The sequence below is a fragment of the Heterocephalus glaber genome, unplaced genomic scaffold (assembly GCF_053883595.1).
Source record: "Heterocephalus glaber isolate CG9 unplaced genomic scaffold, H.glaber_assembly_v1.0 deba00001615, whole genome shotgun sequence".
Lineage (NCBI taxonomy): Eukaryota > Metazoa > Chordata > Mammalia > Rodentia > Bathyergidae > Heterocephalus > Heterocephalus glaber.
In genome coordinates, this window is record NW_028258386.1 from 1,407,696 (window position 1) to 1,471,974 (window position 64,279).

General features: G+C 53.1%; 1 long non-coding RNA gene across 1 annotated transcript; it reads left to right on the plus strand.

The window, feature by feature from the left end:
- Positions 1 to 29,797: 29,797 nt before the first annotated feature.
- LOC147822433 (uncharacterized) lies at positions 29,798 to 40,055 on the plus strand. The gene is made up of 4 exons (XR_015445676.1): positions 29,798 to 29,916; positions 37,961 to 38,066; positions 39,324 to 39,465; positions 39,768 to 40,055. It is a non-coding gene; the product is annotated as an uncharacterized LOC147822433 (long non-coding RNA).
- The last annotated feature ends 24,224 nt before the right edge of the window (positions 40,056 to 64,279 follow it).

Here is a 64,279-nt window from a genome sequence, read left to right on the forward strand (position 1 = left end):
GAGGGGGAGCGAGGATGAGAGGGGACAGGGGACACGAGAGATGGAGACAAGACAGGTTTCTGATCAAGTCTCGTTTATTGCGGAAGCTGCTACAGCATATATACCGTAGGGCTAGAGGGGAGGAGCAAGAGGAGGGTACTGGGGCTACTTCCTTGTTGCCGGGTAGATTTGCAGCAGGCCCGGATATGTCCGTAAAAGGCACTCAAGAGTTCTAGCGGGGGGGCAAGGCCCCCCACATCCTGTCTTCCATGCCCACAGCCACAGTATGCTCAGTCCTCTTCCCTTTGTCCAGGCCAGGGTCAGGCACAAAGCAGGAGGGACCCACATGGGTTGGGGAAGGATGACTGGCATCATCCAGGAGCTGAACTTCAGTGCACAAGAGCTTGCAGCTGAGCAAGAAGAGGAACAGGGCTAGCAGGCACTGGCTAGGTGTTGAGGGTGACCATGTTCCCTCTTCAGGACTGCTCTTTCCACACTTCACCAAGCACCTGCATGGTAGAAACAGAGCGAAGAATGGCCAGGTTTCCCAAGTTGTCAAGAGAATTCACAATCTAAATTTTTTCAGTATGTATTTTTTATTAATTATGCATATTAATTTTACAAAATATTGGATTTCCTGTGGCATTTTCATATAACATAATTTGATCTCATTCATCCACCTATTGCCCTTGCTTATGCCTCCCTGGAAATCTAAGTTTGCTTCTGCCAAACACTAATCCTTAAAAAAAGGTTGGCACCTAATGTGTGAGGGGAGCACTGGGGATTGAACCCAGGACCTTTGCACTGAGCCACCTCCCCAACCCTTTTTTATTTCTATTTTGAGATGGGATCTCACTAAGTCATTAAGTTGCCCAGGCTGGGCCTGAATTTGTGATCCTTCTGCCTCAGCCTCCCAGAGTGCTGAGATCACAGACATGCACTACCACACCCAACTGGCATCTACTTTCAAATCAATGGAAATATTGGGCTATTTGGCCCAAACCAAGACCACTGATTGCCTCCACCAGGCCCCAGCCCACCTGTGACCTCTAGAGGGAAGGGGTGACTACCTCTCTATTTCAGTCTCAAGTTCTTCTGACTGAGGTCCTCTGTGGGTGGACAGCCCATCCTCTCCGGGCTCCTACTCAGGGAGGCAGACAGAAACAGGGGCTTTAGTGGTGAACTCTGTTGGATGGCAGTGTGCTTTAGAGCAGGATGCAGGAAGGGCACCCAGAGGGTTACAGTGTAGACAGAGTGGGCTGAATCGAGAAAGGAACAGGGAGGGCAAGTATGGAGAGGTGGCAGGATTTGCTGACAGGCCCCGCCTGGTGAGGGAGAGGTTCTAGCCCCAGCAAGAAGACAAGGAGCTGCTGTCCCCATTTCCCAGAGGAGCCCCAAGGGCGGAGAGTTTCGGGGGAGACCCGTGAGTCTGGAGCAGCCAGACAAGGGCTCCTCCTGGGGCTGCCCCACAGGTGGCAGGGGTGAGGACTGGCCTCCATGGAGAGAGGCCTAGGCTGCACCTCCCCCTGGCCAAATGATGAGTTCCAGGGACAAGGGACACTTCCAAAGAGCAGAGGCTGGCCAGGGCCCGGGGAGGGCCTCAAGATGTCCGTCTAGAAAGCTCCTGCAGGTTGGAGCCTGCCTCAGCTGTACTTATGGAGGCACTTGACCCTGGGACCACCAGGTGCCCAGGAGCCACAACTGTCCGTGTGATGCCCCCGCCCTGTGGTCTGTCTGTTGCCCGAGCCTTTGCTCTACCTTGGCCCTCTTGACCCAGGCTCTGCAGTCGGTGTGAGTGGCAGGTGCAGACAGTGCCCGGTTGCCATGACGACAGAGAAGATGCAGGGCCAAGGGGCTCCATCAGCCCTCCCTGCACCTCCCTCCCCCGCCTAGGCATGTTCAGGTGCAGGAAGGTGGAGGGCAGGGACTCTGGGGCAGCTGGCTAATGAGGCCTCCCTGGGCACATAGGACAAGGTGACCCGGACTGACTGGGAGGTGCCTGCTGCAGGCTTTATTGACCAGGGCAGCTGTGCCAATGATTTGGTGGCTAGGACCCTTTTGTAGGGGTGGCCGTGAATGGTTCCAAGCCCTGGGCTCTGCATCTTGGTTGAGAAAGCGAGCCTTTTCAGACAACTCCTCCTCGATGTCACTTGCCCTTCGTTTCTGGGGACAACTCTCTCCTCACCTTTACGGACCACTTTTTGCCTATAAAAGACAGCTTCAAGACATTGCAGCAGGGGGGCTGGGGACAGGGATGCTGGCTTCCAGGAAGAAAGCAGGCCATGGCTCCCAGCCTGGCTCCCCCTCCAGCGCCCTGGCCCATTTCTCTTCCTCTCCCATCCTTTGTCTCCTCCCCCTCCCCGGCTCACTCCTTTCCTCCCCAGAGCACTACTAACAGATGGGCCTGCAGCTGTGGCCTCCTGTCCCCACCCCCACAGTGGCCGTCCTTCCTGGGCAGGGCAGGCAGAGCAGAAGTCCCCGAAGTTCCTTCAGGGCAGTAGCCGCAAAGGAGTCTGGTACCAGTGTCAGCAGCCACTGGCCGAGGGAGAGAAGGGACATTTCCCGCAGGGTCTCATCTCCCTGAGACAACCCCCCGACGGCACACCCAGGAGATGAGAGCAGCCAGGGTCACATAGATTCTGGGTCACCTTTGTGGCAGTCAAGGCCACACAGCCAAGGCCTGGAGAAGGGTAAGGCTCCAGGGGTGTGTGTAAGGCACAGTGGCCCCCGGGGGTTTCCTGTGTCATCTCCCTGCCCCTCTTGTGTGTCACTCAGAGGTTGGAGATCAAAGTCGACAGGACCACATCACAGCCTCCACTAAGTGAGGAACAGCTGAGCTGGATAACTACAGCTTTAGGCTGAGCCTGGCCATCAGGATCTAGACGCAACGTCTGAGATTCGCCTCTTTGCACATCTGACCCCCATCCCTCCCCATCATGGGGCCCACATTTCCCAGGATTCCTTGCGCCTGCCCCCCTGCCTCCTCCCCCCACCCCCGCCCCTGCTCTCCAGTAGATCTGTCCATCATTCCCAGGGAAGGAGTGATGAAGGCTCTGGGTGACCTCACTGGCACCGGCGTGCTTCCATGTTCCCCCAGTTCCCCCTAAACTGCACCCTTTTACTGCCCCAGCTCCCACCTAGGCCCCCAGCATGGCTCTGGATACCGCCAAGGGCCCCGGTTTTGGGGCTCTGGTGGCAAAGCCTTCTCTTTTGGGGATAGCAGCCTAATGTCCAGTTTGCTTCATTCACAAGCCACCGTGTGGTGAGCAATCCCCTGTATTCAGTTCCCTCTGTGGAAGGACCTGAGTGGTTTGTGTTTGGGAGAAAGGATCCTGACCAACTGTTGGAGAAGTGAGGATGCAGCCATACCCATCAAGGAAAGGCCGGGAGTAAACATGCGTCCCTGCTCCACGGTGTCACTGGGGAGGGCCACCATCCACGTGGGGAACCAATATCCTTGTGTGAGGAAGACAACAGCAGTGCTCTTGGTGACCGTCTCTGAGGCTCTTGGCCTGTGAGGGACAGAGCTGCTGGTGTTCGGGATAGCTGGTTGTGCCTTCGTGCTGCTGTCTTCACCACTGTCCCTCTGGGCTGCCTGGGCACAGAGACTGGTCCTCACCAGGGGCCACCGACCTCTACAGCCTCATCCTGGCTGCTGCAGCTACCCACGGAGGCTCTGGACAGATCCCAGGGAGGTACGGTAAGGCTCTGACTATCCTTGCGGAAAGGCAGCATCTCAGGATGACAGCCGTCTCGCCCCGGGACTGCCCGCTGGACAGTGCAGCAGAGGAAGGGAGAGGAGGTGGCAAAGAGCTCCACAGGCCTCTTGATGAACAGAAGAAGACATACGTACACATGGGGAACTAGAGCAAATGGAAATTAGATGCCCATTTATCATTGGCATTCTGGAAGGTTTTCCTAATGATGAAGCATGGGTTTTTCTCTTTATCTGCTGCATCGACTGAATCGAGTTGCTTCCCAGGGGCTAATTCTACTGCCACCCTTTCTCTGGGGTTGGCACCACCCTCTCCTGGCCTGTGACCCTCACTGGGACAACCACACTGACAGGGTGCCTGGATCCGGGAGCAAGCACCTTACCCAAGCCAGCCCGGCCCCGAGCCTTCCGGGCTTCTCAGGCTGAGGCCCTTTGGAGGTAAGGCATTCCAGCCTCAGTCCCTCACTTCCACTGCCCAAAGATGCAAATGATTCCTGGGGCTCCCTGCACCAGCCCTACATCCACAACATCTGGACCAGATCCAGTACCTAATGCACTGCCAGAACAAAATGAAGACCGTGGCTCTGGGAAGTGGCCAAGAGAGAGAAAAAAGAAGAGTAAACAAACAAGTTCTTGGCTTTATTTTCAATGCAAAACCTTCAGTGTATGCCAGTTGTTCAGAGGCCATGGCCCAACTGGGGGAAATCTTTTCCTCACATAAGTTACAGTCCTTTGGCAACAAAAAATGGAAGCGTGGAGATCAAACATCATAGGCATGAAGAATCACAAGCAATAGACATAGAAATCACAGGCAGAGGGGAGCAGGGTGAAAGGGTCTAGTATAGCTGGACAGGCAGACCATGGGCGGGACAGGAGCTGCCAGGCAGCAGAGTGGACTTTTCAGCAATAAGAAGTGGCAGGCAGACTTTTCAGCACGCTGTTTCTAGAAAGCATTCACTCCAACCGGCTTCCATGCATACCCTTGTGGAAAACAGAAAACATTCCAGGTCTTTCGAACAGAAGGCACTTAATAGAGGAGACTGGCTGCGCCCTAGATGGAGCCAAACAGTCTCCAGATAAGCCCAGCAGGAAGCCAGCTCCACTCCTAAGAAGGGGCAGGGCTGCGGGCTCAGGCCCAGGACAAGCATCAGCAGGGGCTGCCAGGCAGAGACGGGCCCACCATGGAGATGCCAGTGTGAGGGACACCCTGTCTTTCCTCCTCGCTCTCTCTGATCTGCTCTATGTCCTTCCTGTTGGCCAAGAAGTCAGAAACCAAGAAAGCCTGGGAATCGAGATCTCTCCAGGTCAAAGCAGAGGGGGTTACCCAGAATACTGTGTCCCCAAATCTTCAGGGTAGGTGGCAGTTCTCACGGGTCCAGCTTGAGCCCAATAGGCAGACAGGACAGGAAGAGGTTCCCCTAAAAGGAAATAAAGTACTGTCACCAAAACAGGGAAGGCAATGCTAAGCACTCCAAAATACAGACATCCCTAAATCCATGGGAAGTGAACTGAAAACCACTCCCCATCATGGGTAAAAACAAGCAGGCATGGTTCTTTTTCAGTGAGACCAGAGGGTACCCGGGGCCCTTAGCCCCCCGCAGTGCCCACCTGTGTATTCAAAGCCCACGAGGCCCTTCAGGAGGCAGCGCTGTGCATGAGTTTCCAGAGGGCCCTCAGAGTAAACCCGCACCCCCCCCCGAAAGTCACACTGTGTAGCCCTGCTGAGAACCTGCACCTGTGCCTCTGTCTCCTCCTCCGCAGAGATGAGGACAGCGCTTGCTCTCTCTTCCACAGGGCTCACTGCTCAAGGGGGACACTCACTTCACAGTGGAGTGCAGTGCCCAGGACACAGCCAGGCGACCCTGCTGAACCCACCAGCAATGAGACAGAGGACAGCGGGTCCCTGGAGGGAAATGGAGAGGGCACTTGGCCTCTGTGCTCCTCCTCCACACACTGGGGCCCCAGGCCAAGCACAGGGGCCTCCAGCAAGCCCCAGGGAGGCAGGACGGCTACATGCAGTGTGGCAACAGGGGACAGAAAAGGGACATCAGGGACACACTGAGACAGGCGCTCCAACCCTGGGCTGGAGGCGACCACATTCTGGCATAGGTGGTTCCTTCACTGTCCAGCAAACCTCAGCGATGGGGGGCCAGGGAGCCTGGGGCAGGGTGTAGGGAAGGCTGCTCTCAAGTCTCAGCAGCGTTTAAGACACAGCAGGATGCTGTGGGCCTGGGGCACTGTGCACCTGCACGAGCCGTAGGTGACTTAGGCCAGGCAATCAGACACTGCAGGCAGCTGTGACTGTCCCTGCTCACATGCAGAGCTTGCGTGCCAGCTCCACTTTCCCTTGCCAGCTGGGGTCCTGCACAGGGAGGGGGCAGTCTCCTACTTTGTTCCACTTGCCCACACCCCCTAAGCCCCGGGGTCTCTTCACCTCAGGCCTTCAGCTGCTGTCCCTGCATGCGGTGGGGACCACGCTGGGCCCAGGAACAGGTGCTCAGGGAGGCCTCCTCTGCCACCCACCCTGTCCTTCACTTGACGCTCTGCTCCCAGGGCCTCCTGAGAGGGAGACCAAGCGGTGGCTACTCTGAGTCTCCCCGAAGCAGATGGACCCCTGCCGGCCTGCTTACAGTGCTTCAGTTCCCTAACTTCCTGTGTGTGATGCTCAGGGGTTAGTTTTGTTTGGTTGCTTGGTTTTTGGTTTGTTTGAGACAGGTTCTTGCCAGGTAGTCCAGGCTAGCCCTGAACTCACTATGTAGCCCAGCCTGGCCTCGAACTCCTCAGCCTCCTAAGAAGATAAGATTACAGGCTTGCACCACCACGCCTGGCTGCGTAGTCTTGTCGGCTTGACTGGCTTGAGCAGCAGCTAGGAAATCAGTCTAGGGGCTCCTGGGGGTGTTTTCAGGGAGGCCTGGATCACAAGGTCCCAGACTCCTTCAGTGGGTTCACCTGATCATGAGATCACAATTGAACAGCATCAGTGGGACTGGAGGGGCCTGGTTGGAAGGGGTGGGTCCTGGGGCATGACCTGGGGGCTGTGCCTGGTCTGGGCCCCTTCCTTCCCCACTTCCTCTCCTTCTCTGCTTCCTGGGCACCATGAGGAGAGCAGCTTCCTTTTGCCACACCCTTCTGCCATGTCTCTGCCTCACCCAGCCACCATTTCACCATGGACTGAAACTCCTGAAACCAGAAGCCAGAACAAATGCATTGTCCTCTGCATTGCACTGCTCAGGTATCTGGTCACAGTGATGGCAGTCTGACGGTCACACGGCATCTCTGGGTACTGAGTCACCTCAGCCCCCCTGCTGTCACCTTGCCTTTCATACCCCAGGGCCTACATGTGGCTCTACCCCGCTGTGGGACCTTCTGCCCCCATGAGGTCACCAGGCCAGCGTCTCCCCATGGCTTTTCCAGGGTGCCTGGGCTCTCTGAGGGAACCACTCCTGGTCACCATCTGGAGTCCCCATTGTCACCCATTGGCCTCAGGCCCCAGCCACCCTCTGCCGGGTGAGCAGAGCCAGCACAGGCCGGTCCTGACTAAGCCACGGGCAGCCCTCCAGGGCCGGGGCGAGTGGCATCCCTGCTGACAGACAGTGACGCACAGACAGGCCAGCTGCATGTGCAGCGGGAGGGGCATCTGAACCCAACTCGCCGGCACTGCACCCCCAGAGCTCACGTCCAGGAGCTGCTCTGAGCACTGAACCACACGTGAGCATGGTTTGCAGGCAGAGAGCAGCTCTGCACAGGGGACCTGCAACCCACAGGCCCTGTCCTAACGGCCTCACAGCTGAAGAGCAGTCTCGCCTCACCCTCGCTGTGCCCAGAAAGGGCCGAAGGTGGTTTCCGACACAGCGGCAGCAGCAGGAGGCGAGGACCCTGGCCGGAGGTGAGTGGGGCCAGGCTGTGCCCGAGCATCCCGGCCTCCCCAGCTTCCAGCCCGCTCCTCCCCTCTCTGACACCCCCCCAGTACGGCATCTGATTTTAACCCCAGTCCATTCCCACTGAGTTTCTGAGGTCCCCATTCCAAAACTCAGAACCACCACCTCCTGTCCCGTGAAGCGGTCTGAGCTATTCTGCTGTCTCCCAGGCCTGCCTCCTGACTGAGGCCAAACTGATTCTCAGAACGAGATGCCTGGAGCTTTGGCCCCCACTGGCTTATGCAGTAAGAACTTCACAAGTACCTACTATATTCTGGGCATGAGGCTAGACACGGGGCAGTGCCCTCGAACTTTGGTGTGTAAGGAACAAAACTTCAGCCCTCCAAGGCTTAAACAAGGAAGTTCTTTAATTTCCTACTTAATAAGAATTCTGCTGGAGAGGGAGGGTCCAGGATTAGTTAACTCAGGGGGTCAATGATGGAAAGAAGCCAGGTTCTTTCCATCTCTCACTCTTCCATCATCAATGAGTTGACTCTGCTCCTCCAATGAGTTCTCCTCATGGTCACAAAATGGCCGCTACCATTCCAGGCATCACATCCAGTCCCTCTGACTCTTTTAAAGTAAAACCTTTAACATTTATGTAAGATTAAAAACTTCCTCAAAAAAGACAAAGAGCATCTGTGAAAAAAAAAGAATCCCTCTGGCTAACATTGCACTTAATGGTGAAAGACCGAGTGATTTCCTCTAAGATCAAGTAAAACATAGCAATGTCCACCCTCATTATTTCTACTTAACTTTGTCCAGAAGGTCTTAGTCAATGAATAAAGCAAGAAACAGAAATAAAGGCATACAGATTGAAAAGACGCAAATGACATAATTATCTATGCAGGAAATCCCAAAGAGTCTTTAAAAACATACATTAAAAAAAATCAATAATAGTTGTATGTGTGAGAAATGAATGATTTAAAGCTGATGTTGAAAAGTAACCCTTTTATAATAACATCAAAATCATGAGAAAAGTAGGTATAAATCTTACCAGATATATTCAAAATCTGCATGTGGAAACTACAAAACTTTTGGAAGAAATCAAAGCCCTGAATACATTATATATTATATCTTTGGGTTTGGAAGATTTAAGATTGCTAAAATATCAATTTCACCCTAAATAATTTATACATACAACACAGTTCCGATCAAAATCCCAGTGTGATTTTTGTAGAAATTGACTCTAAAATTGATATGAGGAAGTAACGAAACTAGAATGGCTGAAACAGTTCTTTAAAAAGAGGAACAAAGTTAGGGGACTCACACCACTCAATCTGGAGACTCAGAGTAAAGCTACTGTCGTCAAGAAGCCCAGTACAGGAGAGGGGGTCGACAGAGATCAATGGATCATAACAGAGAGGCCGGGAATAGATCAGCACATTATGGCAATTGATTTCTGACAAGGTGCAAAGAAAATCCAATGAGGAAAGGAGTCTTCCAGCAAATGGGGCTGGAACAATTAGATGTCCATCTGAAAGGAGGAGGCAGGGAAAGAGGAAGGGGGAGGGAGAAGAGGAGGAAAATAAAAAGGAGGAGGAGAAAGAAGAGAGAGGGGAGAAAGAAGAAAAGGAGGAGAAAGAGAGGGAGGAAAACGAGGAGGAGGCCTACCTGAATCCTTACCTTGCACTGTGGGAAAAAAAACAAAATCAATATGGAACATAGACCAAAATGCAAACCTATAGCAATAAAACTTCTAAAAGAGCATGTGAGTAAAACTCCAGGACCCAGGGTTAACCCTCAGCGCCCTCAGGTCAAGCAAACATCTAAAGCCACAATTTGTTTCATAAAAGATAAACCTGATGGATTGGACTTGATCAAAATGATCACAATTAAGAGTTTCTCCTCTGAAAGACGCTGTCATAGGGCTGATCAAAATATGCAGTGCATGGTTAGATTTTTAAACTTTAATACAGTAAAATGTGCATTGCCACGAATCCACCTCGAAATGCTCCCCTTGCTTGGAACACACTGGCTCCATCCTCCTTGCCTCTCGCTGCAGCAGGTCTGGAGTCCTCTTTCCTAAGGGTCTTTATGAGGTGGGACCAAAAATACAGTGAATGGTGCCACCAAGTGCCACCCGACAGAAAGGCAGGCTCGTAAGAGACGACGCCATGTCTTCGTCAGCCTCAGTCACCAGACCTGGCCCCTGACCCTTTCTAGCTCTTCCCCAAAGGCGAGAGGACCATGGAAGGGAAATGTTTTGCCTCAATTGCAGGACACTGAGGCAGGCAGGACAGTGCAGCTAAAGGCACTCATAAGAAAAGGAAGAAAATGAAAACCCTGGACGGGAATATGTGCAAACCGTGCCTCTACTGTAAAGCCTATGTCCGGAGTATATAAAGAAATCTCAAAGCTCAATAAAAAGAAAACAACCCATGTGAATGTAAATGTTTTCACATCACCACAATGAGATACACCGCACACAGAACAGAATGGCTAAAAATTTTAAAAGAAACCCTAAAGTCATAATGCCAAGCATGCATGAGAACGCTGAACAAATAAACTCCCACATATTTCTGGGCATATGTGAAGTAGGACGACTACTCTAGAAATGAACTTGGCAGCTTCTTATCTTCCATGTGACCCAGCACTTCCATCCCTAGAATGTCCCCGAGTCAATAGAACACACACATCCCTGCCAGTTCCACTGGGATGTGTGCACAAATGGCATTGATTATCCCCCAAAACCAGCTCAGCCCGAACATCCCGAGCCTGGGAAACGAATAAGCAATCTAGTCTGACCACACAAGGCCATACCATCCCGCCATAAAAAGGAGTGAACAGGACCAATCTCAAACCTTAATTGACAGAGGCCAGGCTCAGAAAGCTCCCCACTTCGAAAGTCCACCTACAGGGCTCAGGGAAGGGAAAGGACAAAAACCCTCCGTGGTGGCCAAGAACAGGATTGGGAGAAGCTGTGACTACCTCTAAGGGGCACAGCTGTGTATGCAGTTGTCAAAGTCGCTGAAGTGTGGTGGAAAAGGAAAACTTCACTGTGTGTAAGTTACACCCCCTTAAGACAGAAAAGAAAAGCAAGACAGCATTTCCCAGCCCAGTGGCTACCCCTGGTCCCTGCGAGGTTGCCGAAGCGGTAACTGAGGAGGAACAGGGTGGCCTTGGCAGCCAGGGCCCCTCAGGATGGCCGGGGCTGGGGACTTGTGGGTGGGTGCTGGAACCGGTGGGGTCTTTCTGGAAGAAAGGAGGCTGTCGGGGGGGACAAGGTGCGCAGGCTGCTGACACCCATGCACAGGGAAGCCCTGACCTGAGCGTCAGGACAAACCCAGCTGTGCAGAGAGCACGGCAGAACCGGGATCATGGCCGAGGGGGAGACACCAGGGACCAGGGGAGCCGGGCGCCATGGGGCTCCAGATGCCAGTTACACAGCAGGGGGATGGCAGATATTGGGGAAGGGGGGAGAGCAGGAAAATGGGAGTGAGGGAGGAGGCTGTGGGAACAGACTGGGCAGCTGCAGGCCAGGTCACAGCTTTGGGCATCGACTGGATAAGTGAAGACAGGGCCCAGGGGACCCCAGCAGTCCAGGCTGCACACTGGATGGGCGGGAGTTCTTAGGAACTCTGCCCAAGTGTTAGGGTTCAGAGATCCCCAAGACAGTCGCCACTCTGAAAGACGGGAATATGACACCTGACTCTGGCCCGGCCTGCTGGGTCTCTGCACACTGAGGACACTAACGCCCTCCCTTTGGACCCTGGGGACCACTCCGAGGGTCGTCTGCCCGGTCCCAGTGTGGAGACGCAGAAATCGGCTCATCACCTGCCAGGGTCGCCCGGTGGGCGGCTGGTGGACACTGGATGGGCTGGGCTCACCGGCGTGGACGCCACAGCCCCGCCGCTCCGGCCCCTCCCCCAGCTGTCACGTGCGCGGTGACTTTTAGCTCCAGCCCCTGCAGGAGGGAGCTGCGAGATACCCGTCCTGAGTGCCTCCCCAAGTGGCCGTCAGGCAGCTGCTCCCCTTCTGGCCCCGGGGGTCCCCTCCGAAGGGGGAAGCCACCCCTCCAAAGGCTGCAGAACCTCTGCACCGGGCGCTGTCTTTCCAGGCGGCAGAATTAATAGGGCGATTCCCCATGCAGAACTTAGCTGGCTCCCGTGCTAAATTAGCATAGATAAATATTTTTGAGAGAGGAGGGAAAATAATGCGTTTTGCAATAAAGCCGAAGCACAGCCCTCCACAGCCCAGTCCCGTGAAGCCGGAGGAAATGAATTTCCACCTGGCGTAATTGGAGGCGCCACGGTCCTCAGGGGCCCACCCGGCGCTCAGCCAAGCAGATAAACCCTTAAACCCTTCTGCGCGGGCAGAGGCCGGGCGGGGAGGGCAGGGCCGGAGGAGGAGCGGAGCTGCGTGACGGGGGAGAAAGGCCTGGGACCTGGGAGGGGCGTAGCACACAGCAGCACACGCGCGCGTGCCACACGCACACCGACACACTCGCGCCCGCGGGAAATGCACTCAGTCCATGCCTAGCCTCCCCAGCCGTCCAGGTGAAGGCCAGGCCTCCAGGGTCTGACCCCCACGCCGTCCTCCCGGCTGCCTAGACACTGGCCCTCTGGTGTCCTGGCTTCCATCCAGATGTCCCCCCAAAACCTCCTGTACCGGCAGGCAGGCCCGAGTAGGTGGCTTCGCTATGGGGGCTGGGAGCTGCCTCGCTGAGGCGGGGCCTGGTGGGAAGACCGGCAGGAAAGGTTCACCTCCCTCCTCCCCATTGCTCTCTCTGCTCCCATCTGTTTCTCCTCTGCCAGGCCACCCTGCCTTGGAGCCAGCTGACTATGGACTGAAACCTCTACAGACTGGGAGCCTAAAAGACCTCCCCTTAAGTTGTGGGGGCCGGGTATTGTGTCCCAGTAACACAGGAGAGTGAGACGTGTGGGGACACCTGTCTCCGTGAGTGACCCACAGACGGGGTTAGCGGGATGGGCCTCCCCTGCAAACCATCCTCTCGGTCCCCCCCAAGCCCGTGTCATCAGCCTCCAACCCCTCCCCAGGTGGCCCGGGTGTGGCCCAGTGCACTGTAACGTGGGGCCCTGGTCCCAGCCCAGAACCACAGAAAAGAGCCTCTCTCCATCTCTTACTACCTGTCTTGTAAGCTGTCACAAAGGTGCCTGTCACTGGCCACCTGTCCACAGGGTCTCTCCCAACCAGGGACCCCCAGGGGGGGCTCAGGGGGCTGAGCTGGTCTTCATTGGTGCACAGCAGTATGGCCTCACTGGTTGTTGAAAAGGCCACAACACTTTGTTCGTTTTGAGACAGGGTCTCCCTGTGTTCAGGCTGTCCTTGAACTCTATGTAACCCAGGCTGTCCTCAAGTTTGTGGCGAACCTTCTGCCTCAGCCTCCCTAGTGCTGGGATCACAGGTGTGCACCACCACATCCAACTGCGACACTTTAAAACTAGGGGGCCAATGGCCACTGCCCTGCATTCCTTGAGTGACCCTGGCCTGGCACTACGGGAGTATCCAGGGCCCTTCTGATAGACCAGGTCCCTATGGTTTCAATTATTACTATTTTAACGTGTCCCCTGGAGGAGCCCTCTAGACCCCTGTGCTCACCATCCACCCCAGCACCCAGGAAGTGGGCCAGCTCGGGCGGGCGGAGGGCTGTCACCGCACTGAGACGCCCAGGCCTCCCCCACAGCCAGGCTCCCTGCAGTGCAGGCTCTTCCACATCCATCCCTGCCAGCTGGATCCCCTGCTAAGACCAGCCGGAGACAGTGCTATGGCCTGTGGCCCACCAGGCACCTGATCTGGGCTGTGAAGAGGTGGGGTGCAGCCCCCAGCCAGAGGCATTTCTGGCTGTGCCTTCAGGTCCTCTTGGCAGCTGAGGTTTTGCAAAGACTCCTTTCCCAAAGTTGCCTTTTTCCCTGCTTCAGCCTCCTCAGGGTGGAAGTGGCTCAGAATCCCTGGGGTGCCGTGTCCAGGTGCACGGGCAACCAGCTCTCAGGACTCTGCAAGGTGCCCTGGGTAAACACCAGGATCCGAGGGTGGGGAGGGGAGAGAGGACCAGGGCTTCAGACAAAGACATAAATACCCTGGAGAGGACCCAAGGCAAGGCGGTGGGGACACAGCGTCCTTCGCCCGTGTTGGCGCCCTCTGTCTCTCTGTCACTCTGTCTCTCTGTCTGTCTGTATGTCTGTCTGTTTCTCTCTCTCTCTCTCTCTCCCTCCCTCCCTCCCTCCCTCCCTTCAGGGGCCCTGGGTTCCCGTGCAGCTCCACTCCCTCTGGGTACCATCAACTGTGCCAGGACAGCAGGCCGCTGAGCAGGAAGCCTGGCCACCTGTCCTCCCTGCTGTGCGCTCTGTTGTGTGTGCCCCCGGAAGGGCCAGCGTGCTCTAAGCACTTCACTAGCTTTTTTGCTCTCCGGTTGACCCTTATTTCCAAAGCAGGCACCACCTTCTTCCCCATTTGCAGGTGGGGAAGCTCAGGCCCAGAGAGGGTGAGTGACCTGGGTGCAGTCACGCAGCCCCAGAGGCAGAGTAGGATGCCAGCCCAGGGAGCCATTTTCACCTTTTATCAGAAGGGCCCAGGGCCCTGGGATAGCCCAGGGATGGGAGGAAAGGCAGGACAAAGCCCACTCCAATCAGAGCAAGGTGCGTGGACTGGCCCCGCTGCTTCCCATTCCTAGACACTATCTCCAGCCTCGCTGAATTGAGGGACCCGAGCTTGGCCTGGAGCAGCTCGCTGATGCTTGAGGACACGACCGCGACTTAAGTGCATTCCCTGCAGAAGCCGCTCACACTGCTCCCTGAATAGCAGCTGGCGCGTGAGGGCAGAGCTCCGAGTAATGTCCCAACAGCCAGACCTCGCTTCCTCCACAGTGCCGGGATCTATACAGTGTGTGGGGACCAGAGGGGACAGGGAGCCCTAGTAGACCTCACACCCTGCACCCCAGACCCACGATGGCTGCTCAGAGACTGGCGCCAGTGTGGACATGGAGCACAGCTATGCCAGTCATGACATCTGGGTCTCTCTGGGCCTCAGAGTCACCGCCTGCAATGAGCATCCCCAGGAAGCTGTGAAATCAGAGGACGCACGGGAGCCAGGGCAAACAGCAGCGGTGAGTGCAACAGACTAAGGCCATGAGTCCGAGGGCATGGTGAGTTGGCCCCAGAGGGGACAGGGCAGCAGAGGTGGCCAGTTACTTGCAAGCCCTTTTCAGGAGGAGCATGGCGGAAGATGGGACCCACAGTGGCCCCACGCTGACCAAGCAAGGCACAGGGTTCCCCAGATCTCCCAGGGTCCCCCCAGTGGAGCTTGGTCCCTGGCTGATGCGGGGACCCCGCAGGGCAATCTGATCGCACCTGGCCTGGGGCTGACCTGGAGGGAGGCCAGGCAGGTCCCAGGGCCACACACTCAATGACATGGACACCCAGGGACACCAGGGAGGCCTGGGACTGACCGAGGGGGCTGCACAGACCCCAGGGCTGCCCCACAGTCCCTGGTCCTCTGTGCCTGGTTTCCTAGGAAACAGGGGATGTCCCCGGCGTCCCCTCCCCCACATCTCCACCCAGCTTCCTGGACAGCTCAGCAAGTCTCCCAGATGGCCCTGAGCTGGGCTTGCAAAACCTCCCCAGAAAGGGGACAGACGTCTTAAAAACGTGATTGAAAAGGTTTCTAGCAACGTGGTGCACGAGTATGAAGCTAACTAACAAGTCCCCTGCTGCCCTGTGCTCTGCCCCTCTCCTGCGAGCCTCATGCCACCCTGCCAGGCAGTGGCTGTCCCTGTACCCGGGGCTCAGAGGGGCAGCCGTGTCCCCAGGCCCCATGGCTGGTGGGTGACGAAGCCGGGAGATGAGGACGGTGCTGTAGCTGCTGTGGGTCACGCCGTCTTCTGTGAGCCATGGAGACAGGGGCCTCCTTCCTCCCTCTCATCTTCCACTTCCTCCTCCTCTTCTTCCTGTCCCTCTGTCTGTCTGTCTGTCTCCCACCCCCCTATCCCTCCCTCCTTCTCACTTGGGAGGATTTTCCAGGCTGCTGTCTAGCGAGGAGGCCAATTTTGTGTGGCTTCCAAGTCCTTCCTCACAGCGAGGCATGCTGCTCCAGGGCCTGGGGGAGGCTGATGCAGGCAGCATTCAGAGTGGCGCCTTCTGACATCTCCGGGGAAACCTGGCCTGTGCACCTGCCCCTGGACATGAACCCGGGCCCTCTGTGAGCTGTCACCACAGACCTGCCGCGGAGATGCACACGTGGACCCACAGGGTCTGCAAGAACCACTTCCTGAACCCACACACGGCCTCACGGTGGGTCGCTGGGGGCCCAGAGGCCACATCAGACAGCCCCTCCCACCCCCGCCTCACAGAGGCCCAGAGAAGGGCAGAATTCTGCGTGAGCAAGCAAAATCCCAAGCTCAGAGGCCAGCAAGGGCCAGGGAAGTGGGGGCTCCCCAGAGGAGGAGGCAAAATCCCAGTTGCCTCCTGCAGGGGCAGAACCTGGCCAGCAGCCTGGTGCCAGCCTCCCCATCCAGCCCCTGTGACCAGCGGCCCCTTCCCCTCACTGCATTCATGCGCTCTGCACTTCCCCGACCTCGGGGCCTTTGCACATGTTGTTTCTTCTAGTTCCTTCTTCCTGGCCGTGTCTGTGAGCAGCTCTCAGGTCCTTTAGCTCTCAGGCATGGCACCACCTCCTCCCGGGGCTTCCCTGACCCCCGCTGCACCAGGGCCCCTACTTCTTCCCAGAAGTTTCCAGAGTCTAATCCTGTAGCTGTGTGGGCTTCACTTTCTCTAAGAGCTGAGCATGTGGGGCAAAAGCTCTGTGGCTCCATCCCTCTGTGTTGAAGTGTGCACACGCGAGTGCACACACGCACACAGAGGCACACACGCACCAGGCCTGGTGGAGGCATGCCACTGGGTCGGGCCTGGGGCCAGGGGCTGACCCCTTAGACAGTGACGGGTCCTGTGGGAGGGAACAAGAGGGTACAGAACACATTGGGACCTTCAGTGTCCTCTCTAGGATTGAGCAACTCCAGAAGGAGAGAAGGTTTTCCTACTAAACGGACAGAAAACCAGCGCAGAACACCTGCTGCCGGCCACAACCCTCTCCTCGGAAGGCCGCCAGACAGAGCAGGTAATGAGGGCAGATAGAGCCTCCAAGGCCCGGAGAAGCCTCGGAGCAGGCCGGCACCCAGCCTTGCAGGGAGCCATGCCCAAAGCCCTCCCCTGGCCTCCGAGGCTCCTCCAGCCAAAGCCAAAGGGGCCTTCATGATGCTACTGCTGCCTGGATGCAGGTGTCACCGGGCTGGCCCTAGGGACCGAGCTGGCTGAGCTGAGGCAAAGGAAGTGAACCCCAAACGTGGACCACAGAGGTCCCCCTGCACTCCTGTCACAGGTGGCTCAACTGAGTTTCGGGCACTGGGCAACAAAATTCGGACGCTAGCCACTCCTGTCCCCTTCCGTGTAGCCCTGGGGAGGCTGCTGTCTCGCTGAGATGGAGACTTGGATGACAGACGCTCTCTCTGAGCATCACCACACCCCACGGGTGTGCAGAGAGGCCACCATACTGTCCCCATTCCACAGACGAAGGAACTGAGGCCCAGCCAGTGAAGGAGTCTGAGCCCCTGGGAGCCACGTGGTGCTGGGCGGGAGGAGCTCCCAGCACAGATCCAGCAGAGGTTGGCGCTGGGAATCCCGCAGGAGCCCCGGGACACCAGGCAGGGACTCGGTCCAAAGGGATGGGCACTGCGATGGGGGCGGGGCAGGCCAGGGCCCAGGCCCAGTGGGTGGAGACGGCAGCTACCCAGGTCCCAGCTGCGGCACAGGGGTGGGGACGGCGCCGGGCAGGGCTGCTCCGGATGCCAGGCGGGCTCTGGCTGCATCTGCAGCTGCCCTGAGGGCCCGCCCCCTCGCACGGACGCTCGCGTCCCCCTGCAGTGCCCGTCCCCGTCTCTGTCGCTAGCCCAGCTGCCACTGCCTCTGTCCCAGCCAGAGGGGGAAGGGAAGCCCCAGGACGAGAAACAAACAGAGCCAATTTCCCCAAATCAACCTGTCTCCACAAAGGGAGGAAAATTAAGAGGCCCGGCGGCCAGGCTGACCTTGTGTTTACATTTTTCCTTGGAAACGGAGAAATAATTGCGGCAGCTCTGAGGCGCTGTCTCCGGGCCCCCTCCGCCAGTCCCTCCCCGCCCTCCCCGGTCCTATTCAAGCGCAGCCAGGGATGACACTGGCATCTTGAATCCAGCTAAGTGGTTACTATGGTGTCAGCCTGAAATTATGAATCTCAGCACCGGCCTGCCCGGAGGCGCGGAGCCAGGGGCGCACAATTAAAGCAGAGATGGAGGGAAGAGAGGGCGCATTGTGATTCAGCCGCGGAGTAATTGCACTTCCGAGGGAGCTGGGGCTGAGGGGAAGATCAAGTTAGAGCAAGGAGAGACCCAGCAGTGCTGCTCCTGGGTCTGCTGCCTGCTGGTCACTTCCTCCCACACCGTGCCCTCTGCCCTGGACCCCGGTTCCCTCTGCTCCCTCCACACCCTGGCACGAGCTCCTGCTCTGATCTTTACCTTCACAGTCTTCTCACAGGCCAGGCTCCAGCCTGTCCTACCTCACAGCACCCAAAGCAAAGGCAGAGCCTGTGAGTGAACCCCTATGCAGGCTCAGCTTGGACCTCATTTCTCTCTGACCCCAACACTCCAACACTTCACTCCAGCCCTCCTGGACACCCAATTCTTCCTTGAAGGGGACAGGCATGCTCGTGCCCCAGGGCCTTTGCACTAGCTACCTCTGTTGCTGGGAGCGCATCCTGCAGTCATCACCGTGGCCACAAGGGGGTGTCTTGCTCACTGCTGTGTTCCTGGTCTAGAACAGCATGGCAAGTAGGAAACTCTATCTGAAGGGAAAGCCAGAGGACTAGGCAAACCCAGTCCACAGCCTGGTTTGTTACCCCGCCTCAAGCTGGCCACAAAGTTCTGCAAACTTCAATCAACTCTCAAAAATTGGAATATTGAATACATCAGCCAGGATTTCCAACACAGGAGTTACCTGTTGTTACTATTCTTTAAATGTATGATCCAACTTTCCCATAAAACTTTCTGAACCTGGTGCCTTTAATTTCTTTCTTTCTTTCTTTCTTTCTTTCTTTCTTTCTTTCTTTCTTTCTTTCTTTCTTTCTTTCTTTCTTTCTTTCTTTCGACAGAGTCACTATGTAGCCCAGTCTGGCCTCAAACTGTGATTGTCCTGCCTCAGCCTTCTGAGTACTCTTTGCTTGTCTTCCCTTCCATCCTTCCTTCTTTTTCTTTTTCTTTTTCTGCTAGGCTACCTTCTTAATTCTTTGGGGGTCTAGATCTGTTTGTCACTACTTTTTCTCTCACCTCCTCTGGAATCAACTTTGCAGTACTAGTCAGAGATCCTGGTAGTTAGTCCCAGTTAGTTACGGCAGAAAACCGAGCTCTACAGGATGCAGGAGGGTCCTGCGTTTCTGCAAGGATGAGAAACCCCACGGCCTCCACCACCAGCGCTGGGCATCTCCACCTCTGCCTCAGAGGAACCAAATGTCTTTGCCGCTAGATTGGGTCTCTGCCTGTGCCTGCCCCGCAGGTCCAGCTCTGCTGGCTGCAAGGGCACATGGGAAATGTAGTTTTTACTTCCCTTGTGGGGTGGACACAGGTATGGGGCGGGCTCAGGTGAGCGCCCTGCACCCTCTGCCATTTACACACATTTTTCCCTAAAAATTATTCACCTACTTTTGCTAATTGGATTTATTGACAAAAAACTATGGACTTTTTTTCTTCCCGTGTTTTCAATATCTGTGTTTCTAGGACGGCCTTCCACATTTGCATGTCTCCTGAGGTGAATTCTCTCCATCAGACTGGCTCCTTTTGTCTAGTTTATCAGTTATGTTCAAAGAATTATCTTCCACTTTTATAGCCACTATTGTTTTATTCTATTTCATTAATCTCGGTTGCTTTTCTTCATTAATTTCTCCCATCTGCTTCCTCCAGATTTATTTTGATGTTCCTTCCGCGCTGATTGAGGTAAGTGCTCAGCTTCTTGATCTTTTCCATCTTTGCTCTCTACTAATGACTGCATTCAGGGCTATTCATTTTCCTCTAAGTACTCGCAGCTTGGGCGGTATCCTGGGGGCTTTTATGTGTACAGCCTTTATTGCCGTTCATTTCTAAATAGTTGATAATTCCGTTTTGATTTATTGTTTAATTCACGTGATGTAGGTTTGTTTTATGCTTCTAAGTGGATAGATTCGGGGATGCCATCCTCTTGTTGTTCGTTGCCAGTTCTATTTGCATTGTGTTCGGAAAATGTGATTGGCATCGTCCTTTTAATTTTTAAAAAATTGACTTTAGAAACCAAAGGTAATACAAAAACAGTTTCCCTGTAAAATAGTCAATCAATACTGAAATGCAGAGTAAACATAAAAGTTCCTTTTTGAAATTATTCTCATTCTCTCCAACTCCATTCTTCTATTCATTTAGAGCTAACCTTTGTGAACAGTTTGGAGTGTATTTTCCAGTTCTATTTTTAAAATTCACATATATGTTTATATATTCATCCCTAGAGTTTTTAAAAACTTACTTCTATTTTACATTCTGTCTTGAAAAACTCTTAGTTACCTCTTTGTGACTTTCAGCCCTTCTTTTCCCAAATAAATACATTTTTGTTTTCAAATAAATGCACATGTCTATTGGGCAACAGCTCCTAACTTAGTTCTCATTTGAATTCGTTTTTCATTGCTACAGCAAAATCCCTGAGGCAGCCTGCTTTATAAAGAAAGGAAGTTTGTTTAGCTCTCGGTTTTGGAGGCTGGAAGTCCTAGTGTGTAACAGACTTGGATAGATGTCCCCAGCTGTCTGTCACCAGGGCAGCGTGTATGTCTCTCTCCATAGTGTACAGACTCCGTCCCTCTCCTTGCTAGGACTCAACCCACTAGCATTCAGCTGTGAGGACTCCACTCTGAGGACCTAATCTAATCTGACCGCTTCCCACAGGCCTCATAGGCGGGCTAAGCACCCACACTCTTAAAGTCATTTAACAGAAGATGTTGGATAGAACCCTGGCATGAATTCAGAGAGAAAACCCTATCCAAGCCACAGATCACTGTTGTTTGTTTTTAAATGATTTTAAATTTCAATTTTGATGTACCTTCTCCCTGAAGAATTGTTTACAATTTGTTTTGTTTTGGTACCGGGGATCGAACTTGAGACTTGAGACCTTGTGCTTGGGAGGCAGACGGCAGAACCACTGAGCTAAATCCCCGGCCCTACAAACATTTTCTCAAATTTTCAGTTGTATAAATTCAAGAACTAGCCAAGGAAAGAAAGAAGTAAACTAACATCTTGCATTAAGAATTCCTAAACACTTAACTAAAATATTAAGTCACATCCACACTTAATCAAAAGATTAATAGGTCTTGATAGAATACATTGTAATCCAGGAGTTGAAGGACAGCTCCACATTATAAATGTGACTTTATCCACTGAATTAACATATTAATAAAGAAAACTCACAATCGTTTACACAGATGCCCCCGAAGAAGCAGGTGTTAAAACTGGACGTTCATTTCTGACTTGTAAAACTAATAGTAAGCTCGGTGAGAAGGTCAGATTCCTTAATTCAGTAAAGACCGGCTATTAGAAACTTGACACTTAACAGTGAGACTTCAGAAGCACTTGCTCCCCTCAGGGAGGAAGGAGACAGGAGTGACCGCTTCAGCCCGAATGCTGAGCTATGGTTTGAGGAACTTATGATCAACTGTGGTCTGAAAATATGAAATGAAAAATCTCAGACACAACCCATGAACTCCTAAGTTTTAAATCGCATTCCCCTCTGAGTAGCAGGATGCCCACACTGCCTGGCTCCAACACACATCTCTCTGTGCCCGGGGTACCCACACCAGGGATGCTGTCCCGGCCCCCACTGGTCACTTCACAGTCTCGGGAGTCAGATCGGCTGTTTCAGTCCTGCTGCACCTGTGGCCCAGTGCACAAGAGGGGCAATGCCGGTAGTTTTATTACAGTATACTGTTTTCATTGTTCTACTTTATCAGTAGATGTTGTTAAATGCAGTGTGCCTGATTTCTAACTTACACTTTATCGTAGATGTGTCTAGAGAAAACACCAGATACAGAGCTCAGTTCTGCCCAGGGCTGCAGCCACCCACCCACCCACCAGGACTCCTGGATCTCGCCCTCTGCGAAGAAGGGCTGACAGTGCCAACAGGGAAGGTCTGCCCCACCCTGTGGCTCCAGGCAGCCTGGTCCCCTGGTCCTCTGGTCCTCCTTGTGGGCGCACCTGCCCGGCTGAGCCCTGAGAGGCCCCACTCCCAGACTAAGAAGGGCAGTTCAGAGTCAACCCCGATGCTTGCAAATGGTGGAGTCCGCGTCAGGCTCCATCCGTGACCAGCGATGACCCAACACATAGCGCACCCAAGGCAATCGCCCCAACTGGTTAGGAAGTGCTTTGGAAAATGTGTCCTGTTCATCTAGTGACAAACCCCAGGAAAGACACAGCATTTCACAGCATGAGGCCTGTGCGAGAAGATGGGACTTCACACAGACAAAACCCTAAGGTGGAGGGAGGCATGGTCCTCCCTGCAGGCAGCTGGGTCTAGGCAGACTCCCTGCTATGCGCAGACTGGGCTCCTGCCCAAAGCAGGAAGGGGGCTGAGGGCCCAAGCCCCCCTCAGAGCTGTGACGCAGAGGAGGTGGGGTTCTGGTGCTTGAGCATGAGTGTGTGCATGTGTGTCTGTGGGTGTGTGACTGTGTGTGTCTGTGTGCATCCGTCTCCATGTACGTCTGTGTATGCATTTATATGTGAGCGTGTCTGTGCATGTGTGACTGTGTGACGGCACACGCCTGCGTGTGTAGGGCAGGGAGGGTGGCTGGGGTACTGCTCCTGTGGAACATCATCCTCTGCCCCCTGAGGGGGCTGCCGTCACCCCGTCACCTGGAAGGCAGAGGTGAGGCTGCAGAGTGACCTGGAACACAGCCCTGTGCGGCTCCTCCTCACGGTCCTCCTGCTCCTCAGCCTCCCCATCTACACTGCTGACTGTGGGTGTCCAATGCTGTGTTTCAAACCACCCCAAAAACACAAAGCCTTAAAAATAATGATTTCCTGGGGCTGCAGATGTGGCTCTTATGTCGCATGCATAAGGCCCTGAGTTCCATCTCTCTCAGTGCAAAACCTAAAATTAAATAACTAAGTTAAATTTTAAAATAAGTACTATGAGCTCTCATTGCTGTGTGGGCATCCCAAGCTTGGTAGGATACTTCTCACCTTGTCCTTCATGCAGTCACACTCCGCTGGTGGCTGGGGCTGCAGTGCCTGGCCTGACACCCAAAGTGACCCCTTCTGGACTGGCTGTGTGCGGTCAAGATGCCTATGAGTGCCCTTTCCTTATGACTACCTTCTCCCTGCAAGACTGTCAGCCTAGAATCCCAAAAGTCCTGGGATGTGTGACCCGGCCCACAATGTCACGTCTGCTGAGCGAGAGAGCAGCTGAAGCCAGCCTGGTGCAGCACCTCTCAGTGTGAGGAGCGGCCCTTCGATCAGCCATTGTCCCAGCTCCCAGATGTCACCTTCAGAACTCACAGTCCTTGATCCTGTGCCCTGGACAGAGAGTTCTGATGAGCAAACATCTAACCATGTGAGGGGTGAGTGCCGAAAGGGTACAATGAACAGCTCGACTTCCAAGTCACTCACAGAAAGTCGACCTTTCTGCTCTGCCTTGGCCCCTAGGTCCATGTTTTGGAAGCCAGGCCCTCAGTCTGATGGTGCACATGTAGCTGGACTTGGAAACGTTGGCACCCAGCACCCAGCTTCCTGTCTCTTGAGGTGACCTTGCACCCCAACATACACTCTCCTGCCATGACAGCATCTGCAAGAGGGCTGTAGGCAGAAGCCAAACCATGGGCATCTGTGATGATTGAGTGATTGTATCAATTTGAGAAGCTTGGTTAAGAGAAGCTAGCTAAATCGGCTCGACAATTCCACACCCTAGGGTGTGAAAGACCCAACCTAGGGCAGCTTGTGGCCTGGATGCTGTAAAGGGGAAATGAGGCAGGATGGATCTGTTTCTGTTTCTTCAGAGGAGCTCTGGTCTTCCCCTTCACCTTGGACGTCATCTCCTGGCTTCCAGCACAGACACACTCTTTGGCTTCTGGAGATGATTCTTCAGCCTCCATCACAGATCCATTGCCCTCCTGATACGGAATCACTCCTGATATGGAACACTGCAGTGAGCTCCAGACCTTCCACAAAATGCTTGGGTCTCAGGTGTGCAGACAGACCCTCTGCACTCTTCCTCCTCCAACTCTGTGGGTGGCCACTGTAAGCCAATCCTGTAAATTCTTATGTATTTGTATACCCTATCTAATATCTGTTTTTCTATTAAATACTGACTGATACAGTGTCTGTTCTTAGACTTCCTCTCCAAACTGTGGTCTTGATGAAACTGGCCTGCCTCAGATAGTTCCATGATAGTCATGAAAAACAAGGCTAGCACACTATTGAAATAGAAAGAAATAGGGGCCGGGGATTTAGCTCAGTGTTTCCGCTGCCTGCCTGGCAAGGGCAAGGACCCAAGTGTGATCCACGGTACCAAAAAAAAAAGGAAGAAATAAAATAAAAACTGGAATGTGAGGGGTGTGGCTCAGTGGTAGAGCGCTTGCCTAGCATATGCAAGGATCTGAGTTCAATCCCCAGCAAGGGAGGAAGGAAAAGAGAGGAAAGAAAGAAAGCGGAAAGAAAGAGAGAGAAGACAAAAAAGACTCTGGAGACTAGATTCTAAAATAATATGGATTAAAATAAGTACAAATGGGGAAATGACATCCAGGTGTCTTTTTTGAACAAAGAATCCAGTAATATGGATTCTATAAAAGATACACTTAATAAGATGAAAACTTAAAAATGAAAAAATAGGCAAAGAAGGAACAAAAGAAAGCCCAGAAAAATAAGGGAAATACTGAAGGGAAAAATAAGATCCAAAACAAGAATATCATAAGGAAAATTTTAGTTATTGAAAGAACAGTGGATTGCGAATGTATACTGGTAATAATATGCATGTGTTTCCCTAAAATACAGCCTCAAAATATAAAAAATAACAACTGAAAGAACTATGGAGAGATATAGATAGACCATCAAACACCAGAGCTGAAGATTTTAGTACATCTATTATTTCTCAATAATAGATCAACCGGACAATAAACATAAGTAAACACATGTGAAATATATAATACGTACAAAACTTGCCACTCAACCAACAGACAGTGTGCGAGTTCTGTCACAGACACAATATTCACGAAATCAACCGTGGCACGCATGAGGCCTCTGAGTTATAACAGAAATCAATACTGCATAAGCCCTCTCTCTAACCATAATGTAATCACATCAAGGCAGTAACGAGAGGATAGCAGCTAAAAGAATTCCCATGTATCTGAAAAAGGTAGAAAATTGCACATAAACAAAATATAGAACAACCACAAAAAAGGAAAATAGGTATGGATGGAAAATAAATGGAATGAATGAGTTAATGAATGAACGAATTCAAAGCAAATGAAGATATGAACAACTCTAAGTCTGCAAATATGAAAACCTAGAGAAAATAGATAAATTTCTGGCAAAGCATAAAACGCCAAAATTGGAGCAAGAAGAAAGAAAAAGTTGGTAGATCAATAACCATTAAAGAAGTTAAAATAGTAATCAAATACCCATTCCCCAGACATCTCAGCCAGAGCCATTTAACAAGTAAGTTCACCCAGACTTGCAAGGGAAAGAAGATCCCAGCACAGGGAAGGTGTTTGAGAAACTAGGACAGGGGAGAATGCAGCCCTAGTTATTTTATTAAAGCAGAATAATATTGATCCCCAAATTCGAGAAAGACAGAGCAAGGAAAAAAATTATCAAGCCATGTCACTTGTGAATATAGATGCAAAGACTCATCACACTTGCTGGACCCAACAGTGTGTTAGAAAACAGAGTACACCTCAAGGCTCCATCTGCACCGAAGCTCCCAGCAGACCCAGGCCCCGTGGTGGTGCTTAAATCAGGGGATGGCTCACCTCGGGTTTCCAGACCAATGAGGATTACTGTGGCTGGACCAGTATGCTCCTCCCAGGCACATTCACATCTGATTTCTTCTCCTCTGCATGCAAGTTCCACTTCAGTGAACAATAATTCCTCCTAAGAAAAAAAGTAGCACACCTAATAGGATTTAGGAGAAATGAAAGGAAGATTTAATATTAGAAAATCTATCAGTAAAATCTCCCAATGAAGGGCTGGGGATTTAGCTCAGTGGCACCACGTCTGGTTTGAAAGCACAAGGTCCTGAGTTCGATCCCTGGTACCAAAAAAAAAAAAAATCTCCCAATGAATAACCTAAGGGGAAAGCTGCATGATTATCTCAATTGACAGAGAAATGGCATTCATTAATGTCCAGTACCTGTTATGCATGAGGTGAACTCCAAAGAAAGCGATGATATGAGAAAGGTCTTTCCACAACCTGTTAAAGCTGTATCCTAGGCCCACAGGCCGTTATCCTTTATCTATGTACATGTTCCATACATTTGCTTTACATCATTTAAGGATTCCTGTCTGCTATGTAACAATGATCACCAAATGAATAGGCCTGAGAGCCACCTAGAAAATTAGTAAAGTACACTTCTCATTGAGTCTGGGTGGGTCCTGAGGCATGGCCTTGGGACTATATTTGGTCCCTGGTCCTTTGCTCTTTTTCTGTGTCTCTCCACATTCTGGCTACCATGCAGCTCACAGCCTTCTTGTACTATGCCCTTCCGCCATGTTGTTCCTGCCTTGGAGCCAGCCAGCCATGGACTGAAACCTCAGTAACTGTGAACCAAATAAACTCTTTTCCTTTATGTTTCAGGTGTCAAGTATTTTGTCTCAGCAATGGAAAGGGGACTAATATAATGTCCAAGCTCTTCTGTTCAATATAGTACTAGAGACAGGATGTAGAAATGGGCTTATTATTGTTGCAAAAAAAAAAGTCGAATCCCTACTTTTGATCCTATGCTAAGAAGAACTTCATATCTGAGGTATATGTCGGTCATTTACCAAGGTAATCCAAATGTGAAAGCTAAAGATCATATAAAAAGCAATGTAAGAAAATTTATTTGGGACCCAAGGGTAAAGAAAGACTCCTTAAATGAGGTATAAAAGCACACAATGTGGAACATAGATGTGTTTGACCATATCAGAATGAAGCAATTTTGTTTAATAAATAGTCAATGCTATAGTTAAGTGAAAGATTGGAGAAGATGGTCGCAGTATCTACTGTACCACCCAAGAATATTCAAGGAACTTCTGCAAAGTAGCAACAAAATAATCACCCACAGTCAAAGGATAAAGGCCAAGACGAGGCTACTATAAACAGTTAAATTAGGTAGAAATATTACAGGCAGTCAAACAGGGCTAGGCCCTGGAGGGAGTCAGTGCAGATGAGAACACATTGCAACTGTGGTTGGAGGCACATCTGAAGAAGAGCAAGGTCACAATGGCCAGGTTTACATACTTCCATAAGGGACAGAGAAGCTTGATATTATTGGTACCCCTCCTTTGAGATTTCCCGTGTAAATACACCATTGTATCATTAAGGGTGGGCCATCCTCTCCCGCCCACTAAGTTGAAGACTAAGACTAAAGACAAGACTGAGACTATAGATTGTCGACCAAGGTTAATGATGTCATCCACATGCCCTTGCTACTATTGGATCAATATTAGCCAAGTGGCTATACTTGTAATCTTACTGGTTGATTGTAATTTTGACCCACATTGTACCTCTCATGATTTTGCTCTATAAATCTTTCTCAGAGAAACGGGTTCATGGGCAAGCCATTCAGGACCCCTCCTGTCTCTCAGGAGCTATTCCTATTCCCCAGTAAATTTTCCTACTCTTAACCTCTGTTTTTCCTTAGAATTAATTCTTCAACTTCAGGAAACATGAATTCGGTGTATCTGACATCTAGCAGGTTTGTTATTGGATAGCTTGTTTCTAAATAAGTGGCTTGCCAGCTAAACGTTACTGGGTTCAGGTTGCTCACATCTCCTTCTGGAATTAGATTCCAGGTTCTTCTCATCTCAAACAAAGAGTTGGACAAAATGAGCAAAAAGCAGTGCCAAAGTTTATTCAAGGAAGCAAAAGTGAAGAATGGGAAAGAAACTGGCTCTACAGAGCAAGCTTGGGCCAAGTAAAAGGAGAAAAAGAGGGAGAGAGCAAAGATAAAAGCACACGCTGCGTGTGGAAACACAGCGTGGGCTATCATGGAAAGCCACGATAGCGCCGCTCCTCATGGCTGCCTTCCTTTTGTGCTTTCCAGATCTCGAGAAAACCTTGAGAACTTCTACATCCAGGGCCTGAGAGGCAGTGCTGGGCCAGCCTCAGGCTGAAGAAAGGTCTGGCCCATCCTATTGAAAACCTACTGGACTTCTCCGGAGAAGGCCACACACAGGGCTTTGGGAACTGTTCTGCGCATGTGTCCAATTAACAGGTCACGCCCACTTCCCCAGCCAGCTTTGCCATGCCCTAGTCTCCTGTCTCAGGTTGGGCGTTACATCTGCCCCCCACACACACCCTGTGTCAAGGGAACTCACAGAAGGGAAACTCAGATTGTCTTCAGTACACAGAAAGATGCCTTGCCTCATTCAGAATCAGGAAGCACGCATGAAAAGAATTACCCCATCATGGTGACAAAATTAAAAAGCCTGAAAAAATCCACAACTCAGCATTGGCAAAGCTGCAGGAATCAGGAAGACTCATGTATGAGTGGGTGGAGAAATGGGTGCAGCGGTCCTGAGGAGCAATCAGTTAGCATTTCATGAAATCAGGTGCTGGGGTCAAGCCAGTGCTGCTTGTGGCTTTTCCAGGAACATGAGCTAAAATCTGCAGAGATGCAACTCAGAGACGCCCATCCATCTGAGGAGCACTGTTTAAGGAGTCCAGGGGCTAGAGGCAACCTTAGTGCCCACTGCCAGGGGTCTGGTTAACAAAACAGACATGTGCTGCCTAGGAATACTCTGCTGTTGCTTAGGAATGCTCTGTGGTTGAAAGGGGCAATGAATATGATATCTATACAGCTCCCCGGATGTAGTTTACAACAGGATGCTGATTGGGGGCCAAAAAAATCTATAGCACTTGACAAACAATACTAAATATTTTATACAAATGAATAACTGCTCAAAGGCACTCTGCTATGTGGGGGTTGAGAGAAAAGGAAAAAATAATGTAAAATAAGAAAAAGACATTGGATGAATGACAACAGGCCACAAAATGAGGAATAATTATTAACTCAATGTTTGCCTCTGGTGTCCAATAAATAAATAACTCTGTGTGGGCCCCTGGAACCAATAAATAAATGTAATCATGGATAAGTTCATTTAGGATGTAACAGCAATCCAAAACCTAAAGGGTTTTTTTTTGAAGAACTTGGCAAGCTGATCCTTAAGCTCATGTGGAAGCCATAAGAATTGCTTAAAGTTAAAAATAATAACAACAACAACAAAATGCACAGAAAATTTAGGAACAGCCTGGTGAAAAGACACAAATCGTGGACACAATGAAATCCACATGCAGGACAGTAAATTTCAGCTAGATGGGTTTACACCCACCCAGGGACAGCCCCCCAGAAGACAGAGATAGTCTATCAAAGGTCTGAACATAAAGATTTCATTAAAGTACAAACATAACACAGAGCATAAACTATTAGACTCTGGAGTGGGGAAGACCTCTCTAAACAAAACCAGAGACTGAGACGCTGTAAAAGAAATACTTTTGATTGCATAAACTCAAAGTTTTATATGGGAAAAGTCACAATCAACAGTTTTCAAGCCAGGCATGGTGGCAAACGCCTATGATCTCAGCACTTCTGGGAGGCTGAGGCAGGAGGATCACCACAAATTGGAGGCCAGCCTGGTCTACATATTGAGCACAAGGCCAGCCTGGACTACTTAGCAAGACTGTCTCAAACAAACAAACAAACAAACAAAACAGCTTTCAAACACCAGTGACAGACTGGGAGAAAATGTTTACCATATCTATTACAGGAAAAGGATTAATATCCCAAAGAGATAAAGAGCGCCTAGCAGTAATAAGCAAAAGACAAACAACCCGGCAGAAACAAAGGCGAGGCATATAAACAGGAATCTATGGAACAGAGGAAAACAAGCAGCCCATAAACATATGAAAGGAAGCGTAGTCTTCCTAATCATGAAACCACAAATTAAAACAGAAACAGAAAATCTAATTCCAGGTTCTGCTGTTGGAGTGGCAAAAATTCTCAGATTGGATTCCACACTGGAGCAGCGAGGCTGCAGAATGAGCCTTCTGTCCTCGTCCTCCCTGGGTAAGAGCATTAATTGGATTCATTTTGAAATTTTTTATATGTGATTATGACGTTTCTGAGCATGACTTCCCAGACCCCTCCCAGGAGTGTTTGAGAGTGGTAAATATAGTCTCAGACGGGTGTGATGACTCACACCTGTACTTTGCAGGGCTGAAGCAGGAAGACCTCAAATTGAGCATCAGCCTGGGCAACTTAGCAAATTAACAAGACCCCATCTCAAAATATAAAAAACTTTTTAAAGGGCTGGGATGAAGCTCTGTGTGAAAGACCCCGGTTCAGGCTTTTATTCTCACCCTGGGAGTCTCTGGACCACTGGCCCCTCGTCAGCATTGGAAGCTGCCTGTACTTGGCCCTGGGCTCCTCCATCAGGGGCATGATGGGGTCACCTTGGTCATGGGTGAGGAGCCCAGGCTTGAGGTCACCAGAGGAACCAGCCTACCCAGGCTCCAGAGCACAGCAAGGTGGCCACAGCAGGAGGAGGCCCAGGCACTGTTCTGCCCATGGGTGAGGACCTAGCCAAACCCTGGAAAAGCCCATCAAGGGATGAGGGGCTGGGCCACCTCCAGGGGACAGGAAGTCGGGGTCAGCTGACCGGAAGTTTCCTGGTCATTGTGGCTTTTCTTGGGAGCCCCCGCTAGTGGTGCTTGGGGTTGAAAAGTGACTCCACCAAAAATGTTTTGTTTTGTTTTGTTTGTACTGGGGATCTAACTCGGGTCCTTGTGCTTGCGCAGCAGTCGGTGAAACCACTGAGCTAAATCCCTGCCCCCCAAAAATGTTTTTAAGAACCTCAAGGAGAAGGAAGAAGAGGAAGGAAGAATAGAGGAAGGGGCAGAGAGGAGGAGGAGGAGGAAGAAGATAAAAAAAAGCAGAAGAGGAAAAAGACCAAGAGGGAAGAGATGGAGGGAGAGGAGAATACAGTTATTTTACTTGGTTAAATTAACGAGGAAGATTCAAGGGTGGACTTCCTCGAGTAAGGCAGAGGACCTGGGTTCCAGGAAGGCATCCTATGGGTTTCATTTGCTTCCTCTCACCCCGCCCCTCCCTCCACTCTGTCTTCCTGGCCACGCAATGTCGATGCCTTCTATAGCTCCAGACTCATGTTATCCTCATGACTAGGAACTAAGGGACATTTTCTCTTCTTTTTTGTACTGGGGGTTGAACTCAGGGCCTTCACGCTGAGCTATATCCACAGGTTTTGTTTATTTGTGTGTTTTTTGTTTTCTTTTTATTCTGAGAAAGGGTCTCACTAAATTGATAAATTGCCCAGGACGATCTCAAACTTGAGATTTTCCTGCCTCAGCCTCCCAAAGTACTAGGATTATAGGTGTGCGCCACCACACTAACAGTTCTAACCAAAGTCCTAGAATTAAACCTAGGGGCCAGGCCTGAGGAGCTTGTCCCTCTCTAATCACCAGGGCCAAGGTGTCCCAGGAAGTTCCCCAAAGGAGAGATGGGGACCCCCAACTCACTCCCCCCCAAGGGTAGGTTGTAGGTTTGCTGACTTATATCACAGAAATGAATGGCAGGATGCACCAGGGTGAGACATCAGAAAGCTTTATGAGGAAGGATTTTTAAATTGCACACTCAGAGAAATAGAATACGCTGGAGAGAGAGGCGTTTTATGCTCTAGGGTTGGGGTATTTCTGCAGTCTTGGGGCACCCTCAAAATGGTGCCGTAGGTGCCAGCTGTGGTGGCATGAACCTATAATCCCAGCACCCAGCAGGCTGAGAGGCAGCAGGATCACTGTGAGTTTGAGGCCAGCCTGAACTACATAGTCTCAAAAAAGTTCTCATTTTGTGTTACGAAGTTGAACAGGGACTGGGAAGTCCTGAGTCAGGGGTGGGCACACAGTAGACCCTGGTGGCTGTGACACATCTGGCCCCCCACCCCCACAAACTGGCATCCCCCCATCGTCAAAAAAGCAGAGGCCGAGTCCTAGGAGATGGTGGCTCTTCCCAGCAGGCTTGTCTCAGGAGAATGTAGACTGCATGATGGAGGGATGTGTTCAGAAAATGGAAATATTTGGCCAAGCCTTCAGAGATTTAATGAAAATTAATATTATGTCTTATCAAAGCCGAAAGCTCAAGGCTGCGTGTGTAGAAGAATCTGTTTAACCAATTAGCTGTGTCTGTATGACTGTCCAGGCTTCATCGAGGCCTCTTCTCCTCTCGTGGCCAGAGCTGCTGCCGCCGCTGTGTGCATTAAACAAGGAGCCCGGCTCAGTGGGGGAACGATAATTCGACAAGGAGAGCTTCCGGTGAGACTTGGCAGGGAGAGTGGGATGTGGCCCCCTGTGGCCCCCTGGAATGGCTCAGCATCGATGCTGAGTGAAACTTCATGGAAGGACGGCAAGCGGGAAGCAAGAGGAGTGGGGCTCCAGCACCCACCAGCTGCGTGACCTCAGGCAGGGGACTTGACCACTCTGAGCTGGAAAGTGCACTTCACACAGCTACAGGAGATTGGAATAACAGCCATCCAGAGGCTCCACTGAGCCGACTTGACATGGGCTGCATCTTACAGGCATTTTCCACTGGAATTTACTCATAATGTTTTGGAAGTTTTCTATTCATATTTTCCATCAAAATGACAGGAATCCCAAAGATCCCTGCAGGGAAGCAGGTGTCCTCATACACTTGCTAGTGGAAGTATAAATTCATGTGGCCTCAGTGAGAAGTTTGGCAGGGCCGACCACAATCACAGGTGTGACCTTTTCTTTAACAATTCCACATTGAGGCATTGATCCTATAGAAACTTTTTCCTGTGAACAGATGAGGGGTGAAATGACATTCAATCCTCGTTGCACTATTGTAATAGTGAAAGACTAGAAGCCACTGTATCTCCAGTATGGATTCCACAGCCTCACTGTTGTTGATATTTTGCAAGGGATAATTCCTTGCTTCGAGAGCAATCCTATTCATGGTAGAGATTTAGCAGCACTCATAACCTGTACTAAGTAACAGGAGCACACACACATCTGGCTGATGACTGTATCCATTTGTCCATGCTGAGACAAAGTACCTAACATACAGAAGAAAAAGTTCATTTGGGCTCATGGTTTCAAAGGGTTCAGTCCATGGGAAGCCAGCTCCAAGGTGGAAACATCATGGTGGAAGGGCAGGGTAAAGCCAAGAAAGAGAGGGAGAAGGGAGGAGCCTGGGACCAGAACACACCCTTCCAGGCCACACACCCCAGGGAACCTCCTCCAGCCGGGCCCCGCCTCCTAGGAGTACACTCAGCTATGAACAACACATTGATTCACTGATGATGATGTTAGTGTCCCAAGAGCTAACCACTTTCCCAAAACCTCACCTCTGAACACATGAAAAATGTCAGGGACATTTTTTGAACCAAACCATAACACTGACAATCGAAAGTGTCTCTTGACACTACCAGTGAAAAATCACTGCAGGATGAGACCATGGGTTAAATCCCCTGAGGCCCCTCCCACAGTGGAAGGCGTGCATGGGGGATGAAAAGGGGCTCTGTGTGTGATGAGGTCAGGGCTCCACGGTGTGGTGCTAAGTAACTTAGGGACAGCAGCAGGCATGCCACTTCTGTAATCAAGAACTCGAGGACAGTGAAGGGGACACAGGCGATAACAGACAGTCTAGTCCACACGTGAGAAGGGGATTTGGTTGTGGCTGTGGCGGGAAGTTGCTGGAAGCTTAACCTCTAAATTAATGTGGTAAAGGTGTTTAGAGACCAGGCCCCTGGAAGTGATCAGGACAGGGGAGGTCGTGAGGGCATTAGCAGCTTTACAGGAAGAGGGAGGGACCTGAGCCTATGCTAATGCCATCTCCTATGTGACACCCTCCACCATGCTAGCACCCAGCCCCAGCAAACCTCCATTCTTCATAACTACCTGCTCTTCGGTATTTGGTTACAGCAGAACAAGAGGACCAAGACCACTTTTCACCCTTGGAAAAATGGGAAATTTCACATTAAAAGTTCCGACTCCCGGGCTGGGGATTTAGCTCAGTGGTTTCTCTGCCTGCTGTGCAACCACAAGGACCCGAGTTCGATCCCCAGTACCCCCCCCAAAAGTTCCGACTCCCAAGTTGTTCTGAGAAGCCCTAGCCTGAAGCCCTGGGGCACATTCTTGCACCTGGATCCCAAGAGCACGGGCTTCTTGGCCCTGCCCTGGTCCCCAAGGTGGTGGGCCTACTCCAGGGACCTCTGTACACTAGGACACCTCGACTCAGAAGTCAGAGAGATTCAAGCAGAAGAACAGCAGGGTCAAACCACGGGCTGTCCCTTAGGGAGCAGCTGACCTGCTGTGAGCCTCAAGCCTTCAGCTCTGTCACAGAGTCAGTGTCCTGGAATGAGGTCCTCCCACTATGGGGATCCCTGCTCCAACCCTGACTGCTTCTGCTGGAGCACCCAGGATGGCAGAAGGGCCTCGGCTAGCAGCATCCCCTCTCTCTCTCTCTTAGTACCTGAGTGCTGAGAAGGGGAAAGCTATTGTCAAAAAGATATATTAGCCTTTAAAATGTCCCAAAGATAGATATTCATCAGGTTGTTGTTTATAACAGCGGAGAGAGAAAGAGAGAGAACACAAAATAAATGACAGAGTAACTTTAGAAGATGAATTACTATGCAGCCGTAAAAATCATGCTCTTATGAAATATTAAGACTGGAAAATTTTCATGGAAAGCTACTCTGAAGGTCAGCATGATGCCAATTTGGTCAAATACACCTATTATAAGCCCAGTCACACATCTGCTTGGGTTAAAATTTCCTTTTTGTCACGTACCAGCTTTGTGGCCCTGGGAGAGCTTCTTAAACCCCCTATGTCTCCATTCTTTTAGCTGTAAAATGAGGAATATCCAAACAGCAACTCCCTAATGAATTGGCTTGTAAGACAAAGAAGATAAGCCCTGAGACTCTGCAACAGCCAGCCCCTATTTGCTAGGAGTTGTGGTTTAATCTGGATGTTTCCCGAAGGCCCATACACAAAAGGTTGAGTCCCCAGCTGATTGGGACCCAATTAAATTGGGAGCTGGTAAAACCTTTAAGAGGCAAGCCCTAGTGGGAGAAAGTGAGGTCATTGGAGGTGTGGCCTAGAGGGGAATATAGGGACCCATCCCTCTTCTCTCTTCTTGCTTCTTATCCCCATGGATAAGTCAACAGCCTTGCTCTACCACACCTTCCCATCATGAAGCACTGAGCCATCACAGGCCCAAAAGTAACAGGGACAATCAACTATGGACTGAAACACCTGAAACCATAAGCCAAAATACTCATGAGCCATCCATCCCCAGTGTCCCAAGTCCCTGCCTTGTGTGTTCTCTCCATCCCTCTCCTCCATCCCCACTACCCCATGTGGCTGGCTGAAGCAAGACCTCCAAAGGTGTCCCAAGTCCCAATCCCTGGACCCTGGGAATGTGTCATCCAGCACAGCAAAGAGGGCTCTGCAGACGTGAGGAAGTTTAGCACGGACTGTCCAATGTCCTAAGGTAACAGAAGGAGGCAAGCATCGGGGAGGAGATGCTATCTTAGGGCTGAGGCTGCAGTGATGAGCTTTGAAGATGGAAGGCAGCTCCACAGATGAAGGAATGTCTATGACCACTGGATGCTGGGAAAGGTCAAGAAGTAGGATCTCCTCTCCAGCTTCCACAGAGGAAGGGGACTTGGCAGAAACTTTGACTTTTTTTTTTTTTTTTTTTTTTTTGGTACCAAGGATCGAACTCAGGTCCTTGCGCTTGTGCAGCAGGTGGTGAAACCACGGAGCTAAATCCCCAGCCCATTTTGAATTTTGTCTAGTGAGACCCATGTCAGTCTTCTGGCCTCCAGAAATTTAATAAGTTTGTGTTGTTTTAAGCCACTCAGTTCATGGTAACCTGTGACAGCCATGGGAGCCAAGCAACCGTGCCTGAAGTTCCAGCCCACCACACCCACTCCCCCGTGCCACCTGTGTGGCATGAAAGTCACTCGGGGCCACTGCACCAGAGGTCTCACAAAAACCCACACTGATCTTATCAACACTGAGCAAGCAGGGATTCCCATCCCTGTCGCTCCCTGAGGGTGGCATCTAGGACTTGTCACCTGGAGCCTGCCATCCATTTTGCCCACTGTTTGTCACTTCTCTTGTATTAAGGACAATTCCTGACATTGTAAAAGGAGTGATCCTAGCTCTCATCGACATAAATAAAATAGAAGAGAATCTATTGGCTCACTTGCCAAGAAAGCTTGGGACTCCAGGCACAGCTACATCCAGGAACACTTGAAGAATCCCTCTTTTGCTACTTTTGGCCACACTTCCCTCTGAGCCAACTTCATCCTCAGGCAGGGTCTGTCTTTGTATGCCAAACAGCCCCATCTCACAAGGGTCAGGCTTCCCTTCTTCCAGCTTCATTACTTTCTGTTGAGGGAAAAGCCTCAGGCAATGATTGGCTCTGCTGAAGTCATGTACCCACCTCCCAAACCAATCGCTACAGCTCTGAGAGATGCAAGTCTCTCATTGGCTAAGATTGAGTCATGTGCCCATATATAGACCCAGGGAGTGGCCTGGGTCACCTGACAGAACCACACAGACTAAGAAGGGGAGAAGGGCTGGTTCCTAAAGGAAAACTGCAGAGAGGAATAGATGCTGTGTGGTCAGGGATCACAAATGTTGCCTCCACACACCCCAAGTTTCAGCCTCACCCGACACTCAACTTTACCCAAAAGTCCCGCACTCCTTCCTTCCTCCCTGTTGATCTGTCTCCCTCAAATGTCATTGTCCTAGTCTGTCCCCACCTGTGCCCAGCCATGCCTCCTCCTGGAAGCCCCTGGAGCCCCAGGCTTGGGGATTGCTGCCTCCTTTGGGCTCCCCTAGCCTGGTTCTTCTCATCACTCAGCTGGTGCTGTGTGAGCCGCAGCCACAAATACCGAGTCCTGGCCGTGTGCCCGAGTCCCCCGTGCCTGGTCTCCTTGCTTTCCAGCCACTCATCATCCCAGAGAGGCAGATGCCCTGTTCCATCCTTCGTTCAGGCCTGGGGAAATTGAGGAACAGACAAGATGAGTGAAGGCCCAGGCCACCTGACCGCAGACCTGTGCTCTCGACCTGGGTCCTGTAGACCTCTCTGTAGATGGTGAAGAAGCAGGAAGGCCCTGTGTAAACTCAGAACACCACTGTCTCATTGCAGAACACTTAGGGCCATTCCTTCAGGGCTCAAGCCACCCTAGCTTCTTTCTGGCAGTTCAGACTTGTGTGATGCTCCCTGGGCTCAATTTCCCCATCTGTAAAATGGGATAACAACAGTGCTCACCTCTTAGAGTTGCAGCAAAGATGGAAAAAGATAGTGCTGCAGGGCTTCACACAGGACCTGGTGAGTAGTCAGAGCCTGCGGCCTTAGCGATGGGGATCTGAGGACAGCGGGACCACCAGTGTGTCCCTCCAACCTACAGGGAAAGGAGCGCTCCTCTCCCTTCCCCACGAACCACACAGCCAGAAAACCTGGTGGTCCTGAGGACTCCACTTGTCCAGTTCTCTTGAAAACTGGCCACATTCTCAGGAGCTGAGCGTTGGATGCCTGGCTCCTCTTAGAAGACTGTGCCTCCAAGAAACTGGTCCAGCACTGGGGTTGCCATGGAAACCATTGAATGTAAATTTCATTATCTGCCTCACCCAGCTAGGCTATCGATTCAGCAAGAGGGAAAGAAGTTGGGAGCTGTTTCCTTCCCCAAATGAAGCAGAAAGTGCAGCCCCACGGCAAAAGATGGAAAGGAGTGTGGCCAGGGGATCAAAACCTAGACGGGGAGATGGAAGAGGGGTGGGCCATAGGGCAGGGTGAGGGGGCCTGCAGAACAGCTCTCCACCCCAGGACCTGCTGGGACAGGGGAGCAGCACTTGAGCCATCAGCACCCAGTTCCCTCAGAAGCTCTCCTGCAATCACATGACAGCACCTACCTGCTGTGACCTGGGGCAAGTGGCCAAGCCTCTAGCCTGCTCCCTCAAGTGTGGAAAAGATAATACAAATGGCAGCCTACTAGGTTTGTCCTGGAAACATCATCACCCCGCATCCCACAGCCTCTCTGACACATTCTTTGCTTTTTCTCCAGCCTGAAATTCCCTCCATTGCTGTCACCAATGACATCATTACCCAAAGAGAAGAATGTTGTCCCCAGAAGCTGCGGTGAGAGAGTTTGAGTTCACCCATCAAAGAAGGTAATGGGAAAAGCTGGGTGTAGTGCCACACACCTGTAATCTCAGCACTCAGAAGGCTGAGGCAGGAGGATCGGTATGAGTTTGAGATCAGCCTGGACTAGAATAGTGAGTTCAAGGCCAGCCTAGACTACATAGTGGGACCCAGTCTCAAAAAATAAAAACAAAACAAAACAATAAACCCCAAAAGATAGGAGGAAGACTCTGGGCAGGAGAGACCCAGGACAGGGAAGTATATGGAGGAGCTTCTGGAGTGGAATTCCAGAGCCTAGGACACTGTAGAAATATGGACCACACATGTGTCAGGTGGAGGCACAGCCCAGGTCTGCATGCATTTCCGGGGTGCATGCAGCAGTAGGGTCTTCTGCCCCTGTGGTGCCCCTACCAGTGCCCCTAGGCTCCCTGTCCTCTTGGTTGCTGGCTTCACAGGGCCGCTGGGTTGGAGAGAGCAGGCGAAGCCAGTCACCTTCTTCATCCATCACCTCTATCTGGGGCTGGGATGCCAGCTCCCCAGGGGACCCGGGCCTGCCCAGGCTCCACCACATGCCAAGGGTACCCTGTCACATGCAATCCTGGCAGCTGTACCCACAGAAACACTAATTGGGAAGTGAGACGAGCGAAGTGCCTTTAATGAGCTACCTTGTTGTAACTCTAACTCATCAGCATTAGTTACAGAGACTCTGCTAATGAGGTGCCTGTCAGAGGGGGAAGCCTGGTGGGGCTGGGGAGGAGGCCAGGGAGCCAGCCAGGGAAGGAGCTGAGCCCGTGGGCCAAGGCCCTGCACCCACTGCTCAGCCCATCAGTCTGGAGGCCCAGGAGGCCCCTGCCAGGTGCAGGGTTAAGGGCCTGCCAGCAGGTGGGCACAAAGTGTCCCCAGGCTGGCCAGGGGATGCAGAGGGACCCAGAGGACCCACAGTCTTCCTCTGGGGACTACGGGCATGTTAGTGGATGGAGGGTCCTGGGCAGCTGGGTCCAGGTTCTTGGTAGCCCCAGCAAAGAACCGAGTGGGACACTCAGAAAGAGTATCAGTAAGAAGCACTCATGCAAGGGCCCATGCAAGGACACCACGGGCTGGGTGGGGTGCAAGGGGTCAAACCCACAGTGCAGAGGCTCAGCCGGCGCCAAGTACTCGCAGTTTTGCACATGCCCAAGGGTCTTGGGGGACAGGATGATCTTTCTCTGCTGATTTTCTGATGTTTTCAGTCAACCTTGCTCTCTGGTTTCTTCATTCTTGTCCCATTTCTTCACCTCCTGCCTCAGGTCCCCAGAGCCACTCCAGGCAGAGGCTCAGCCTGTCCGCAGGAAGGAGCACCTATAAGGACAGAAGTGCCCACCGAGGGGCGGCCCCCAGCTCCTCTGAGCCCACCTCACAGCCAGCGTGCTGCCTGGGCTGCCGGCCAAGGTGCGTCCCACCCCTCAGGGCCCTCCCTATGTGGCATCTGGGCACTCAGAGTTCATCCATCTCGTGTCCGGTGGAATAGATGTGGTTATGGTTTAAGTGGGAGAGCCTGGGCTGGGGTGGAGTTCACATGTGCAGGCATAGAGCTCAGCCTGGACTGGAAGAGGATCTGAGGCTGGGATTGGAGGAGAGTAACAGTTTGTAGCACTCAGTATCACTTTTAGTACTCAGTATCACTTTGTAGCATTCAATGTATCAATAAGGCACTGATCATTGGTCTTTTTTTTTTTTCACCTATGAAATAGGATGAATAACACCCACCTTCCTGAAATGCTGTGGGATCCTGAGAGACAGATCGTGCAGTGCCTGGCACAGTCAGATGCAGTGTCCACCTTTACACTGTTGTGAGCGGCAGTCACTGGGTGAGGTGGCCAAACCTGGCCACTCCACTCCGATGAGGACACTCCATGGCTAATCCCGTGTCTCTGGGCTCACCCTCCATGCTCTCCCTTCTGTCCTCATTGCTACATCCCCTCTCCTCTCCTCCTACCTGCCAGGATTGGCATCTCTTTAATTATAACGTCTGTGTTGCTTTAGGAGCTGTGTAATTCCTCCTGACAGCCTCCTATTTAAAATGAGTCAAACACTCAGAACTTGGTTTAAGAGTTGAGTCTTGGGGAAAATGCATTAATTGCCAAATGTTGCTAATTTCACTCAGATCAGGTAGCAGAATGAACATACACGTTTCCCCCCCCACCCCCAGGAATCTTGTGAAGCCAGCCAGAGTACAAGGCTGCCATGGGCTGTCCAAGCCCAAGGCCGATCTCAGAGCTCATCAGCCAGACGCTACCTCCTCTCACTGGGGAAGAAGCTGGGACCCAGAGAGGTGTGGAGATGCCCTGCAGCCCACGGAGGCTGTGGATGCCCGTGGGATCCAGGTGGCCTTCATGAAGCAGCTGGTCCATTCGGGAATGACAGTGGCGTGTTCAGTCTTCAGAGCAGCTCTAGGACCTCTGCTGTTTGCAGGGCTGCTGTGTTTGCAAGCACTGCCTGCCAGGGGGCCCTGTACCCGACAAGGGACCTGGGGAGCCCCTCCTCAGAGGTGAGGATCTGTCCCTCAGTAACCAGGACACAGGCACAGCCTCACTGAGCAGCCATCTGCTGCCACTCGGCTTCGAGGCATAGGCACGAGGGCTTTGCCGGAAGCTAAGGCTGTTGTCCCAGAGCTTGCGGTGACAGATGTGTCCCTGCAGACTCTCAGTACCAAAGAAGAGGAGGAAGGTGACTTGTTTGGGCACCATTGTGAAGTGGTTGGGAGGTTCACTGTTTCTGAACTCAGCTGGTTCTCAGTTCAGACCTAGCTGATCCCCTTCCTTGTCAGGCAACCCTGGGGAGCTGTGAAGCTTTCTGCTTCTGCGTCTGGCTGAGGGGATCCATGGTATGGCCCACTCAGAGTTGGTAAATGTGAGCCATGTGCCATCCTGGGGCTGACCTCTCTATGCTGCTCCCACCCTCGGCCCCAAAAGGGAAGCAGGAGTTGGACCAGCAAGGGCAAAACAGGGGCCCAAGGGCGTTGTCCAGCCACAGACACATTTGCAGGTCTGCCCGTGCTGTTACAAAATCAAATTTGGGGCTGGGACTGGGGCTCAGTTGTAGAGAACTGGCCAAGCATGTATGAGGCCCTGGGTTTGGTCCTCAGCACTGTCCCAAATGCAGTTTGAAGGCCTGGACAGGACCTGAGCTCCCAGCATGCCCTGGGATTTGCAGGTCTTTGTGGGTTCACAGTGGTCACCCCATTAATGCAACCCTTAGAGACACCCCTTCCGCAGAGCTCCAGAAGACGGATTTGGGTGCTCACCTCACCTTCCCCTCCCAGCCCCAGCCTCATGGCTCGCTCTGCCCCAGCTCTGACTGCACAGTACTCAGCAGCTGGCCATGTCCAGCTCCCCTGAACTGTACACACCCAAGGGCAGGGCAAGCCTTCCATGAGAGAAGGTAAGCTCTGTGCAAATATATCCAATCAGCCAACAAAGAGGAGCTGCAGCCAGGCTCTGTGGACACATCTGTGAACAATTCTTACAAGGGCTGAGGCTTTGTGGAGCCGAAGGACAATGAACTCTTCCATCAACAAGGTAGCATGAGACAGAGAAGACAAAACAGGGTGATGTGCTGGACCAGAGAGCAAACGAATGAATGAATGACTAAATAAATGGCAAATCAGAATGTATTTTTCACCTCACCCACACAGTAAGGAAGTTTTACAGCTGCTAATAGGAAGAAAGGTATACAAAGCCCAGTGGCAAGGATACTATTATTGGGCCTGTGTTGCAGTTAGGGAAGGGGAAGTACCAGGCCAAACCTGATCCCCTCAGTGCTGGGGGAAAGGCGATAGAGAAAGTCATCTGAAAGCAACCACCTTTGCCAAGCATCTACTGCTGGCCGCAGCCAGACACCTCCATGGGACTGCTGTCCTCAGGGTGGCTGTCTGGTCATCTGCGGTCTTGACCAACATGGCCTGAGTAGGTGTGGCAGGTCTGACTGGCTCCAAAGGCTGTGCACTTTTTGGAATAGCAGATGCCCTGGCCACAGAGCCAGGCTGTCCCTTCCCAACCCTCCAGAGAGAGCCTGCTTGGGGACAGTGGTGTCCTCCAGCCTTCAGGACTGTGACATCAAGCTCACACCACCATCATGGACAGTTGGCTGGGGATTCCAGCTGCATCATCAGGACTTCCGGGGAGTGTGCTCCAGGCTGAGGCTTTTCCACCATCGAGTCTCAGCTTTGTGCTGGGGTCTGATGCTCTCCCCACCCACTCCTACCCACTCTCCCCTTGATTTTCACAGCGTCCCTGCAATGACTCTCTTGGATCCCTGGCTCCATCAACCAGGTGCACTGCTCAACACCCAGACTCCAAAGAGGAGTTCTCGGGCATGGACTTGTCCAGGGCACGGCAGAGGAAGGGGGCTCCTCAGTATCACTATGGTCCCAGAAGTGGAAAGAGGAGCCCTAATGGCTGCATGAAGCCTGCCTTGCAGAGCACATTAGGGTGAGAGCCAGAGACAGGCTCTCTGCTGCCATCCCTGGGCTCTCTAGGTTTCAGGCTGCCTCATCTGTGAAATGGGCGGATTGGTCCTTTCCCCCCTTCCCCTTCATGGAGTCTTGAGAACAGAATAAAGGGCCTGAGGTGTTGGTGCATACCTGTAATCCCAGCACTCAGGAGGATCACTGTGAGTCCAAGGCCAGCCTGAACTAAATAGTGAAACAGAGAGAAGGGGCGGGGAGAGCAGAATAAAGCACCTGCTATTGAGGTCAGTAACTGGGAGTGAGGGTCCATGAGATTAGGACTAGGTCATTAGAGTTGGAACATGGTACAGAGCTCGACACTATACTACTGAGGACAGAGGACAGAGGGCAAGACGCTTAGGAGGGATGGGCTGCAAAGTTGAGCAGAGCTGGGCACTGGCTGCCATTGCATTCAGCACCAGCTGCGTGCATTCGGGTCCTGGAGCCCCAGGTGTGAGTCCTCCATGAAAGCTAGGAGCCAGGAGTGCAGGTCCCAGCTGGTCCCTCTGACCCAGACAATTAATTCCAAGGCCTTGGCAGGGAACAGGGGACCCAAGGCAGCCAGAGGATGGCCCGGCCTGCGATAAAGGTGGCAGAAGGCAGAAGATGGCACTGTGCTTGGCCTCCCCCAGAGCAGTGGGGGCGGGGGCACAAAGACACAGGGCCAGTCCCGGGGGAGTCATGGATAAGAGGTAGACGATGACAGGGAGACAGAAGGAGGCACGGAGACTCCAAAGAGGAGGGTGCCACACCGACGGGGGAGAGCCCAGCCCAGGCCCGGCTGAAGAGACGCAAGCTCCAAGCCCCTGAAGAAGGACCGGGGTTGCTGGGACGGTTGAGGAATGGCCGGGGAGGAACTGACGCACGGGGTCCCAGGCCTCAGGGTCCCTGCCGCACCCCGCCTTTGTCCTGTCCTGGTCGGAGCAGCTCTCATGGGCCGCGCGCGCCCCCTGCCGTCCGCGAGAGCCGAAGCAGGGCGGGAGGAGGCCGCGAGAGAGGACCCAGCCAGCCTGGCCAGCGCCACCAATGAGTCCCAGTCGCCCGCGGGAGGTAGGAGGGGCGTCACATGAGTCCCGAGAGCCCCGCCTGGCCTCAACCCTGGGCGGAAGCCCCCTCCCACCCTTCCCCGGAGGAGCCCTGTCTGTGGGGGAGGGGTGCGACCAGAGGTGGCCCAAGGCCAACGAGCAGCAGGGGACGCGGCTTCCTGGCCGACGAACCCCCTTGCTGGAGCCCCGGTCCAGCTTTGCGGAATGATCACATTTTTCTGGAGAAGCCAGGAAATACAGATTTTTACGGGATTGTCCCAGAATTCAATAGCTTTTCAAAGCGGTGTAAGAAAAGGGGCAGGGGGGTCCTCAAGGGGAGGCTGCCGCACTCCCAGCCAGGAGTGAGCAACACACGCGCCCTAGGGTCTGGCTGCCCAGCTCTCACCGGCCTCGCAGGCCCTTCCTTCCTCCGGGCTCCTCTCTGATTAGCACCTTAGCCCACAAAGAAATCCCAGGTGCCCTCACCCTTAGACACCCTGTGTTCCCGCTAGGCCACTGGGGCCAGGCAACCTTAAGAGTAAAGAGGACCACTGAAAGAAAAAGTTCCAGCTGGGTGTGGCTGAGCACTTGCCTAGCGTCCAGGCATGATGATGATGATGATGATGATAATAATAATAATAATAATAATAATAATAATAATAATAGGTCCTCACAGCACCTGATGGGGAACATCCTCCCCTATGGGCTACTGATGACCTGTGACCTCTGATCCCACGGGGTAGGGCTGATAGGTCTAAAACAGGACTCTCAGGAAGGACCCTAGGAGTGGCCTTGGTGAGTCTGGGAACCAGAAAAGCCACCTTGTCTGTGCCACTGTCCACCTCCCTGCCCTGCCCGAGATGGAAGCTTTGGATTTGGATGGAGAAGCAGAGAACCCCCTCCCTAAGATATCAAAGCCCAGAGGGCTCCAGAGCTGGCCAGAGGGGGAGCAGAGAGCACAGGGCTGGGACTCAGATCGAAAGTGACCAGAGCCTCCCCAGGGGGCCCCCCCGAGCAGTGGCCAGTGCCTTTGTTTTTCTCTGGTGCTTCTAGTAGGATTGTTGTGGGATGTAAAGACTTGGGAGCAGCAGGAAAGAGGAGCCAGCAGAGGGGCGGGGCCGTGCTGACCTGGACAGGGGGTCAGCAGTGGAGGAGGAGCCAATGGATGGGACGGGGTGGGGGTGGGTGGTGACACAGCCACACGGCAGAGCATTACTCAGCCTATAGAAGATGTAATTAACTCTCTACCAATGCACTGCATGGAATTTCTACACAGTATTGTTGGATGAGAAAAGTAATTTGGAGATAAGTATGTTACACTCAATCCCATCTTTATGAAACAACAGGCAAAATACTCCACGTGTGTATACGTGCATCTATCTACTTATGCCTGTGTAGGGTTTAGTGCCAGAGAAAGATGCAGAGGGAAATGTGTCATTAGCATGGGTTTTCTTTGGGGGACCCGTGGTGAGGGAACCAAGAAAATTGATGTGAAAAAGAAAGACTGTCTTTAAAAGATGCCTGGCCACAGTTGTGGATGTCCCCCATGGCCACCTGCCCAGAGCTCGGCATTGGGGACAGTCTTGGCTGGACTCCTCCACCCCACGCAGCTGTCTGGGAAGCAGCCCTGACCGCCCCCGAAATGCACACACTTCCCAGTCTCTCAGGCAGCCCGTTTTCCACACAGCCAGCCCTCGGAGGGTTCCCAGTGGAATCTGGCACCCAACAGGGCCCCAGCCCTCTCTTGCAGCCCCCTACAGTCACCTACTGCCCCCGTTTCCCCACACTGCCCAGCCCCTGTGCCTGTTAGAGCAGCTCATACTGTGTCTGCTGTGGTCCAGCCATTGCCCTGGGCCTGAGACAACCCCTCGAACATGTAGCTGGGAAACAGAAACCCAGAAGGGAGCGTTATTTGCCTGAAGGGCACAGTTGGTCAGGGGCTGCACCCTTGACCCGTACTAAATCCTCACTTCCTCCTTTAGACACCCTGCTCCTGTTCTCTGAAACGCTCTTTAGTTTCTCTCTTCACTTGGGTTAAATCGTGTTTTATCTTTATTTTTATTAGTCCATGTTTACAGTACAGAATGATCACATTCATCCTGGAGAGTTGATGCATGGACATAACACATCTTAATTATTTTTATGCCCCCTTCCCTCTCCTCCCTCCATCTCTACTTGGCTAAATCATCACTAGTCATCAATGGAGACATCACCTCCTCCAGGAAGGCCTCAGGGCCCAGGCATTTGTGAGTCACAACGCCCCTGCTGGACTCGTGGCTGGCTGGCCACACAAGGTTGTGAGCTGCTCCCAGGCAGGGGCCTTGTTTCTTCATTTTGAAGATGGGTGCCAAGTTCCACGCACAATGAAGTCCTGATTTAGGAGTTCCGCCTACCGCTCCTAAATAAAAGAATGACTCAGGACATCAGATACCCTGAGGCCTGCCTACCGCTCGCGTGAGACCAAAGAAGCCTTTGTCCTGCCCCTTTCAGGACCGCGGAGAGCGCCCTGCCCGCCAGGCCTTTTGGGTAGACGCACCAGGTCGGTGGGTGTCTTTGTTCCCGGGTGGCCGAGCTGGGCCTGCACCGACTCCGCAGACTTGGAGCGTCCACTGGTTTGCGAGGGTAGCAAGCCACAGAGGGCAGAAAAGAGGAGAGGGAGAAGCCAAGCAGTGCCCCCCCCAGGGTCCCACCCGCGGTCGCCCCCCACCCCCTCTACACTGTTAACCGACACAAAGTTTTAAAAAGTAGTAGAGAGCCTGTTGGAAACAGCACCGAGTCTGTGTGTTTTCTCAAATTATTGAACTAGAAAGAAATGAAAACATCAAAATACTCTCTTTGTAGCAAGCTTGAATTGAGCGGCCGCCTCTTTCAGTCGGAGTCTCGGCCTCGCTACAGCGATGGAGCGGCAGAAGGGGTGAGGGAAAAGAAGCGAGCCCCAGCGGGGAGTCTCAGATCGCCCTTCGCAGACCTCGGGCGGGCAGGCGGGCAGCTCGGAACCGTACCTGCGAGGGAGGAGAGGAGGGGAGGGAGATGGACAGGTGAGCGTCGGGGGAGGGGAGGCTGGGACAAAGCCAGGCTGTCCTCTTCCACCCTGGCTGCCCACGCACACCAGTATGCCGACCCGCAGCTGCACGGCTGTGCAGCACCCAGCTCCAGGGGGCACCCATGTCATGTGGGGATGTGGACTGTGGCCCAAAGGGCAAAGAAGAACCGGATTCCAGGTGTCCAGCCACAGCCTGTCCCGCACAGTTGGTGGCAGCTCCCTTCTCCATGCCCAAGGAGGGGGCAATGCGGGGCTGAGGAACAGAGAGGATAGGAGAGCGGCTGATGAGTTAGATCGAAGAGCATGGAGGGTGGCAGAGATGCCTGGCGCCTTGGTATTTTGCAGAGCATCAGCTGAGCGTTTTCTCTGGGTTGCACATCTTAGCAGCCTACATTCTCTCAACAGCCTAAGAGATCCGCACGGCTCTTTACCCCAGGGCTTAGAGAGGCAAGGCCACCTGCCCAAGACTACCGAGCAGCAGAGACAAGACGGGGCTCCCAGCTGGGTGTGCCCGACCCTGCCTCACAGGAGCAGAGTCTGTTGGTCTGCTCCCCACCCAAATCCCATCTCCCTCCTTTCCTCCTTTCCTCCAGCACCACCCTTGTGACCCTCACCAATGTCACCGGGCCTGGTGCCGCTGTGGTGACCTGAGCCTCCCTGCAGTCTCACTGGGGGCTGCTTGAGGCATCCAGGTCTCAGCCAGGGGCTCTGCCCGAAACCAGGGGGATCTGGGCCCACTGGGTCCCTCTGAACGGAGAAAGTGACGAGCCCCACCTCCCACGTATCTCACACCTAATTCCCCTCTCCCTCAACTCTCACTTCTCAGGGTGCTGCCAGGCCCCCCACACACACACCCTGACCACTGAGGGCTCAAGGCGCCACGCTGAGCACACCAGGACCCAGCTGTGGCACAGCACATGTCACCTTGGAAGCAAACACTTCTCAGCACTCGCTCTGTGTGAGATGCTGGTACAAATCTGTGTTTCATTTTGTGGGGTGTTTTGTTTTGTTTTTGAGAGAGGATCTCACTGTGTAGTCCGGGCTGGCCTTGAACTACTATGTAACCCAGGATGGCCTCAAACTCGAAGCAATCCTCCTGCCTCAGCTTCCCAAGTGCTGGGATTACAGGTGTGCACCGCCAAGCCTGGCTCAAATCCATTTAATTGTGGCAACCAATCCTAGTACAGATGGGGAAACTGAGGCAGAAAATAGGCACTCAGTTTTGAGGAGCTAAATCTAGGTAGTGACCCCCAGTCCCACACTCTCAGCATCCTGCTGCATCTGAGGGACATGTCAGCGTGTAATCTGAACATGCTCAGAATGAATGGCTGTCAATAATTATATCACTCATCAGGCACTTGCAAGTTCATTGATGCGCACTCATTCTTGATTAAACAAGCATTTGCTGGCACTCGTTCTGTGCCAGGCTCTCTGCCAGGCACCAGGAGTGCAGGGATGGGTCAGACGCAGCCTCTGCCCTCAAAACCCCCAGAGGAGACGGAGCCCAGGAATGAAGTAGACACCTGCTGTCCCCATGCCAAGGGGCAGCCCCCTGGGGTCTCCGGAAGCCCAGAGGGGATAGCCATCCCTCCTGAGGGTTAGGGTGCCTCTGGGCTGTGACCTAGATGCCCTCTCCTGCTCAGAGTCTGCTCTTGGGCAGCTGGAAAGAAAGGCTGGAGGCCTGGCCCTGTGCTGGAGGACGGAGGAAGGAGCACTGGGCACCAGCCCTCAGCTGTGACACGGCAGGCTCACACAATGAAAGCTAATTCCTCGGTTGTAATGACTGGAAGAATTGCTGGCTTTTGACTCCTTGCATAATTACCATGAGACCTCCGTAGAGTAATTCACCAGATACTTACACGGTAGCGGCTGGGGGGTGGGATTCTTCTCTGGAAGGTAAAGAGGTAGCATTTAATTTCGAGGGGGATGCCTAATCCTATAATTACTCAGTAAAGTCCCGTATTCTGCCAACCTGATTCCCTGGGGCTGGCCTGACCTGCAGAACCAAATCAAGCAGGGGCTTTTTCTCAAGATGGAAATGAGGGGTGGGGCAGGGTGGGGGCTGATGGAGTCACCCCAGAGTGTCTTCCTAGGTGAATTATCCCTGGGGCCTTGAAATGTAGTGGGAGAAACAGGTAGGACAGGATGTAGAACCTTATTCCTGCACTGGAGGCAAAACCCACACAGGAGACAGCATACCCCAGGTGGGTCCATGGTTCCGAGTGTGGTCACCCAGGGTCCAGCCCAGCTGGGCCGCCGCGGGCCACTCAGCCTGTCTGAGATGCAGCTTCCTTGCCAGTCTATTAGTGCAAATCAGGATGCCTACCAAACTACCCCCAAGACATAGAGGAGTTTAAAGGGGAAAAAAAATTAGCTCTCTATATATTACTTATTCTTTTGCAGTCAGCCAGCAGCTTGGCCAGTGCAGCAACTCAGTCTTGTGACTATGGTGGCCAGGCCAGTGTCTCTGATCCTCCAGGGCCATTCTCACATCAGCCAGAAAGGTGCAAGAGCAAGACTGGAAATGGACAGGGCCTCAGGAGGCAGAGGCTTGGGACCAGCACAGTGGCTTGGCTACATTCCACTCGCCAAAGCAGGTGACAGGCCAGGACAGGGGCAGGGATGGAGGAGTGGATCCTGCCCCTCCCCGGGAGGCTCCACCCCACAGGGCAGAGGTGCGAGGGTGCGGGGAAGGAAGAGGAATTGATTGGATCTATTTCTGCAATCAATCTACCATGACCTGGCTCGGGGATTATTGCAAGATTAATGAGATGCAGTTCGTGAAGTGTTTCTCACATTGTAAGTGTTCAGCAAAATGGAGCTCTGCTTATTACGGAGAATAAAAAATGATCAAAGGAAGTTTGTGGCAGAGAGGGTTGTGGAGTCCTGGTGCTCGGCATCCAGGCCAACACTCCCTGCCCCAGGGACAGTGTGCAGTGCAGGGCCGGGGCAGACCAGATGGGGTCCTGCGCTCAGCTGTGAGGCCTGGCCAGCCCCAGCCCCTCCAGTGATCCCACCCCACCTTCCTACACAGGCTGCTTGCCAAGGACCCCGCTTAGCCCCAGTGGCCCGGGGTTTGTGTGTTCTCATATCCAAGCCCCAGCCATCTAGAGGATTTTCTTCAGCTATACTTCCCTCTGCTTCTATTACAAGAAATGTAGCTAATTTTCTTCCACTTTTCCAAATATTAAGTTACCCTATAGTAATTCTTTAATACAGAAGTGGTTTTTCCCAACTTGATAATTCCTCTTGGAGAATCTGGTACATTCCCCGCCCAGGTCCTCCCAGGCAGGACTGACCTCTCGGGCCCCTTCTCCAACAGTCATTATCTCTTTCTGAAGATGTGAGTAATGACACTCTCCTTGTGAACAATTAGGTCGTTGCAGAGAAGGCGAAGTCCCCCCATCCACCAATTTGACATCCCTTTCCCAGACCCCACCACCGCCATCTTTATCCACACCCCCACAAACCATCACCAGCACAGCACTCTGTGTGTTCAGACCCAGATCTGGTCCTGGTCATGCACATCTGGAGCGCATGGGCATCGTAAACGGTGTCTGACGTGTGCCTGCTGCAGTGGGGGTACGGTTCACTCACTCCCACCGAAACCCAAGCTGAAATTTGCTTCCCAGTTTAGCGGTGCTGAGAGGTGACTCTTGTTAGGAGGAATCACGATGCTCTGGAGAGACGAGGGTGATTCCCCAGGGTTAGGGGCTGCTCTCACGCTCATGGAATGGGATGCAGTTACTGCAAGTGGGCTGCTGTAAACTGAGGGAGCCCTTGAGCTTTGTCTCTCCCACTCTTCCACTGTGTTATGATGCATCCCAGGATCCTCACCAAATCCTGGCAACTATGCTGCTTGGAACTTCCTAGCCTCCAGAACCACAAGCCAAATAAAACTCTGTTCTCCATAAATCATGAGGTCTCCAGTATTCTGTTACAGCAACAGGAAACAGATTTAGACTATTAATTTGAAACATTCTTTTACACTCAAACTGAGCTGTTACCTCCATTAACGCTTACAGATCTGCCTCATTCTTTTCAAACATTGTACAGTATTCTGTGGTATAAATGGACCAGTTTCTTTATCCTTTTTCCGGATGACAGTAATACAGTTTACTACTGCACTGTTCTAAACATTGGGTTAGAGCATGCATTATTAACTCATTTAATCCTCACACCCACCGTAGGGTAGGCATGACCATTATTTCCATTTTATGCCTCTCTCTTGTGCAGTGCTGGGGATCTAACCCAGGGCTTCATGTTCCACCACTAAGCTGCACCTGCAGCTCCCATCCTGCAGTTCTGAGGAAAGCAAGGCACAGTGAGGTTAGGGGCATTACCCAAGACCACACAGCAAATCTTTTACAAGGCTTGGATTTGAGCCCCATAGTCTGACTCCAAAGTTCCTGAGCATACTACTGTGCTGCTTCTCATAATGTCTGTGTGGGGTTTAGTGTTTTGGTTGGTTTTGCTGCTGCAGAAGTGGCCTTGCCATTTCGGGTCATCTGAGTGCATCTTCAAGAGCCCTTCACCTCCCCATATGTTCAAACTTGAGGTCAGTGCTCCCCAAATCCTCTCCCTGCACTCTGGCCTTTGTCACACACCTGGAAGCCCTGAATGGCTCACACTAGGGCAGCACCACGGAGATGCTGTGGACAGCTGGAAACTTCATCCAGTGGCCGGACCCTGCACCTGGCTCACTGCCCAGGTGGGCAGAGAACCCAGAGCACCAGGGTGTGGGCTGGGGACTCTGCCTTCTCCTGAGTCATCCCAGGTGCCCACCAGGACACAGAGCTGTCCCTGGGTCAGGAGGGGCTGTGTGGTGTCCCAGGATCAGCCCAGGTGGTCGTTTGGTAACCCGAAGGGAAGAGGCTTCCTGAATCCAGTGTTCCTGAGACAGGAAATGCTGAGTGGCCTCTGAGTCAACAAGCCCAGCTCCCTGGAGAGCTGAAAGCCCGCATGCCAAGGCAGGATGCTAGAAGGCCAGGGGTGGGGACAAGGAGGGCCTTCTGGAAATGACAAGTGACCGGGTATTTGGGGAATAAAGCAGGGAGAAGGGCAGTATGCGAGGCGGAGCAGGAAGGGTATGTTGGGGACGGGGCATGAGCAAGGCCTGCGGAGGGCCGGCGGAGAGCCCGAGACCCCCGGCAGGTCTCCGGAGTCGGCAGGACCTGAGAGCAGAAAGCTGGTCAGGACCTACAGGGCATCCCGGGCATCGTGGGGACTGGAGGTGTCGGGGCAGGGAGCACCAGGGGCTCCCCAGCCCTGCCCCAAGTGTCCCCCGACTCTTCAGTGTCCATGTCTGTCAGAAAGGAAACCTCTCCCCTGACGACCGCAGCAGGTGCCTGATAATGACTGCTAAGGTGCCCCAGGACCGCAGTGCCCTCCCAGCAGGACACGCTGTTCTGAGGGGCCGCTGGGCCCAGCCCGAGCCACACTGGGGGAGGCAGGCATCCCAGTAAATCAGTGCCAGCTCCACAAGGTCACTGCCAGGGTCTCCTGACAGCCTAAGGCCCCAGTGTCCCCCAGAAACAGATCCCGAGCCAAGCAGTCAAGCCCAAATTGCTTGTATGAGAGATGAGCCCAGTTTACCCCACAGGGAAATGGGGGCCAGGGCAAGAAGGAGAGGAAATCAGCGCTGTGCAACTTCAACAAGTCACCTAACCTCTCTGATCTTTGCTTCCTCTGTAAAATGGCACTGCATGGCTCCTTGGGAGGATGTGAGTGAGGCTAAAGGGCAATGCCTGGTACAAGCCGTAGGTCAGAGCGGCTGGCTCCAGCCTCCGTACCCTGTGCTTGCCGAGCCCCAGCCACTGTCCCGCTCCCCAGCCCCTGTGCAGCCTCAAAGCCCCACTCCCACCTCTGCCTCCTGCATCCATGACATCCACACATGTGAGCTTCCTCCGGGCCTCAGGACTCCTCAAAACCACCCCATGCACAGGCTTCGCTGTAGCCTCTGCTGGCTCTCAAGACCCCAAGGTGAAGGTCAGCTCGGCCACATCCCAACGTCAGAAGCACCTCAAAAAGTGATGGTGGTCCCACCCCGCTCCTGAGGGGCTGAGCACACCCGTGGGGACAGCATGAGACTGACTGGGGCCCTGGTCGATCGGACGGTGAGCCTGGCTCAGCCCCTGACTGGTGCCCTGTGACCTCGGGTGCCCCTCCGGGCTCCCTCTCAGCCCCTGTGAGAGGGGTCTACACCGGCCTGGAGGCGCCACTCAGCTGCCAGCTGCAGCACTGAGTGGAAAGGAACGGCCGGGGGTCCTGGCTGCAGGGGCAGCATGGTCCCCACAGTGGTCCAGGGAATGGTGAGGACATCCCCAGAGGTACCAGGAGGTGTCTCTACGCCACGACATCCAATCAGCTGACTCACAGAGCCACCCTGGGGCACAGCCTGCCAGCAGATGCCAAGGTAGGGAGGCGAGCCAGGGCCATTGTCCACCAATATCTGTCCACTGTGCGACACCTTGCATTCTCGTCCCGGCACAGTGGCTCCCATTAGGCCTCAAACCGCCCTCTAAGACAGAGCCGAGGGTCCGTCAGCCCCAGCCTCCCGATGGGGACACTGGGGCCCAGAGAGGTCCAAGAGGCTCATCAGGTGATGAACCCTGAGCTGTGTCCTGCTGCCACCTTGTGTGACAGCGCTTGTCCTCAAACACGAAGGCCAAGGGTCAGATGGGAGCCAGAGCCACCCAGACCCATGCCACAGGGACACGTTGGCCGCACTGGGGACACAGGGCTACTCTCAAAAGCTGACCCCTCCCCGGTCTCCGCCCAGGCCACAGCAGTGCCTTGTCCTCCTCCCTGGTGCCCTAGGCAGGCCCCTTATCCCCCCATTCTCCCCTGACCAACAGCGGGTCAAGATCTCCGGATTTGCACGCCTGGGCATGGGGATCCTGGGCCAAGGAGGCCAAGGGGGACCAGAGGTCCGCTGCCTGCCCTTCAGCTCAGAAGCCCCAGCCCACTCTGGCTTCCAACCTGGGCTCCCACCCCCGCCCTCCTGGCTGCCCCCTGCCGAAGTGGGGGGTGGGAGGGAGCGGCTTCCTCCGGGCTTCCACATCAAACCCGTGCTCATTAAGAAGCGCTGCGTGTGCCAGGGTGACATCTTTATTCGTGCGCCCGGAGACTTCAAAGCCTTCAGGAGATCTCCTCGGTGGATTAGACATGAAAAATGTCGGAGATGAGATGGAGAGAAGGAGCGGGTGGCTGCTCCAGGCGTTAATTAGGCAGGGGGTAGGGGGCCGAGCAGGATGGGACAGGAAGTCAGGTCACCCAGACACCAGTTCTGGGGAGGGAGTTCAGGGGCCGGGGCTCCTGGGGCAGGGGGCTCCTGCCGGCTGCAGGCTCACTGTGGCTGCCACCCCAGGTCACCGGAGGCTACAATCTCCCTCCCGCAGGCCCCAGGAGGCCAGCGAGGCTGAGCTCACTGGAAGTGACACAGCCCAGCTCCCCAGCAGCCTGGGGTTGATATGCCCCAGCTCCACTTCTGCCATGAATAGGTCAGGACCCACAGGCAGCTCTATGCAGGCTGTCCCAAGGCCACAGGGAGCCCTGGGGTCAGTTCTGCCACAGATAAAGGCCTGGGAGGCTGTGGGAGCCAGAAGAGGCACACACTTGGGGTCCCAGGGCATGGGGGACCATCTCTGGAACGGGGAAGGGAGCCAGATGGAAGATAAAGGGGCGCCACTCCAAGGGACGCAGGATGAGTGACAAATATCAAGTGGCCCACGGAGAGTCTCAAGTGGTGTCCAGGTTCCTGGCCTCTGTGATGAGGAGGAAGCCAAGGCTGTTCTCAAGGTGAGGGCAGTGTAGGGAGGATGCTGAGTGCAGACTGGAATCTGCAGGGACTGAGGTGCTCCAGGCCACCTGGGAGGCAGTCAGAGCCCAGGGGAGGGGAGCAGCCTGCAATCCATGCAACCAAGAAGCCCTGTCGGGGCCAGAAGAGGGGATGACTCAGCCCCGGCCCCAGGTGAGCAGGGTGTGGAGCCAAGCTTGGGGCCACGGGGGTGTCCTGGCCATACAGAGGAACCAAGCGAGGAGCCTTACGGTGACTGCCATGCACTGAGGTGACACAGGCCCCTCGCTACATTGTGGTCCTCACCCAGTGCCTGCCTGGGGTGCTGCCTCCCCAGAAATTCCAGGGCAGAGCTGGGAAGAGAAAACCTGCCCACTCTGAGGGCAACTGAGAGACAAGTCGTCTGGGGCCTTCCTGTTCTTCCTAATGCAGGGGAAAATGGATTTTATAAATTGGCTTTCCCTCCCCCATGTGAGGGGGGAGATGGCGCTATTGATCAGCCCATTTAGAGCGTCAGTTTTGATTCGGTGCATGTCATCCAGGTGCACTGGAAATGCAGTGGGTGCCGTGGGGTCTCCTGGCTGGTGGGGCAGAATCTGAGCTGCCACTGGGATGTGGCCCTCCCGGCCACTGGCAGCCACTCAGGAACAGGCCACGGTGACAGAATCATTGGCTGTGCCATGCCCTGCATAAAACAGCCCCTCAGCTAGAGAAACGGGGTGGTGGGGGGCAACAGAGAGAAAGAAAAAACTGGAAGCAATTGACCCACTTTTCTTTTGGTGACCAGGAAAAGCTCCTTTCCCTCCCACCCGGTGGGGACTTGGTACTACCTGTACCTGGGCCACTCCGGCTCCTGCCTCCACTATCAACATCTCAGTTTCCCCTGGGAGAGTCACCCCTACTCTCTTCTCAGGCCCCATCTCAGAGGGGCTGAGGGACCCAAGCATCGCATCCTCCTTTCCACAGTGATTGGCTCAGGGGGTGGTTATTTAACCCCGGCAGAGCCAATCAGAAGCAAGGAATACCACCCCTGGGACTTTTTTGCAGCACCTTTAAGAAAGGTCTTTCTTTTCTCTAGGGTCATTGAGCTAGATAGATGGTGACAAGGCACTCCTCGGGGTTTGTAGCAGTTGGGTCCCTTGAGAAGTAGACTCTGAGACAGACTTTAGCAAGGAGAGTGTTCATTAATTTCTCCTGCCCCACCCCACCCCACCCTCCATACTGGGAATCAAACTCAGGACCTTGCACTTGTGAGGCAGGCTTGACACCACTGAGCTAAATCCCCAGCCCAGGAGAGTATTTATTAAAAGGGGCCTTGTGGGCCAGGGATTTAGCTCAGTGGTTTCACCAGCTGCTGCACAGGCGCAAGGACCCGAGTTCGATCCCTGGTACCAAAAAAAGGGGGCCTTGTATTCAGTCCCTGTGGAAGACAAGAGAGGAAGAGGAGTGGGCAGAATGACAAGTGACAGTCAGGGCCACTCAATAGAGAACACAGGAGCAGGAGTTGTCCCCAAGTCAGCTAAGGTGACCAAGCCTTTTACTACACACCCATCATCACCAGGTCTGAGCCACCAAGAGGAGAGGTGTGCCCTAAGACAAAGCAGTCCCCTCCAGCGGTGTGATCCTCTGCTGATGGACACCCTTTCTAAGTCCTACAGTGAGGAGGAGCCTGCGTTGCCTCCTGAATCCCCCACAGCAGCCATCTTTGCTCCCACTGGAGGAGAGATGGATGGATGCACACATGTGTGGATGCATGGATGGATGCATGGATGAAAACCCCAGAGAAGGCAGAGCTAAGAAACAGAGCCACACTGAGACTCTAAAATCTTGTTTGATCCCTAGATCCTGCAGTGCCTGATCCATCTCCATAATCTTTTGCTTAAACCAGCTTGAGTTGGGCTTTTGTCCCTGACAACCCAGAGGGTGATTGATAGAGCCTTCCTTGGGGTGAACATTCAATGTAGGCTTGGTCAAGTTGGTCATTTCAGGGCACAGGACAGTGGGCAGTGGGGTTCCAGGAGCCACACAGAGCTTGGATCCAAGGGCAGCATGGGACACAGCTGAGGCATCAGAAATGAAGCAGAGGGTGGTATAGGCAGGAAGGCAGACCACAGGGGAAATGGGTACACAGAGCAAGAGAAAAGTCTGCAGGTCCCCACCCTGCCTCCAGCCCCAGCTTCTGGTGCCCAGTGAGAGCCTTGTGACACTGGTGCAGCCCCACACTCCCCAGGCCACCGTGCTTAGCTCAGGGCTGGACAGGTGACCCATGCAGGACCAACCAGAGTCAGGGCAGGGCAGACTCATGAGGGGTGGCATCTCTGGCCAGCTCCACAGCCACCTTCTGGACCTCATCCCCACCTTGGGACCTGCACCTCCCAGCATGCTGTGCTCTCGCTCACCTGGAAGCAGCCTCCTGCTGCTGAGCCCTCGTTTTGTGCCACTGGGGCCAGACCTTCCTGCTGGGAGAGTCTCCTGGGGACAGAGCTGGGGCTCAGCCATCTCTGAGGCCCCCACAGGAGCACGTGGCGACCAGAGGCGGAGCTGGCCCTAGGCACGATTTCTGTTTACACCGAGGAGCAAGAGCTGTTGGGGTGCAAGCGCAGCAGGAGGGAGAGAGAGGAGTCTGCATGGATGATGGGCTCCCAGGATTTACACCAGAATTAGATCGTCCTGGATGGACAAGCAGGGGATACAGACACGGGACCCCTCCCACAACAGTGTCAGCTCCCTGCTGAGCAGACCCTGCATTCAAACAGGCCCAGGAGTGGGGTGGGGTCTTCTGCCCCTCCCTCCAGGGACGAAGCCCTCCCGGCCACATCCAGCCCTGCTGCCAGGGCTGCAGCCGCCCTTGCTTCATGCCCATCGTCTTTTTAAATTAGAAAATAAATGACTTTTTCTCAAAGACGCAGGCCTGGTTCCTGCGATGTGGATGAGAGGGATAAGAGGAGGCAGGGAGCATGCAGTGTGACAGGTGAGAGCCGAGTCCTATCAGCTTGGCCAGGCGGCTGGACAGAAAGAGGGAGAGAGAGAGAGAGAGAGAGAGAAGCAGATGGGGCTGGGGAGGGAACCCTTTGTCTCTGCACCACCCGTCCAGTGGCCAAGAAAACAGAATCCACGTGTCCAGGACAGAGGGCTTCTCAGGGTCTCACTTCAAAAGGAGAACGTGCCTCAGAGCCACCCTTGTGGTGATCCATCTTATCTGCTGCAGCCCCCGCCTCTCCCCACCCTGCTTCCTTTCTCATCCTGGGTGCCTCTGCACCAGCCTTTGCCCCTACCATCCTTGCTGCCTAAAGACATCTGTAGCCCGGCCCTACTCCCCTCCTGGAGGTCTCTAATTACCCTGCCCTCTCGGACCACCCAATCTGCCCCGTTTCCTTTTACACTTGCCTGATTTGTTAGGTTTGGGTTTAAGAAAGTTGGAACACGTGCACGCGCACACACACACACCCACACACACCCCCCACACACACACACAAAACCCCACCTTCCTCCCCAAACCAGTGTATGCCTGTGACCTCCTGTGGAGAATTCTCCTTGCTGATGGGCGCCACCTGGTGGACATACCTAGAGGTTGCACCCAGCACCCCCATCCCAGGGCCCACGGAGCAGCTCGCTGGTGTGGGCCCTGGGAACACAAGGCCCCACCTGGCCTCAAGGAAGGATGATGCTAATGACATTTGTTCTCCAGCGCTCTGCTCCCTCACTATACAACCCCAAGGGGTCTATCTTGAGGCCCCATCCCCTGGACACCTCCCTTGTCCCTCACTAGCTGGAATCCTCAGTGCGCACTAGCTTGAGCCCTGCATCCAGGCTGAAACAGATGCCCGGCCCCTTCCCTGCACCTGAAGAGTAAAATGGGGTGCTCTGGGCTGTGATCTACAGTTCTCAGCCCAGGACAGCCAGGATGGGGCACAGGGCTGAGTGTCCCCACGCAGGACAGGCCACACAGGGCAGGGAAAATCAACCAGGGATCCCAGGAATCCCAGTCCAGCCAGACCTTTGACAGAGTCCCAGGCCCAGGTCCCAGCATGGGAGTGAGATTCAGCATAAACATTTCTCACTGCCAAAAGCTGTGGCTGAAGGCTAGAACTCAAGTTGCCAGTGAGATCTTTCTGAGAGATGACTGGAGATCCAGACGCTATAGCATTGGCTCTGACACACTCCCAAGTCCCCAATACTGGAAAGGGACCCCAGCATCTGTTCATGGGATTGTATGAGACAATAGTGGCTGTAGGAAGCTGCCAGCTTCCTGAATAGGCAGTAATGAGAGATGAGAGGCGATGGTCTGAGAAACAATGTCCTTAGTATGTAAAGAGTTCTCATAAATCACTAAGAAACAATGGAAACCGCAATCGAAAATGGAGGACAACCAGGAGCACATGGCACACTGGAGAGGAAGCAAGAAGCTCCCAACTATGTTAAAAGTTCATTGTCAAGTGTACTACCCAATATCACTAGGGCACCAGATGCCATTTCACCTATGAGGTCGGTATCAGAGGTGATGATCACTGTTTCATGAGGTGGCTTCAATGAGCAGATGCCACAGCCCCATTTCAGGGAGATGTGGCTCCATCTGTCCACCTGCAACTGTGTGTGTCTTCCTCCCAACGCTGCTGTCTAAGAAGCTCACCAGCAGGTGTGGTGGACCTGAACATAGAGCTCAGGACAGGCTGGCAGTGCAAGCCAAGGACAGAGAAACATCTCAGCCTCCCCCACAGGGACTGTCCACACTGGGCAGTGTGTCTGTGCAGTGCAGGGCTCCCGAACATTTTTCTTCAGTGCTTGCTGGTGTCTTAATCACTTTCCTTGGCATTGGAATAAAATACCCAACATGTGCAAGTTAAAGGACAGGTTTATTTGGGCTCACAGGTCAGAAGTCTTGATCCATGTTCCACAGGCTTAAAAATAGAACCAGCGGGCCGGGGATTTAGCTCAGTGGTTTTGCCACCTGCTTCGCAAGCACAAGGACCCCAGTTCGATCCCCAGTACTGAAAAGAAAACCAGAGCCAGCATGGTGGAAGGGCCTGGCGGAGGACAGCTACTCAGGGCATGGCAGTCAGGAAGCAGAGAGAGGAGAGGAGCTGGGTGAGGAAGGCCACCCTTCCAGGCCACGCACCCAGTGACGGCCTCTCCCTGCCAGACTCTGCCTTCTGACAGCATATTTAGCTATAAACTGTTCAGTGGATTAATCGACCCATGAGTATAGCACTCATGACCTAATCATCTCCCAAACACTTGAGCCTTTGGGGGCCATAACAGCTGGGGATGGAGCCCAGGGCCTCAGGCATGTTAGGCAAGTGCTCACCACTGAGCCCCAGCCCCAGCCCCAGGACACATTTTCCAAAGAAGTGAGAAGGTTCTGTGTTGATATGAAATAGCCCGGTGCATACGGCTAGGACCCATAGATGAAGGGCAGAGCACTCAGTAGGATGGGACGCTACTTGTGGGGGAAGAACGTGTGTGTGTGTGTGTGTGTGTGTGTGTGTGTGTGTGTGTGTGTGTGTGAAGTATCTCCATAAAGGTGCCCATAAAACTGGCCAGAGTTGTTTCCTCTGGGAAAGGGCACTGGGCTTTGGGGACAGAAGAGCCTCTGGGCTTCCCTGTTTGAAATGTCACTCTGCTTTCTAAGACCTTTTCCAGAAAGCTTCAAAGGGTAAAATAGTGATAGATGTTTGCTGAGACCCCAGGGAGGAGACAGAACTGACAAGCACTAAACAAGACAGGACAGCCCTGTGCCCGACTTGGCGATGCCACCCCAAGGGAGGAAGGGACAACAGGACCACGGAGGGGTGAGGGGACCCGGGACTGAGGCGGGCTGGGTGAGGCACATAAGGCCCCAGCCACTCAGGGGTCCCCACCCAAGGGAACCAGCCCTGCAGGGAGGGGTGGAGAGGGGAACCCAGGGCTCAGAGCCTACCCTAAGGGTCCAAAGCCACACACGTGCACACACACATCTGCTTAAAGCACCTCAGGGGTTTCCATCACTCTTGGAAGAAAGATGACTGTCCTTTCTGGTGCACGGGCCCACCTGTGGCCACTGCTGTGCCCCTCATGGACACAGGCCAGACCCACTGGCCCTGAAACCCTGGGGCATTGGCACACACGGCCCAGTCCCCCTAATGCTCTCTTCACACAGCCTCTTCACCTGCTGTCCACTTCATTAGCTCTTGCCTATCTTTTCAGGGACACTCAGCCCTCCATTCCCCCCTTGCAAGAGCCACCACACATCCCTCATTGACAATGACCCATCCCTACCAGTGTCCCGCCTGAGAGCACGGGAAAACACATCCATTCCCTCTTGGAAGTCTTCAAGGCACACTCAGCCAGTGTCCAGCTCCAAATGTTCACACGGCCAACACCCAGCTCAACAGATGGGATGGGCCACATTCCAGCAATGTCTCCTGTCACCCGGCCAGGGGAGACCACTGTCCTGACTTCCGCCAGCCTGGATGCACTGCACCACCCATGAACCTTATACACATCCGTGCCCTTCTGGGGTCAGGGTCAGATTTGTTATGTGAATGTACATGGCTGGAGGTTGCCACTTGATGGCTCCTTGTGTGGATCACCTAACTCTGCCTCTCCGGGCCAGCACCCAGGGGCAGGGCTTGTGTGTGTTCCAGTCACCATGAGAAACACTGTCGTGAATGCACAGGTGTCATGGGGTAACTCAAGCGTGATGTTCGTTGCTGGCCAGAGGAGGAAGGTTAGGTGAGGAGACTGCCATCCTTTCCCAGTGTGAACCTCACCCGTTCATCAGGGCCACTCCCATGCGCCCTTGGGATCACTCGGCAGGACACGCACAGTTCTACCTGTCTGCATCTCCACGCTTCCTACGGTACCTGCTCCGTATGTTAGAGATGGAAGAGGGGAGAAGGGAGGAGGAGGGAGGAGGGGAGGAAGAAGAGAAGGAAGGGAGGAAGGGAAAGAGGGAGGAATCTAAAGAGAGGGGGTGTAAAGGAAGAAAGATTGGAGGGGGAGGGGAGCAAGAAAGGGTGGTTGGGAGGAAGGGACAGGAAGTAGGAATCGAGAAGGGAAACGGGAAGCAGGAAGGGAATCAGGGCCTCTAACAGCCTCCTACTTCTGGCTCGGCACCTCAGCAGCTGGCAGCCGAGGCAAACAGGAGCCAACAGGCTCAGGATCTGACCTGATAGGAGTGCCAGGGGACAGCTCTGCGGCAGAGATCAGAAGTCCAGAACAACACAGGCACTTTGATCAGACTCTGCTAAGATGAGAAAACTTCCTGGAGCTGGCAGGAGGCAGACACCTGGGGCCTGCACGGCGCCTGCCCACCTGGGAGAGGAGAGGAAAGAGAGGAGATGAGAAGCCCGGTGGGCACCTTCAGGGGGGACGGGGCAGCAGGAAGCAAAGGGCGATGGCTCTGGGCAGGGCAATCTGGAGCCACCTGGGGAGACCTGCAGGAGGACACAGCAGCCCAGAACCTTCCTTGTTTACAGAGGCACCACGCAGAGCAGGAGGGACCACACAGGGCTCGGGCCTCCACACGGAGAGATCTGTGATGGTAAGAAAGGGAAAGTGAGCAGAAGCAGGGCAGGGAGGCTGAGCACCGTGGGAGTGTGCACAGGTGCGCCAGCCTGGGTGTGCACAGCTGTGTGCTTTCAACTTGAACAAGAGAGCAGAGGGTGGCAATGTCAGCATCAGGCAAGGCTGCTTTCTCGGTGTTGCCCCGCAACCCTCTGAATCACAGCACCCAGGTAATTTCAGCAGTCAGGTTCACCTTCTGAGCACTCTGCGGGACCCCACGTGTGTGTGTCTCTGGTCCCCATGCAACCCCCGGCTCCCTGCATGATGCCAACCCCATTCTAGAGACAGAATTCTGAGGCTGCGAGAAAATCCAGACGCAGGCAGGGCTCAGCCCTGAACCAGCAGTCGGCTTGAATCCAGGTCCTTGGATAATCTCAGAAAGGATCCATTGGTCTGGATGGTCCGATACTGTAGGTGCTCACCTGTAATCCCAGCTGCTCAGGAGGCTGAGGCAGGAGGATCGCTTGAGCCCAAGAGTTCAAGATGAACTTGGACCATGCAGTAAGATCTCATCTCAAAAACAAGTAAAGCCAGGCAAGGTGGCACACACCTACCACACCAGGACTCTGGGAAGCTGAGGCAGGTGGATGCCCAGTTCAAAATATAAAATAAAGGATCTAGAGCTGTAGTTCAGGACAAAGGCCTTGGTACTGGAAACTAAATAAGCAGAATAATTTAAATCCTACTGTTTCTTTTCCTCACAGTTTTATATAGCCAACTACATAAGAACAAGATACATTTTTAAATGTCAGAAATGGAGAAATTTGATCATGGTGGACCCCTTTAGTTCACTTGTCTGTGAAATATTAGGCAAGTGCAAGCACAGAGGATGAGACGATATAAAGCATTCGCCAGGCGCATCCATCATTACACCAGTGGGAATGTGCCGTTTGGACGAAGGTCCATGAAACCTCTCTCTGAGAGGATCGTGTGGTCAGTCACAGTGAAAATGTCAAAAAAATAAAAATTTGTTTGAACGGATCTTTCAGAGCCCACAGCCTTGACCACCATATAATAAAGCTGGAAATAAATACTTTCTAAAAATAGAAAGAAAATGGGAGATGTAAAAAATGACTCTCTTAAATAACATCTAGGTCAAGGAGGAAATCAAACACACAATAACAGACTACCTAGGAAACAATGAAATAAACCTGCATATCAAAACCTGCAGGAGGGTCGCAGCCGGCCCCAGGGGCCTCTGCCATAGCGGCTTTAGCCCATGAAAGCTTTCATCGGCTCCCCCTGCTCACTCATTCGAAAAGGACAGGGACAGATGAGACTTTCAACCTCCGATTTTTTTAAAAAAAACAAACCCAGAGGAAAATAGGAGAGAGGAGATCGTAAAGATAAAAGCAAATAAATAAATTAGACAAGTTGAAAGCAAGGAAAATAATAAATAAATACCAGACCTGGCTCTTTGAAAAGAAACTAATAAAAAAGGGGGGAAAAACCTCCCGCAAATCTAATCAAGAAACACTGTAGATGAGAAGGGCTCTCTGCTTCAAATTCAGGGCTTTTTAATTTTTTAAAGGTAGACAGACTCATCTACTAAGAAAAAAGAGCTCTGCCAAGGCCACGGGAGGGGAAGCGGGGTGACACACAGAGCCGATGGCCCTCCATGCGCCTGTGGGACTGGGGACAGCAGGTTCTCCAGACTCTGCTGTGCGGCCCTCAGGAGCTTGCCTCCCATCAGTGGCACCCCGGCTCTTAGGGCACAGGCGGGATGGACGGTCCTCCCAGAAATGCTGAGCCCCGGAGCGGCCAGTCCTGCGGCCTCCTGACCCACTTCACGGATGGGAATCTTGGGGTCAGACAAGCTCCATGAGGCAGAAAGGTCCCTGGCACTGTCACCCTGTCCCTCGCCAGCCATCCTCTCATTCTTCTCTGTGCTTCATTTTCTTTTCTGATAAATCTTATACCTCAACACGGAGGTCTCAGTGGATACAACTGCTGTCACCAACAAGCCACTGCAAGCTCCATGGTGGGGCTGGGGCCCTCTGAAATAAATGAGGGACTCTACCATGCAGCCCTTTAGCTAGATCTGCACCCCCTGGCCACTCACAACCCGGATCCCAACTCAGGTCACCTTCCCCCTTGGACTGCCCACCAACACAGGTCTCCTCACACAATGAATTTGAGTCGTTTCCTGGATCACCACTAGGCTATGTAGATAAGTGAGTTCCCTGCCCATTATTTACCACAAGATAGAGCTCCCGTGGCTTGGGTAGGAAATCCCCCCCCCCCAAAGGCTCCTATGTTGAAGGAGCAAGTCACAGAGATTATGCTGTGGGTGGGTGTGTCTTGTCCCCTGCTGCTTGCCCCCTTCCTCTCTCTCTGCTTCCTGG